The sequence below is a fragment of the Musa acuminata genome, chromosome BXJ3-7 (assembly GCF_036884655.1).
Source record: "Musa acuminata AAA Group cultivar baxijiao chromosome BXJ3-7, Cavendish_Baxijiao_AAA, whole genome shotgun sequence".
In the NCBI taxonomy this organism is placed as follows: Eukaryota; Viridiplantae; Streptophyta; class Magnoliopsida; order Zingiberales; family Musaceae; genus Musa; species Musa acuminata.
The window spans coordinates 8,967,053-9,030,253 of record NC_088355.1 but is presented as its reverse complement, the minus strand read 5'-3'; the positions used below and the strand labels follow the sequence as shown (position 1 = coordinate 9,030,253).

Sequence of the window (63,201 nt, the reverse complement as noted above, 5' to 3'; positions counted from 1 at the left end):
GCTCATGAAGGAGCAAAACGGTTCTGTCGCATTTCTTGTTCTCAGTGGAAGCGACGCAGGAAAGGGTAAAAGGCGCTTGATTTATATGCGAAAGTGTGGGGGGCGTGGGGAGCGTGGGAGGGGAACCGAAAGCCATTCGCCTAGGAGGGGAAGCGCTTCTCTGTTGCTTGGATCCGCTCATCGCATAAGTTTTAGGTAACACGTTACATGATTTATGTAACATTAGTGGTTAGCTAGTTTCAAATGCAGCATTTATTTACATGACTAATTAGCTAGAGATTCGTCAACAAACTAGAATTGTGTTTATAGCTAAATTATGGAAGTTATAAATTTTAGATCCTCTATTGATTTGATAATAGATAATCCATTTTAGCTTAAGAAGATAAAAGATAACAATTCGATCACATCTTTTCAAAATTTTCTCTTATCGTAGAAAACTGCTTTGGATTCAAAGAGATATGGATTTCGACATGTTTTTTTTTTAAATAAATGATGACGGTGATACTGTATTCAACATATCTTATAATAAATTATGAGATTTTAAACCTTCCATCTTTTAATAAATGAGTTTAGTGCATCACCATTATATTAATATTTTAAATATAATAATATCTCGAATGAAGTCTCGAACTCTTAATCCTGACTTATATCTCACTCAAATTAATATTTAATATGTAAAATTACATCCGACTAGATTCGAACCATCTAATCTTTGGTAAGTCAATAAAATATATTATCTAATTTTTTAGGTGTAAAAGTATATGGGATGATGTTTTTAACCCTTAACCTTTTAGTAAATAGGTCTAATTAAAAATATATCGGATGAGATTTCAAAACCTAAATATTTTATAAACGAGTCGAAATATCTAATATATAAAAAAAGGTTTTAAACTCTAAACCTTTAGTAAAATGATCTGGTTTATCGACAAATTTATTTTTTCCTTTTTTTTCCAAAATTTAGATTAAATTAGGATAATTTAATTCATGAAAAAGTAAGACTAAAGGATCATTATAATGCTAAGCTGAATATGATCAATCTATCTATAAAGTGAAAAATTAAGCCAATAATCTTTCATTATCATTAATCTAATTATTCATCATTAAACTTGGATCCAAATCTAGTTTTGTATTAAATTGATCTTTGAAAAATTCACCAAGTTAAATGTTTCAAACTTTGTAAAATTAAATTGGAGACAATCCTAATACTCCTCCAATACTCAAGTTAATATTCAAAATTGAGTGAATCAAAATAATCAAACAAATTAAATTTGGTTATTTGTTGTATGTCAAATGTAATTATGCAATCGTTTTTTATAGTAAATACTCAAGAGAGTCTCGACTAAACATGAGTCAATTAATAGTTCGTACACACGGTAAAGAAGTCGTGTCCTAATATGATATCATAAATACAACTATGTGATATGTCAACTAAGTCATAACCACCGCAACAAATCTACTCACTATTCATGATCCCAATTATGATGAATTTTAAATTATATATGAAAGGATTTAGAAAATTTAAATTTAAATATTAAAAATAAATTATTTAAATATTAAAAATCACATTTATGATCAATTTTTATATGAAATATATATTATATATTTCTCTTGAATAATATTTTTATTTAAAATTTTTAGCGGTCTATAATTTAATGTTTTTTCATTCTTGTGAATTGTATATGGTTTTAACTTGCATGTAACTAATATATAATTATACTTGTCATACCAACATGATAAAATTTTTACTAAACTGATGAACAATGCCATATAGGAAGATTTAACATGTAAATATTTTAATCATGATAGCAATCCATTTTAACTTGCAAAAATTTTGATCATGATAGCAAGATCATGTGATCAAATCTCATCTTTGACATTTATCCCTTAGATAAATATATAAATAAGATAATTATATGTTAATTAATTAATTAATTATAAGATGCACAATGTAATAATAATAATTGATACATTTAACTATGATTAAATCCTAAAACTTTGATGGTATAAAAATGATGGAAACACAATTAAGTCTAGATTTAGCTATAAGGTAGCAATTAAGGACTTGGCCTAACTATGTAGTCTAGTGATCAAGGGACTACCCAACCCTAGTGGGATTGACACGAAAAAGAATCCTCTGAAATCAAGTTGGAGGCACTTACTTTCGTGCGAGTGCAACTTTCAAGTGTTTCAGTGCCTGTGACTAAGTCATCATTGCAAGTGAACGTCCCATTTGATCGCATTTGTAGGGTAGATTGTAAGTTGAAGTTGGATTGGAATAGGGTGACACAGTGCCCTCTCATCTCCTCTTAATACGTATACTTCCTCTTTTATCTTAGTTGCAATTTGCACATGTATACATTGAAAGCGTTGTACATGTAATTGTAGTCTACAGTATTTAGTTTTGCCTACAACTACTGGTCACAAGCATATGCAAGACGAAGACGCATCTTTGGGAGTCGATTTCCAGCCTTCACACATGCCATGTGCGACATGAAATGTCATGCACATGCACCCAAGTCTAGCATAACTCTAACTCGCTAGTCTTTTCGAGTACTCCACATGTGGATGATGAGATACATATGCCTACATGGAAGCACGCTGATCTGTAGTGTTGGCTTTCTCCAAATACTATACTCTCTACCCCATAATAGATGAGGTGGCGTCTCTCACAAGCCTCAGTCGTGGAGCCCATGAGATGAGAGAGCCATCTCACGTAGATAAATTTTGGTAGGATCTTTTGGTACGTTTACCTCTGTTCCTTTTAGCCAATCAAGATACTCTCACTTGCCACAATCTCCAGTGTAGCTTATATAATGTCCTTCGCCAAAGAAAAGCGTGATAAAATCTTAAGTAATAACAAATTGCAACGTTTTGCATGCATTCACTGGTCTGAATCCATCGAGCGAAAAGGCTTAGGCCTGCATCGATCGGTGACATCATGATTGATGCATTCTAGTTTTCCTGTGAGGAGACACCATGATCGATCCATTCTAAAAGTAGCACTAGTCCCTCACCAAACCTTCCTTTCTAGCCTTAAAGTCTGAGAGTTGGTGTATCCGGATTGATTATATTAACATGGAGGGCGGTGCTGAACTCACTTTCCAAGTGTGCATTGCATCATATGGGGCATCCATGTACAGTCTATCCCAGCAGGGTGGCCCTGGGAAAAGGAAGAAGGATGAAGGTTTTCATGGGGAAGACGAAGCACAGGCATCCCTCAGCGACCAAGAAGAGCAGGCACTCGCAGCGGTGCGGGTCCGGCTTGTGCTGCAGCTCCTGCCGGCTCAGCGTCTCCTCTTCCTCCTCCGAGGGCGTCAACACCTCCGACGACTCCGAGCAACTCCACTCCTTGTCCAACCTCGCGCATGGCATGGTGCAGGCGAGACTGCAGCAGATGATCAACCAGTGGGAGCCTCCTCGCAGAAGAAGGCATATGGTTGGCGAAAGAAGTAGCGGCGACTGCGTCGTCTTGATAGCCATGGATAAGAGGTCTTATGACCCCAAGGGAGATTTCAAGATGTCCATACAGGAGGTCATCAAGTCCAAGAGGATGGAGGAGCCAAGAGAACTGCGGAGCCTCTTGAACTGCTACATGTCAGTGAACTCCCCAGAGCATCGCCAGGTTATTCTTGAAGCCTTCCACGAGGTGTGCTGCACACTCTTTCACTGTAGTAGGGAGTACTAGAGCACGAGTAACTGTAAAGAATCTTGTAGCTATCGTTCAATTTAATCCTTTTCAAGTAGCTGTAATGCGTGTCGAAGACCGCCGATAGTAGCGGCATCCGTTTCTTTTCTCGGCATCATCATCACCATGGTAGCAGCTTCGTCTATGTGAGAATTACTGATGTGGGTTCGAACGAGCCAAGCACATGTAGACCGGATCAATTCCTGTGTCTCTCAACCAAAAGACCCGGCAGGCCTGTACGTGACGAGGAAGTCGCTGCATGCCCGCGTGTTTCCCGGCCATGTCCGAAGCAGAACACCGTTTCCTCAGCTTGTCAACGCCACGACACTCGGAGCAACCGGTGCTGGGCCCCTCGAGGTGCCGTCCCCAATTGGGTTGGCTATGATCCGATGTCGATCCAATCAATAAGAATTGGACGGACGGGATCGTGTGAATCGAGATGCCTTTACCGCCTTATTTAACGGCTTTATAACTACCTTGCCAAGATTAGCCGGTGCGTCCCGCCATCCTCGCCCCGCATTATTCGGATTATTAATTTTGATTCGGAAATTATTCCAGTAACATCGCATTTTGCCTATATATTGAGAAGACGGGAGACGGAGTTGTCTCCGTGTCGGCTGCAAGAGAGGGAGGGGCGAAACCACGCGAGGGCAAACTACACATTTCTTGACCATCCGATTCGGTCGCTTTGGGGTTTTCTTTCCAGCACAGCATAAAAAAAGGTGAGAGGAGAGGAGAAGAGAGGAGCGCAAAGAAGGGGAATCGATGGGCTACGATTCGATGGCCAACGTTGGTGCTGTTCCTTCGATGGTCTCCGGCAAGAAGAGGAGGGTGCGCAAGCGATCCTCTTTTGATGCAAATCGAATGATTCGTATTAATTAGTCGTTGGCACTAATGGATTGGAATCGTTTTTTGTTTTTAGGGGAATCGATCGGCGAAGCTTAAGCAATGCAAACTCGACGCCCGTCGTGAGCAATGGCTCTCCCAAGGTCCATTCTTATCTTTCTTTTTTCGCTCTGCTCTTCTGTGTTTATATTCATTCTTGGGGAACCGATTAAAGATGTGATTTTTACGTGTGATTTTTCTTTCTACCATAAAAAAGGCTTGATTTTTTTTCTTTTTTTAGTTAATGGTGGTAAGGATGATTGCAAGGTCACAAGATTGGCCACCTCTCTACATCTGCTCCATCCATTCCGGGCTCCGACGGGCAAGATCGACTCGAAGACGAAGGCAGGTGAAGATGAGCGAGATGATATGCCCTTGCATGAACGCAACGGGTTGGACTCCCCAACCCACAACCCTGTGATGGGGAATCATCATAAAAGAAATAATTCTCCTAGCAATAGTGTAAGCAGCAGAAGCAGCAGCGTGAATTCCACCTCGAGAAGCTTTACTGATGGCGAAAGGGAAGAGCATCCTGAAGGAGGAGGGGAAGGAAACGGTGTCCTTGATGATTGGGAAGCAGTCGCCGATGCCTTGTCTGAAGACGTTGGGAGGGACGACCGTCATCATTGTCATCATCCTGATCCAGTAGTTACCTACATCGTGCCATCTGCCTCGTCTGGCATCCTAGGTGAGGCCCCTCTTGGAGGGAGCACCATGAAGCTGAAGCCTGTCCGGAGCACACAAAGAGCTTGGAGGCCAGACGACACATCTCGTCCTCAGAGCCTGCCTAGTATCTCTAAAAAGTGCATCTTCCCATGGAATGCAGAACGAGACCATTTGGTTTCCCGGCAAAGTAGCATCCTTTCCTTGCCGTCCCGCTGTCCTATCTGCTACGAGGACCTGGATCTGACAGACTCGAGCTTCCTTCCCTGTTCCTGCGGATTCCGACTTTGCCTCTTCTGCCACAAGAAGATCTTGGAAGCAGATGGCCGTTGCCCCGGATGCAGGAAGCAGTATGACTATATGTCGAGTGGTGGAGTCGAATATGGCAGGAACACAACTTCTATAATTCCGGTTGTCCCGTTTGTGTAGTATGAGTTCAAAACATAGAATAGGCAGGGCGAATTTTAAGTTCTACCTTTCTATCGAAATTATTGGTGTCAGATTATTACAGAAAGTTTATAGCTTGCTGAAAGAAATAATTGTGAATATATATAAGGATTTTTAGTGTGGTGTTTGGAATATTGGGTCTGTCTATGAATTCTATTTATAAAGGTTAAGTGTCGCATGTCTCGTTGTTGTGGACCTTTGTTGTTCGTTTATTCTTTTGGATGTCGCTCAAATTTACTTTTATTGTTTATACTTTTCTTGGTTTAATCTTGTATGTTCAATTCACTGTATCAAACACGTTTTGAGTTCTAGTTCTTGTCGAGAAATTGTTTACCGGAAATGTGAGCTTCAGATTGTGATAAACCTGCTATGGGAATTACGCTAAGTTGTAATTTATGTAGTTTTTGTATCATTGATGTAAGTCTTTCCTATCTTTACACTTTTGTTTGATCTTGTTTTCAAAAGTCTACTGTTTCTTACGTTCTTATTTTGATTGGTTATAGTCAAGTAAGTATTCAGGTTATGTTAACTGAAGCATATGTGCCTCAACACATTGTGTAATGCTATTTTCTTGGTCATATATGCTGTGCCACTTTAACGTTTTCTCATTGTCAGGCAGTCTTCACATGAAAATTATTTGTGTAACTCTGCATCCATTAGTAATTTGTTTTACAGTTGCAGAGATTATGCCACAGGTAGTCAAGGATCTGAGGTTCGAAGGAAACTCATCTTCAACAATAGTAATTCTATTATCAATTATGCAGTCATCTCCGATAAATTACCAGTAACATGTTTGCGTTAGCTCGCAGTTTTAAATCCTGTTGGTATAATCTAACACCCACAGTCAGTCCGACAAGATCCACGGTTATAGTGACAGTTTCAACAGTCCCAAAACAAAGAAACTACAAAAACCTTATCAAACTAATGTCTACAAACATTTTGAAACGAGCTAATTCATTCGTTCATGAAGTTTGTTGCACTATATATGGGGCAACAAAGTCTGCATGCCAAATTTACATTGGAAGCCAAAATAATTCATCTGTTGAAGCAAGCCACCGATAGGCATCTATCATATGCATCGATAACTGTTTCTAGTCTTCCTACAATATAAATTGATATAAAACCAAGGGATTTAACACCACAATCAACTTGTTTTTCCATCCAAAGCTGCAATAAGTTCAACTCGAGCCTTCTCCAGTGCATTTGATAGGTTCTCGGGCTTCCTTCCGCCTGCTTGAGCAAAATTGGGCTTGCCGCCACCACCTCCGCCACACAGCTTCGCTATACCTCCGATGAATTTCCCTGCCTGGATCCCCATTTTGACAACTGAGGGAGTAAATGCAGCAACTAAACTTACTTTCCCATCCCCTGGGCATGAACCCAAAACGACTGCTGCAGGATCTTGCAAAGAATCAACAAGATACTCAGCAGCATTCCTTAGGGAATCAGCATCTGTGTCATCCATAAATTCAACCACCACTCTGTAAGACAATGTTTTGTGCAGTTTATCAGATCAAGCACAAATATATGGAAAAAGGATGAATGTTAGTAAGTACCTAATGTTGGTGGTTCCCACAATAAATGCTTTGTTCACAAGAGCTGTTGCTTTTAGTATCGCCACTCTAGTGCGTAGTGCGGAAACTTCATTCCTTGCTATTCTTAGCTCCTCCAGTATGTTCTCCACTCGACCAGTTACATCCTCTGCTTTTACCTTATGAAAGTGACATCATGTCAGCATGTCATAGATGAACCAAAGAACAAAATCTTCTACTAAATTATGAAAGCCATAAGAAACTGTAGAAACCAACATGGAAGGCACCTTGTAGATGATGAAAAACCTATACCCAATAAGCTCTTAACTAAAAAGATCAATGTGATAGTTGCTACATTGTAGATGCTGCTGCTTCTTATTTCAACTATTCGGTGTTACAATATTAAGAACAGATAATGGTTAGAGAACAAGCCTTTTTGGTACTGGACCATGTAGCTTGGTACCTCTATATTTAGTTTTTAATTATTTTTTCAGTGATACCTAATGATACGAGTTGGTATATTGCATGGCATCCCACTATAATATTGGTCTGGAAAGGGCCAAAACCAGTAAAAAACCAAAGTTTGAAAGCTTGATGAAAAATAAATCCATAACATGATCCTTCCCATTGCAGCTTTTCTCGACAAAATTGGTTTACCATTGTGAAACTTTTGGAATTCTCACGGAAGACCTAGATTCTTGAGGACAATTATCATCACCAGATACTAACTTCTGAAAATTAGCACTGGGTTCCACTAAAGGAAAATCCAGGGAAGAATCTTCTTTAACAAATCATGATGTCAGTTGCTGGTGGAACTCAAGATGACATGCGATGCAACAGGAAAGTTTTGGGATTCCCAAGACATGGAGATAATTCAATTCATGATAAATGAGGCCTATAAAGGATATGACATATCTTGTGAATCATCCTTTTCCAGAATGATTATAACAGAAAATTTTCAGATAGTCCAAATAAAATAGAAAAATTAAGCAAAAACTAGTTAGCACATGAAAAAAAATGGGGAGGACTGCATACTTTGAGTACTGAGCATAAATGTCTCATGCTGTTGTCTCTAGCGGTGACATATTCAATGAAAGCTTCACCCGCAACAGCTTCAATACGCCTGATTCCAGATGCAATACCCTGTTCAGAGATTATTTTGAAACCACGAATCTCTGAAGTATTGCTGACATGTGTCCCACCACAGAGCTCCATCGACACTCTAGGCACCTCAACAACTCTGACCTGTGAAATACCAATGACAAGATAAGAGATCTTTACAGACATAAATACAGGGAAATTACAACTAGGATAGCATTTTAAATAGAAGAAAAATCACTGGCGACAGTCAATCATAGGAAAATGAATTAAATCTTGCTTTATACCCAACAAAGATTTTCCACAGTGAAATATAAGGAAAAGCAGACTAGCAATCATAACTGAAGCAACAAAATCAATAATATATTAAGCCCAAGAAGATAAATAAGAAATAGAGAAAACATCTGCCCGAACATAACTTGGCCAAAGACCATGACACAGACAACGATATGGCTGAACACACACACACCACAAAGACTGAAAAGGGAAAATTGTTGATATATATACTTTGTTGCCAATTAGTAGAACTTGTACAATTACTATATATTGGCAATAGATTTAGGAGTTTATCTATCAAAATATTGCAATGTATTAATAAGATAATTATGGAAGCAACTTAAATGAATGCTTTCAATTTTTTTATAGCATTTATTGCTTTGACGCGTACAAACAGTGATAAAATTGAAATTCTACATGTTTCAAACTTCTGAAGAATCAAACCTGCTCTCCATATTTTTCCCCAAACATGGCAATTGCACCTGCTTTCTTGGCATCTAACAAAGGCATCACTTTTGTTTGAAGTAGTGTTGAATCGCTGATCCACTGATTTATTAGTTCTTCAATTTTTATTAACTCATGTTCAAAGAGTGGTCTATGGAAGTTGAAGTCAAATCGAAGTCGATCAAAAGCTACCAATGAACCTGCTTGTGATGTTTCCTGACCAATAACATCCTTAAGAGCAGCTTGCAATAGATGAGTTGCAGTATGGTGGACCTGGAAAATTGGATGCAGATATAAGATTTACAATCTATTATTGTTAAAGTAACAGAAAATATAAGTAGACATCAATATAAAATTTGATGTAAACATGGTAGTTTTGCTGCTCCATTAGGATGTCCAAACCCATCAATCGGTGAATTAGAATGTTTATGAAGTTTGATGAAGAAAAAAATTTTGATAGGGACCAAAGAACCATTTGAGGGGTCAGGAACTGATCTTGCCAGTAAGAAAATTCACTACACCAATTTATGGTAACTTCAAACAGAGAAAACTAGATATGCCAAAAAAGTTTATAAAAAGCAGAATTCTTACTTTAGCCCTCTGCCTTAGTCTTGGATCAACTATAGCATTCACTTCTAAGCCAACCTCTATTTTACCCTCTTTGATTGTGCCCTTATGAACAAAGATATTTCCCAGTGATTTCTGGACATCTTTGACCTCCACGATCGCTGTATCTTTGCTATCTTCAACTCCTTTGCAGCGCAGAAAGCCATTATCTCCAATTTGACCACCTGATTCAGCATAAAATGGTGTCCTGTCCAACATGATTTCTACATCACTACCTTCAGCAACTTCAGTTACAGGTTCACCATTTTGTAAAAGGCCCTTTATGATAGCATTAGCAGAAAGCATGTCATATCCTAAAAATTCAGTATCAGGAACACTCTCAGCAAGCTCTACTTCATTCCCAACTGAAAGTTTCACTTGACTATGAGCAGCTTGAGATTGTCGCCGTTGGTTTTCCATTTCAATGTGAAAACCATTCATATCTAGACTAACTCCACGTTCTTCAGCAACTTCAGCCGTTATCTCCACTGGGAATCCATATGTGTCATACAAAAGAAACACATCTTTTCCAGCCAGACAAGGTCTGTCACCATTTGTGCTAGCATTTAATAAAGCACTAGCAAGAAACTGATCCAATAGCTTTTCTCCTCTCTCCAGAGTCTGCACAAAGCGCAGCTCTTCCCTCTTAAGCTCTTCAAGAATATGAGGCATCCTTCCTGTGACATCTGGGTCAATTTGGTTACTAAGTTCTATCACCGTCTTGGCAAGTCCTGGCAAAAAGGCTCCATCTGGATTCCCCTCACCAGCACCCTTTATACCCAGCAATCTACCTATTCTAACAACTCTCCTTATAAGCCTCCGGACAACATAACCTCTCCCAATATTTGATGGTAGAACTGCATCTGAAATAAGATAAACAACTGCACGCATATGATCACCAACAATCTGGAATGAAAATAAAAGATGTAAAGATGGATTATAGATACCAAAAATGTGAAGGAATTATAAAATAGCAAACAAGTGAATACTTTAAGGTTGGTCTTTGTAGCATCATCTGCTTTAGCGTATGAAATCATTGCCAAATTTGCTGCCTTCTGTATGATTGGGAAAATGAGATCTGTTTCATAGTTGTTTGGAACCTGCAAAATCTTAACTGAATTATGCAGTAATAAAAAATAGAATAAGTATTTTTTAATAAAAAATAAATAGCACATGAGAAAAATTACTGGTTATTATTTCATGAGTAATAAACTTAAATTAGTGAGAAAAAAATCTTTTAGGCATTAAAGTTCTTGCTTAGTCTGTAACAGTAAGATGATGACAAAAAAAAAAATCAGTGTCATTATATGCCTATTTATGATTCTTGCAAGGTAGTTGAACTTGAGTTTACTTCTGGGTTATATTGTAAAGTGCTGAAAGTACTGTACTTGCATACACCAGTTAGTGCCAGGCATGTAAGCAGAGAGGCACTGATAGCGCCAAGAGTCATCTCGTTTATGGACCTGCAGCCTGCCTACTCGCTAGCATATTGCAGACCATGTGTCATACATAATGGCACTTCAATGCATGATCTTCTCATAATGTTCCATGAATTAGCAAGTCAATTGGAAATATCCTTAGGATTTCCTGATTGCACATTAATACAATCCAATCTTCTTGTATTTTGTCCTTTCTTCCTACATAATTATATTATTTTCATTATTTTCATTAGTTTCTTATTTTTTGACCTATACAAACACTGTCCAAATAATTGATCCACTGCTTCGATGATAGACAGCAAACTCACAAGAGAGTTTATGTTATTCCTTCCACAGGCTGAAAAGTTACTGTTCTCAGGCAAGCATTCTGGCCATAGAGAAGAACCCTTTATCATTATGACATTTTTCAGGAAAACTAATGTGGTGTGACATTACCTGCTGAAGAATTCGAGCCATACGCTCAAGTCCCATGCCCGTGTCTATGTTCTTTTGCTTTAAGGGCTCAAGGGAACCATCATCCTTCTTGTTGTATTGCATAAATACTAGATTGTAGAACTCAATAAATCTGCTATCATCACCCAGATCCTGGAAATAATTATATATAAATGACACCAATATTTTGGAGAGTAAGAAAACAAATCTCGAAAATAAATCAGCAAATTCTTGAATGTCAATTTTGAAAATACATACAGCACTTTCAGAACCCCTATCAGGATGAAAATCATAGTAAATCTCAGAGCAAGGGCCACAAGGTCCTGTGATACCACTGGTCCAAAAGTTGTCATCCTCACCCAGTCTCTTGATGTGTTCCTTAGGTACACCAACCTAGAAAATAAAATAACAAATAAATGGTTAAAAAATAGTTATTCTATTAATAATTTACTATAATTATGTCTAATATGAGTAATGATGTATATGATACGACTAGAAACTTAGTAAATGGCATCAACTACAGACTTATTAATACCAGTTTACAGACTATAAAACAAAGAGACCTTCGAATGATTGGTACTGAAGTTCAGAATCCTTAAAAAAAAATGCTAGAATACAATATAAAACAGTGTGGATAAAATTAGAAAAATACATATATTGAAGGTATAAAAAAAAATCATAATTTAAAATTAAAGTAATTTACTTTATTTCTTACCTCTATCTCTGTAACAAAAAAACCAGTAAAGCTAGGAGAACATAGAATCTATCCATCAAATAAGTGGTTTTCATGATAATTTCTCTTTTTCAATTGTTTGCATTTCCATTTCATACCATTGTGAATCCACATCAAAAATAAGTTATATCTCATGTTAAAATCACATCTTTTTCATTAAAAAAATTAGTCTAATGTAAATACAAGGTCTAGAAGGACTTCTATGCAAAGAAAAGCACAGAATGCACCAAATAGGAGCATATGACTGACTAGCAGACATATGGGTTGTATCCATTATTTCTACTTTTTCTTTGGGCAGCTTTCCATTAATGTAATCCTATTCATATGGCTACGCCATAGGCATTATCTAAAGCCTATCTGACCTTTAAACTTAGCCCTTAACAAATCAATTCAGAATACCTGCAGACATGGCTTATAACTCAGTTCCCCTCATGAAATCAAATTTTGCAAGAGATACTATATTTTTAACCATACTTTTTTTAGAATCAGCAAATAAACATTTAAAATCAAGGATATAGACAATTAATAATTGTCTAAGTCACCAGTGTCCCATTCACTTATTGCTATGAAATATTTATAATGATTCATGCTGTTGTATTTGACTAAAATTTCAGCAAATTGATCTGTTCAGATGACAGCTCTAATTCAATATATGAACATGACATAAAATCCAAGATATATGTTAATCACCACAAAGCAAAAAAGGGTTTTTACATTTTCATGTGTATGTTAGTATGTTATGTCTTGTGATTAGTTAAAAAAGAAAGAAAATCAGAACTTATCTGGTGCCATAGTGCCATACCATCAAGAAACATAACTGACCACTGACATAGAATTAGTACATCAAGTATCTTACTTCATCATGCCATATAGAGAAAGCTTCATCATCATCCTTGAAAACACTAATCCACAATCTTTCAGGAGGCAATTTATACCTATAAGAAACAATATAAAAAGAGTGAAAACTGACAACTAAGAAAAGTTCTATATAGATGCTTACTGAAGCTCTTTGAACTTATTTAACTGAAATATCAAAAAAGCTAGAAAACCTGTAGCAGCCACATTTGGTAAAGAGACATAAAATACTAACCTCAAGCTTTTAAGTACATAAGCTTTCACTAGATATGACTACATAGAGGCCTATTTTTCCATTGACCTTTGTGCAATGTGCACAAAGTTTCTGTAATTATTAAAACAACAATTATAGATTGTACCCAAGCGTACATCTCATGAGAAAGTGAAACAACAATTATAGTTTCCATTGGCCTTCTAACTCATGAGACGTAGAATAGGCAAATGTGAAAGATGTGATAACAGAATTACATTTTAATAGCAAATCTAAAATTTCTTCGATGTAACCGTTTGGTTTATTAGAAGAAAATAGTTAACTATGAAAAACAAAGACTTTAAAATGCTTACCGTGTCTGATATTTGTCAGATAGTTTCCAACATATACTGGATACTCCAAAACACAATATGATATGTAGCTCATCTAGATATGTCAACATATGGTTATTTGTTAAACACTAATATAAACTATATAATGTTTTAAAATGTATTAAACACTAATTAAAATAAAATATAAGTTTGATTTGGCGAGCTAACTTTTATTTATTATATTTAAATCTTTAGCAAGTTCAAAATGTTAGAAGAGTAAAAGTGAGGATTAATGTAATGTCTCTAGCTAGTGGAGTAGATAGGTTCAATATAACAGCTCCAATTTACCAATATAGAGTTCATGGCCCTTTGGGAAAGAAAATTATGCATACTCCTTGGTTGTAAGTTCCCATGCCCATACGATTGCTTCCTTCTTGAAATAATCACCAAAGCTGAAGTTTCCAAGCATCTCAAAGAAAGTATGATGTCGTGTTGTTTTACCCACATTTTCAACATCATTTGTTCTTATGCACCGTTGAGATGTCGTAGCACATGGCACACTTCGGGGTTCCTATATGATAAAATTAGCATTTTCTTCAGGAAATAAGAAGAGTAAACAATATACAATCACATAGAAGAAAAAAAAACTAGAAATATATAGAAGAAATAAGCAAATACAATAATATATAAAATAAAAATCTAGAAACATATAGAAAAAAACCATATACAATCAAATAACAAATATTAAGAAACAGTTTATCATGTATTCATCTGGGTCATTCTAGCACTTAGCTATCATATAAAACAAAAGGCTCCCATTAAAACTAAATCTCTCTAGGATACCATTAGAAAAATGGATTTCCATGTAGCTTTCTACTAAGTCTTGTTGGTTGAAGTATTGAAATATTTTACAGCTTTACCCAAACAACTGAAACTCCACAACTTTGAACTATGGCGTCAAAGTAAAAGTCCAAATTATTTGGTGTCAGGGAAATAAGACCATTTCTGACAAGGCTCCAACTCCTTTTTACAGAGATGTTGCTTTTATCTAAGTTCCTTTAGTCTCCAGTTCCCCCATCTGATACCCCCAACATGCACCACATATATGTTGTTTGTTATATGTTCCAACTCCTATTGATCGTAATAAAATTTTTGCATCATATCCTCAACTGAACATGCAAACCTTGTGCGAAGTCATCATTTTATTCAATCTTTTTCAGCAGCAAAAGTTGTCCCTCTCATTATCTGTGGCACCACTAACACTAATCTTCAAAGTAAATGCATATCCTAAGTGCCAACAATCAGCATGCCTATTCTGTTGATATCCTATGATATTTGTCTTCTAATATATGGGTTACTTGGCTATCAAGAGACAAAGTGAGCACAATTTTGCTGCTCGAAATGTCCTATTTAATCTTCAGATACTAAATTTGTCCAAGTAATGCAAGCTCATATTTCTAGTATTTCTTGAATATATAGATGTATTCTACCTTCTTTTCTTTCTTTCACAGTCAGTTCAACTCCATAACTATCATTTACAGGTTTATTCGTACTTTAATCATGGATTAAGTATTAGTCATACACAAACCTCATTCTTTATACATTTCATTAAATCATTCATAATTACTGCAAATTGATGATGCCCCAGTGCAACCTCGGTGCAATCCTCCATGTTATTAGAAATCTCTTTTTTATATATGCTGCATAATGAATGACATTAATCATCTCACCATATTAACCATCTTACTAAATAGCCATTGATGCATATCGAGAAACACAAATTACTGGAAAATTATCTTATGGTTTTCAAACTATGTGCAAATTTTTGGACTTCTTTCTAACCTTTTTTCAACCAATATGCAGGTAAGTAAAAGAAAACAAATGGCATGACCCACTGCACAATGTTACCATCAATACAGACTCTAGAGAGGGTCAATATATAAAGCCATAACCTTCCAGAATTGTGCTTTACCAGTTCATATGTTACTTTCTTCAACTGGAGTATATATTACATATAATATGAGAAGATGTAATTTACAGTATTTGAATGTGTTTAATTATTTTCAGAACCATGCTCAAGTGAAAAGCCTACTAAACTATATCACTTATTTATAAGCCTGATTCAAGCACAATGCTGAAATAATAGTTAAAGCAGCTTAGCATTCTTTTCCTAACAAAGAAAATATTATTTTTTCCACAACCTAATAAAAAGGAACTCTTTTAAGTAGTTGTACCTTGCCAAGAAATATAGGCTTAAACTGCAGCATGCCAGCAATAGTAAGCAAAACTGTAGGGTCATCTGGTACAAGAGATGCACTTGGGAGTATCTTGTGACCTCTTGAAGCATAAAAATTAAGGAAACGAGTACGTATTTCATCCCCACTAATAGGGTAATCCTTATGCATATCTTCCGTGATGTCTTGAGTCATAGGTTGGACTGAAGCTGAATCGATATGTGAATAAAAAAGAAACATATATATCATCGGAGGCCAGAGATCAGAATTCACATCTCTAAAAATGAGAGATGGCTTTAAACAAAACACCAAACAATAGAGAAAACCTGATGTGCTTCTTGTTGAAAACTTTACTTTCTTTGGCGATGTCAGCTTGTAAAGATAAGTTGAAGATACTTCAACATGAGTTTGCCTAGCATTGCTGACACATATCATGCCGTTGCAACCTAAAACCAAATACGATATTGTAATGATTTATGCACATTTACTAGAACTGAATAGAAACGTGAACAGAATGTAAAAGTACTCTTGGGGTAAACTATAGTTGTTATATATAGAGAGATATAAAATAATTCTAGATTTCAAAATATCATTGAAGGTACTCTTTTTCTTAGTAAATTATACCTTAAAAGTCTAGAAGACTCTTTGTTTATAGGTTCACACCCTTCCTAGATGTATCCATAACTCCTATTAAGATTTAGAGTTCCCTAATCGACCCCATTTGGGTATGGTAAATGAAGATACACACAGAGACCCCGTCAACAGCTAGCCACGCTTGCTTGGTGACCAAGCTAGTTAGCCAGCCCTATCAAACTACCAAGTACAAACATGATAGCAATGGGACTCCCCCTCTATGTCTTCATCTTCTCCTAAGTCAATTTAGAGTAACTTAGTAATAGACCCTCTAAGTGAGGAAGGAAATGTTAGACTACATGACCCCATGTCCTAATCCGAGCCTTCGGTTGATACCCAAGGCTGCCCTTTGGTCACACTAGTAAAGGCTCGAGCCTCATAGATAAGAAAAAAGTCTTTAATTTAACTAAACTTGCATCATATAACTTAGCAAAGATCTTCAACATATTGATATCAGCAATGAAATCAACAAGGTATCATACAACATGATATGTTAGAAACAATCTACCCCATGATCATATAACAAGAGGGGAGGATAACACAAGAAGAATGAGAAGAGAGGACCCCCACCCTAGCACCACAGCAGTGGCCAACATAAGTGGAAAAGGAGGAGAGTTAGAAGGCAAGAGACACCTTGTTTTGAAACCAAAGGATACAGTGTAAGTCAACTGTAGAATGTAAGAATGCGAAATCAGAACTTTTTTTTTTAATCTCTTTTTCCCTTCCAATAAAGGAAAAAATACCTCTCAATTGGTTGACTCTTTTGGTTTTCTTAAAGAACAGAATCTTTTTTCCCTTCTTAGAAATAAATCTTTTTTTTTCCAAAAACAAAAACTTATATTAAGAAATAATCCTAATACAACCAGTGCTCATAACATCAGCACTCAAAAAAGAGGATAAAGGATCAGGCCATTGATCCGTCCACGAAAAAACAGATTTGGTTGATAAAGCCTTCTCTTAGAAATAAATCTTAATAGATGCTTGCATTAACCTTGAACTTACAATTCATAATAAATCTAAAACTCATCAAGCAAGGTCATTGTAGAGGTAAGCCTTCTAGGCTCTGAGCATTTTTAAAAACTTCAAAAAGTATGCATCTTAGTGAAGCCTATGAGCCTCCATTTTTGAGTCTCGGATGTGCCTTTAATTATGTTGCACCGTGGTGCCAAGAAAACCTTGTTTTTCATGCAAACTATGCTAACTTAATCCATCATTCTTTGCAAATTCGTAAGATAACACTGTAGTTGAAAAAAAAATCCAGTTACCTGAGCTACAATGTGTATTACAAATATGTCTGAATAGTAACTAATTTGCCCTTTGCAAAAAAAGATATATAATATTCATGTGGATAAAAAAAGATTCATGTGGATACTAAATTGCCCTTTGCAAAAAGAGGAAAAATCTACAGAGTTAATGATAGCATTGAGAAACAACAAAAACAATTTTTTCCATTAGAGCAAGCTTATAGTAATGTCTGTCAGGCCAAAATTTTGACATTAAGTTACACATACGCTTCCTATCGGGCTGCAACTTCATTCCATAATAAAGGTCATCTAATGAACCACACATATTACATACCACCAAAAGTGGTTCACGACCAATTGAACCTTTTTTCCGTATCACTGTTGCCACCTTTCTTGTAGCCTAAATAGACACACAATAATACTGTCTAAATGAGAAAAGCATATGAAATCGAACTGCTCCTATTCCTACATACTGCAGCGCCTCGTTCTGAAACTAGCAACGCTAAGTTCTTCCCACTCCCAATCTCAAAGAAAACTTAAGCCAAAACAAGGACTGCTACCAAATATTGCCACGCCTCAATTGTTTATCAGAACTTCATTAGCCACAAAATGCATGACCTTTCGAGGAGAAAAACAGTTAGCAGGAAGCTTTGATTCTCGAGGAGAGAGACGCAAGGTGTTACCGCGAAAGGGGCGGAGGCCATGGCCAAAGGTCGCCAGGGAGAGGCGACGGCGCGGCCGGGAAGCGGCGGAGACAAGACGGAGGGCTATCGGAGACTCCACCAGCTGCAGTCCCCCCATCGGACCTCTGGTGTGTGCGCCTGTCGTTCCTCGCGACCCTGCGTTCGGTTGTGTATTTTATCTTCTCGTGTGCTTATCCGCGTCGAATTGTAAGGGTGTGAACGAAAGTGTGATTCTAACCGTTGGATAGAATGTTGTATGCTGTGTCGTAGGACTTTCCGCACGATCAATCGTCGAGCTGAATTCCGTTCGAGTCAACGCAGTGTCTCTTGCCTCACGACCATCAAATGCCATCGATTTTTTGACAGAAGAGAGTTGAGTAGACTTGAATTGAAGCACAAAACAAGAGTTCTGATTTTTTCGATGAAGGAATTTTTTTTGAAATAAACCTTAATAATGGTGAGAAAAATCCTAACTTGTGTGTATAAATATAATTTTATAAAGGAATAATTTTTATACTTTGATTATATTGATGAGGAATTCATATGACTTGTTGGACGTTGAAAATCTTTACCACCCAAGCAATTTTTCGAAGATAAAATTTGGGATAAAATAAATAATGAAGACCTGTGATGTTTAGCATCAAATTATTTGGGCCCCTGCGAGGATGATTTGCCACAGCAGCGGCGACGGTGGGCTGATTGGGTCGCAGAACCTCTGTTTGGCACGATCCTTGGTCACGTTAGGGGCTCACTTACAGCCTGCTACCATAGCACTTCGGGCCGTATCGGACCGAATACATATGGTGCTCACATTAGCGGCCTGGTTTGACGCATCGTGTGATCTTCGTCCCTTATACTTTGAGAAGCGTGTATAGATGTGATTAACGGCTGTCGTGTTACAGAGCGGGCGAACACCGTAGTCCACGTGTAAGATCTCCATTGGGAGATACACGTGTCCTTTTGTTTTCAGATCTTTGTTGCCATTACCCAAAAGAAAAAGAGTTTCTTAGTTTATATTCTCGATCGCTTTTATGGTTTGCGAGTTATATGTAGTTTCCGCGATTAGCGAAGCACTTCGATAGCTAGAAATTAAAAGAAAATGTTGGTTGCTCTCCTCTTCTTCTCCGCTCTCCTTTGCATCGGCGCCCCGGCGAATGCCCTATACTCGCCCTCTTCCCCCGTCGTCCAACTCAATCCCTCCAACTTCAAATCCAAGGTTTCTTTCTGTGTTGATCATGTTTTTGTGCTATTTTGTTGTCGGTGTTGGTTGGTTGGATTCGTCAGCTAACGATGTCGAGGCGACTGATCGGATCAGGTCTTAAACTCGAACGGGGTCGTGCTGGTGGAGTTCTTTGCTCCCTGGTGCGGCCACTGTCAAGCTCTGACCCCAACATGGGAGAAAGCAGCCACCGTCCTTAAAGGTGTCGCCACCATCGCCGCTCTTGATGCCGATGCTCACAAGTCCCTCGCTCAGGTAGAGATCATGGCTCTCCCAAATGGTTGTGCTCATTGAGGATATATCCATTTCGAGATTGAGATTATGCTCGCTATTCATGGTCGACTTCTTGGTTGAGCTTGGAATAAATATATTTTTCGAGTTCTTGGTATTCTTGATGGTATGTTTGCTTAGTTGAAGGTTTCCTTGTAATCATGTTTTTATTGTATAAAGCAGATTAGAAATTGATATCTGAGGGTACTTGTTAGCTGGATAAGCAGTTCCGGAATTCTTAGTGGATGAATTGACAATTTTATCTGATTATATCATGGTGAAAAGTGGTCTGGAGTCCTTCTCTTTGTGTATTATATAAAGTATATTTAGATACGAGATCTGGAAGTAAATGTCTGGATGTTGGTTTGGGTACTTGTATCGTTACCTAGCAGACATCACAGGGATCACTAAGGGAGATGAATCACAGATTCTTTAGAAATTTATTAACGACCAAAATTTTCAAAAGAATTTCTGTCGCCGTATCTGCAATGACGCCAATGGAGATGAGCTCAGAGTTTTCATCACTCAGTCCTTCCAAGGTTCAACCATCTTGGTGGTTTGTAACTTTGTATTATAGTTTTTTTGCTCTAAAAATGTCTATGTATTCTCTCTGTATAGGTTTGTTAATTTTGGTTTAGCAGTCGGTGTTCATACTAAATTTGCAAATTTTTGGACAATGTTTTATTCACTTACATATTCTTATATCAGTTATATAATTCAATTATTTTACAAAAGAACCATGTTTTATTTTATTTTATTTTTTTTATCTTCATTGTTAACATTCTTTCAGCTCTAATTTGGTCATCACATTTTCTTTGATAGGAATATGGAATCAAAGGATTTCCTACGATCAAGGTATTCTCACCTGGCAAACCCCCAGTAGATTATCAAGGAGCACGGGATGTAAAGCCTATTGCAGAGTTTGCTCTCCAGCAGGTTTTTTTATCAGTAGTCTTTTTAAAATTTAATATGTATACGTCTGATATGTTATAATTTTTCAAGCAAGACATTCAGATCTTTCTTTACCTTGATTTAAGATATAATGTGTATTCTTTCTCCCTTCTAGTGGTTTATCATATTGACATTAATCTAAAGGCACATATGGACATTCAAATTTGTTTATGATATGTATCTTCACATATTCTTGACTAGTTATACAACACAGCCATTTCCCATTCCTTGTTTGTTCTCTGATTGGTGTATGTATTTGATGTGAATTTATTATAATGACATGATACTTTTCTTCAATTATCTTATATTGGGTCATATCAAAAATTTCAAATAATATCTAGTTTTCCAAAAAAAAGTATAATTGTGTTTACTAGAAATGTATGATATAGTTTAAATGACAAATAATTAAGAAATTTTAAATTAAGAGTTGTATTCTAGTAATGATGCTATATATTTCTTTTGCTTAAGTCATAGGAAATGAGCTGTAAGGGATTGACGGAATATTATGTTGTCCTATATATTATGGCCTAGTATCAATAACATAAATAGTAATAAAAAGAAATCAGCAACATGCTCAGCATGGTCTACATACTTTCCCTAAGAGTTGCTATTTGGTTGCATCATTTATATTGACCAACAACATGCAGTAACATTCATTTTTTTATATATAGAAAATATTCCATTTTGCAACCATTCTGCATAATAAACCAGACTGCCCATGTGCGTGAGTCACCTGATCTTCCTGATCTATCTTATGACTGTATCTGCTTGAATTGCATTTGATAGGGTTGATTTTATATTTTAAAATTCTATTTTTAGTCAATCTCTGATGGATCAGTTCAATGCTTTATCTTCTTAAGGAGATAAGTTTGTTGTCTCTTGGCTTGAATATATAGAAAGTGACACAGTTGCCTCATGAAAACTTAGCTTACAACTGAAGCATAGTAAAATTTCTAGTTTGAAAAAATTGCTGTTCTTATACACCAGAGAATATGAATATGATGTATTTTAATTTTGAAGTTCTGTCATTAGTAGAAGTTATTTTTCACTTCTCTAACCAAAACATAGCACAGTAATATAAACTGAAAAACAAATTACTTTATTATTCTTATAAGTTATTTCAATTTATATTTTATATAATTAGTTATTAAATAATTCTATATTAGTATATTCTAGCAAATGACCATTTTCTGTTAGTAAATTCCTGGATATGATAGTTTACCTTCCAATGCTGTATTTCCTTCTCATTTTCCAGAACTTCTATTGTATATTGCTTCTGCAACAGTGTCTTGTGGTCATGGAAACATTTCTGAACAATGATCAATTCAGTTTCTATACTTTGTTCTCAAACATTCATGTTCATAATGGAATTATTTAAAAGGATTTTGATGTATCTGAAAGATCTCTTGTTGGTTCATTTTGCTATCCTACTTGTAAGAGAATCTTCCTGTCAACTAGTTATGCTGGTTAAGGAGTGAAATTTGAACTGATGTTGAACTAACTAGAATGAGATTTAGAGGATGCATAAGGTTTTCTGTTTCATTACATTATGGATGTACCTTGTAGTTTATAGTATATACTTCATTGCTCATGAGCAAAGGGAGAGATAGTTGCATATAATTTTTGATGTGTTGTATTTAGATTTTAAGACATCATGTGCAGAAAAGTGAAAAAAGAGAATGCATGAGCTTCTGCAGATTATGCAAAACTAGTAAATGGTTGCTTTTACAATCCTCTATCTATGATGAGAGCACTAAATACATTTTCTAAATTGGCGTTATTTCTCATGCTAGGTTAAAGCACTTCTTAAAGAACGATTGAGTGGCAAGGCATCTGGGGATTCAAGTGAAAAATCTGAACCAAGTGCTTCAGTTGTATTGACTTCTCAAAACTTTGATGAGCTTGTCATCAAAAGTAAAGACGTGTGGATTGTGGAGTTCTTTGCACCATGGTATGCTGCTGTGTGATATACTTATCTTTATCTTATTGTTGAGTTATATATCGTCTTTCTTTTCTGTTTGTCCAATTTTTGGGCTTAAATTGTTCAAAGTTCAAAGTAGTCATGTTGCTTTAACTTATTAGTTGCTATCGATCAGTAAGTTTAATGCAAGCTAGATAAACAAGCATGTTCTTTATAAATATTTCTTCGAGTTATCAGGGTTTCTTTTTGTGTTCAATAATCTTACTGAAAAATACATGTCAATTCAAAAAAATTAACTATTATCACAAAAGAAAACTTATTTAAGCAATTTTTTTTTGTAAACCACAAGATAGCCAATACTTTGGCTTGAATGCAACATCTGAGAAGGCTTTTTAAATATCATTTAAGCAAGGTTGCAAATATAACTGTGTGAAAATAATCCTTTTTACAATTTTGATTGTTATTAATTTATTTAGTAGAGGCACTTTTCAACATTTTGTCCCCTATTGCAAGAGTTCCTACTATCTGTCAAATATGGCAATGCTCTTCATTGCTACTGACTTTCTAAAATGTATATAGTTTATCAAGAGGCACTTTTGTAGTACGTCTACATGGTTTAATAAAACTACAACATCTCGAACTATTAAGGTAAATGTTGCATTGACATTGCCACTGCATAGAGAAAGATGTTTAAAGAATTAGTATTTTGGATGTTTGTTGAGGATCATACAAACAATTTGGTATTGTTGACATAAAATTTCAGAGGTCTGAGAGGAAGGGTGTCACTCCAAGAGCCTATGCCAATGTTGAACAATTTGAAAATTTTGCACTATTTAGAATCTGTGTCCTCAAATCATCGTATATAGCAGCCCTATGACCCATTTCATGTGACATATAAAATTAGACAATTCTTGCTCTTTTTCCTAAATATTTGAAAATTGGGTTAAATTTGATAGAAAAACTGAGCAAAGCTGCAAGATCATAACTTCTGCTTCCCTCAGTAAAATAATCATCATGATACAAATTTAGGTGCTTTAGTGTATCTTGCATTTGTAAAGGCCCCTTTCTGAGAACTAACTCATTGACATGGCAAGACAGCTATAGTTAACTATTTTGTGAGACATCATGACACTAAGATTTGACAACTTAGTGAGGAATAAACTTGGATAAGGCTAAGGAATAACTTAGTATGTGATGAATCTGAAGTAAGCTGGTGTTTTACTAAAATTTTCCTATTAATTAATCTAGTTTTACGCGAAAACTTCTGAACCTACAAATTTGATTTTCCCAATAATCCTATCAAAATAGAATCAATCAATCAAAATCAAATTGATTATGAATCAAGCTTTCCAATTTGAGTTAAAGTTTATTTGTCCACTGAATTTGGATGAATTAGAATTACACTTGGAAGCCTCATGTTCTTGAAGTATTGATGGGTAACATAGTGAAACAGCTATGGGGCAAATTGTTTTAGCTCCAGAGGAGCTGAGTTGCGTATGATCTTTTGTGAATCACTTAAGCAGAAGGTCTATAAACTAATTTAAATTCCATCGAGATTCTATTTAGGTTATTAGTACTACATTCTCATTTTTGATAATTTTATAAAGCTATGAATTTTTTAAAAATTTTAAGTAGCAAACTTATTTGCTTTCTTTATTTTAGGTGTGGACACTGCAAAAAACTAGCACCAGAGTGGAAGAAAGCTGCAAATAACCTGAAGGGGAAGGTTAAGTTGGGCCATGTTGATTGTGATGCTGAAAAGGTATGTAAATTTTTCAGTAAACCTCCTTCTATTTCAATTAATTCCATTTAGGTTATTTTAAGTTTCTACAGTTAGCAATTATGAATTTTGAGTTTCAAGGATTTTCAATGAATTTTTTCATACTACACCATCCTAACATGGTACGGGCATGAGGGTCCACACAGGCTAAGGGTATTCCAGCATAACTCATGCATATTTTGGCATAAGCAATCGACACAGACCACATGTTTTATCGTGCAGGTTATGACATATCATATTTGCAAATTGTTGGCAAAGGGGTGTTTTGCTGAAAATTAAAACTTTGATACTAATCATTGTAGTTTTTATAAATGCAATTATGACAACCAAAGGTTTCAAATCTTGACCGGACCGGTTGGTTTAGACCAGCATATACCAGTTTTATCAAATACTGGTATTGAAATATATAGCTTAATGCCAGTAAAATACAATTTATTCTTAATTTTTAATTATTTTATTCAATGATAACGGATGGTATAGGTTGGTATATTACCGAGTATCTTATGCTGTGTCAACCTAGTAGGTTATCAAAACCGGTATTGTACTGAGGTTTAAATCCTTGATGACAACATCAAAGTCCAGTACATCATCTAGAACATGAACCTGAAGCTACCTATCTTGTCAACTGTAGTGGTCATATTTGCCCTTTGGAATGACTCTGGCTGTTATATCAGTAGTATCATGCTACTTAAGAACAAGGATTCCAAGTTTTTGCAAAATTTATAGGGGCTATCATTGATCTAATACATAGTTTGAGATGGTACTTCATCTTCTCGATTCTTCAAGGAATTGTCTTTTCATGTCAACTTTTAAACTTGGACTTCCTTGCAAGCAATGATTTTACTATGAGCATAATTATTGTGGTCAGTAGTTCTAAGATTTGTGTCAATCATCTTCCATTTGTGGCTATCTAAGTCGCCCATAGTTCATTTAAGCATAATCATTGATGCAAGTACTTTATGATTTGTGTCATTAGTATGTCATTTATGGCTATTATGTATACATTGATGCTGGGGATTCTCATTGAGCTGCTATTATGTATACATTTAAATGTTAAAGGCACATGGCTTTATTTGATTATGCAAAAAATGCATATTTTTGCTTTAAAATTTGATGAAAGAAATATGAATTTTACTCACAGTGTGTATACTTGAGGAAAAGGTAATCACACATGAAACTTCTGGTTTATGCTAACGTGCAATTCTAGCAGTCCTTGATGAGCAGGTTCAATGTACAAGGCTTTCCAACCATCTTGGTATTTGGTCTTGATAAGAGCAGCCCCTATCCTTATGAGGGTGCTAGAACTGCTTTAGCCATTGAGGCATATGGATTGGAACAGCTGGAAGCCAATATTGCTCCTACTGAAGTGTCTGAGTTGACAGGCCCGGTAAGCATTTTTTATCTTTGTGTCTCATTTTACCCAGAGCCAAATGATCTAGGAATGAAAATAAATTTTATTTTGTAGGATGTGATGGAAGATAAGTGTGCTTCAGCGGCTATATGTTTTGTAGCTTTCCTCCCTGACATCTTGGATTCAAAGGCAGAGGGAAGAAATAAATACCTCGAACATCTCTTATCAATTGCTGAGAAATTCAAAAGGAGTCCTTACAGGCAAGCATTGATTTTGAAATCCTATGGAAGATGGTTGAACTTTTAAAATATGAATCCTAGTAGTAAATTAACTTGCTTAACCTATCTGTAACCTTGTTAGACTTCTTAGATTCCAAATTGGCTTAAAAATTACTTTGAAGACTCTCTAAAATAACTTAAGTAACCACAAACATTTATCTGAATATTATAGAAAAATAAATAATCAAAAGTCAGTGTCATTGTGTGTGGGTGAGAAGGTTTGGTAAACTTTTTGTTCTCTCTAATTGACTATTAGTTTGGAAGGATCTTTTCCTTCTATTAATATCAGAGAGAGACTAAACTTGTCATACTTGAGCACATAGGGGCTCTCCTACTTACAAATAAGCTGTACCAAGCCACTCTGATCTCTCTGATAGCCCTATAGAAAGCTGTTCTTAATCAAACCAAGACCTAGTTTTCCTTCAGAGCTGAGGGTTTCATTGGATTGGATCCTAACAATACCTTCTCCCTAAGCCTCCTTTCTCAATGTGGAGGTCCAGGGCCATTTGCTGAAATATGAGAATGATGTTTCTGAAACAACAAATTTTATACTAATTAAAACAGGCATCTCATGTTTACCAGCAAAGCCTAAAAGTAAATGTTTCCTAAAAGTAAATGTTTCAGTGTCATTTTAATATTTGTGTGGTGCTTGTAACTAATAGATTACCAGAGTATTAACTGCAAGCTTAAACATGCATGATATATATAATTCTGTAGTATTATTTGTTTAAAATAGGCTATGAACTGTATTTTTATGTCAATGTAACTGTTGTATTTTTTTTTTCTTGCAGCTTTGTTTGGTCAGCTGCTGGCAAGCAGGCGGATCTTGAGAACCATGTTGGCGTTGGTGGTTATGGTTACCCAGCTTTGGTAGCTTTGAATGTAAAGAAGGGTATTTATGCTCCACTCAAAAGTGCCTTTGAAAATGATCAGATCATGTAAGTTCAAAATGGAGATAGTTTTTCCTGTTTTTTCTCTGATTCTTTGACGCTTGGAACTTCCATGGTAGCACAGTACCTTTTTAAAGACTACTAATCAAAATTACATTTGCAGCGAGTTCATCAAAGAAGCAGGTCGTGGTGGAAAGGGGAACCTGCCACTTCAAAACACCCCGACTATTGTTAAAATTGAACCATGGGATGGTAACGATGGTGAGATCATCGAGGAGGATGAATTTTCTCTTGATGAGCTCATGGGTGAAGATAAATCAGCTAAAGATGAGCTATAACAGCAAAGAGTAGATGAGAAGGATTTTGATGGAATGTGCTCTAGTTTAGTTTCCGAACTCTGATGTTGACATTGGTAGTCTCTGAGTCAATATTCAAGCTCGTATCACTTGAAGACTTTACATGTGGCTCAATTTTTTTGAGAAGTATGATCAATATGATGAACTTGAACTGTGTATTTGATCGCTCATGTAGTAGAAAAGATGTTCTACGGCTGAATAATCGATCCATTAGACATGCATACACTTTGGCAAGCAGGATTGGAAAATTTAATCTAATATGGTTGCCAGATGGTCCTTCGACCATATTGTGGCCCTTAATTGATACGACAGCTCGGGGCCAATTCCTCCTGTGTTCTCGTACCAATTCGTTCAGCGGCCTATCTCTCCTTGCCAAAGGATTGTATGGAAGGAGATAACATTGAACCGAAAAAAGGAAAATGTGCTAGGCAATTAGATGAAGTCGTCCTTCATTGGCCTTATTAGTCATAAGCTCACGACGGAGAGATTGGACCCTTTGCTCAACGATGCTGTTTCAAGTTTATTTGTTGAAAACCTTTCCGGCAACAAAAGGTATTGTAGTTCCAATAAAAAAAATTAAATGTGTGATGTCTCTTTTTTTTTTACTTTCATCTTATGAGAAAGAAAAGGACGGTATGCCATCTCTTACTCAAACTCCTCTCGTATAGTTTATTTTATAATATCTTAAAATCTATAATAAAAATTGATAATTAAGGTTAATGGGAATTCCAACTAGTTGCAATAATTTTTTAACAAAATTGCCGTGTCTTGATCAGTAATAAAAAAACTAAAAACATTGTTATTAATTCAATCTATTACTCAAATCGGTTTGGCGAAGAACCGATTGCCAATTGACTTTTTTTAGAAAATCCTATTATCTTTTTTTGACAACAAGGACACTTTAATCGTCTTATACAGGGAAGGAAATGACAAAAAAAAGGTAGAGCAATTCGGAGATGATATTTACTACGAGTCTTAAGACAAGATTGCTGACTCGAAGAAGAAAAATCGGAGACGAAGTGGTGTGGAGAACCAACAGGACCGGTTCATCTATTAGCCGGTTCGAGACTCGCGGCTCCGGTTTTCTGAACGTCGGCAACAGGAAGGCAGCATCGCGTCCTTTTTGAAGACGACGGGACCGCTGCCGGCACGGGTGTTTACTTTCTCTCGTCGCCTGCCAAGCAAAGCAAAGGGCCGACGCAGCACAAACGCACGGCGAAATCTCGATTTCTTCGAACACGAAGACGCTCGTTTCTTTTTGTCTCTTGGCGTTGTTCACTTTTTTCGTTTCTATAGTGTTGAGAGATGGCGGCTGAATCACCCACCGCTGAACGAAAAGGTATGAGGACACGAGAGGTGATATTGGAGAAAACCTAAGTTCCTCCCTCTCTGATCGATCCGTCTGCTTCGTCTCGGATTTCTCATATTTAGAATTAGGGTTTCTCTGACCCCGTCTTCTAATTGTCTTTGCACTTGCGATCGTAGTGGTCGTTCACCTGAGGGCTACCGGTGATGCTCCTATTCTCAAGCAAGCAAAGTTCAAGGTACCCGTTTCCTTTTTCCCCCGTCTTTCTCTTCCTCTCTGAGCTCTTTTCTTTTGAGAGGGCATGTGAAATTATGCATTCATATCAAGATTTTGTTATTTGAAATCCGTATCTTACGTTTTTTTTGTGGACTGTGATCATTGCAGTTTTTATATTGTTTATGGCTTCTTACATGTAATGTGATCATACAACTTGAAGATGAACATAACAAGTCATCCCTTTTCGTGGAGTCCGATCCTCTATTTGTTCCGTGAAAAGAATATCCAAGGCCTAGTCTTTTTCTGCAGTATTTGTTATCATTACTGCTTCTAGTGATGTAATGCCCCAACTATTTCTCCCAGAAATTAGGCCTCCTATATTTTATCTCATCACAAATTTTTAACCCTATATTTAGTTGTCATAGTGTATTCTACGGATCCCCTATCATATCATAGTTCTAAATCAGGATTTCCATTTCATTATCAGTATTCATATTGGTATTCAGTCAGATTTCTATAGTATTCTTGCATTGTTGATATGCTTTGCAGTATTACAAATGGAGATAAAAAACAAAGAGAGGAAAAAGGTACCCAATGAATCTTCTCTTCCTTTTGTCTTCGTTTCCTCTCACCAAGCTGGAGGTTACTTATCACTAGTTCTTCTCCTCTTCTTGTTTTCTCCCACATAGTGCCTTAGCCGTAGATTGAGAAATGCTTAACGCCTCTTTACTCAGGTGAAACAAAGTCACTAGAGAATTTACATCAGCTGGTCTTTGAATATCAGACTGCAGAAAACGTATCACATCAATACATAATCTGAACCAGTTAAAACATATGAGTTTCCAGTGAAAATTTCCTGAAAACTAAATGCTTCTATTGGTAAGACGCAAATCCGATGTTGGACAGGTATAAATAGCTTGGTAGGTGCAGTGTTTCACATAGTGACATTACTTGGTTTCAATTTGGGCTTGAAATTTGTTGTCATTTAATGAATCTTTGCGATATTATTAAAATGGAAAATGCAGCATCTATGACCTGGCTGGGCTAGTGGAGATTTTATGCATCAACATTCAATTGCTAGTGATGAATATCGATTTTAATATGGTATGAAAAACATGTTACCTAAATAATGAGATAAGTTATCATTTTAAAATTTTTTTAAAGCAACTGCCAGAATGATGTGAATCGTTTGGATTATGATCAAGACAATGACCTATTTGCTTCCTTGCTACATCACAGAGCTGGGAGTTTTATCCAAAAACATATTCCAGGTACTTGTCATTGTCCTTTATGAGTTTTTGAATATAAGAAAACTATGTAAAACTTCCATTGGTTTAGACAAAAATGGAGGAAATTCTGGTGTGAGAAATGTGAACTGAATTAATGCAAGTTTTAACTAAAAGCTAAATACTGTTTGTTCTAGATTTCTACTTTATTGATTTTGGTGATAAAACATATAAATGTTGATCATTTAACGTAGTATTAGGCAAAAAAAAAACCCTTATTGCATCATATTGTGTTCTTACAAAGAGGCTCTGTAGAGAGGTAAATCACATTCGTACTTTCCCTTTTAATTTAGTCAACATTCTTGAATGAGATCAAGTTGAGAGATATGTGTGCTTTTCTTTTTCTGGTTGCAAATGGAATAAAGTTTATCATTATTCTCATCTTTAAAGCCCTTAAATTATTAATTTTCTGATATGAAAGTTTCTCTTATTCCTTGCAAAAGCTACTATTCAGACATTTGAAATCAGTTGAAACTAAGTTATTTCCTAACTTTAGCATGATAGGAATGCACATTTAGTATTTTGAAGAGTTTCAATATGAGGAGATGTTTTGACTCCTAGTAAGGGATTTTGGAGGAAACCTTGGGAAAATACATTATTGTTATTATAGTGAGAAAAAGAAAAGATAATCTTATGCAAAGAAAAAGGTATGACATAAGATGTAATAAAAGTTAGGTGATAGGCTTCGTAACCATCATAGGTGAGGTAGAAACATATCAGAAAAATAAGGCTTAGGATTATATTTAGCCCCATTCTGGGCAATAAAGGTTGTCCAAGCACATTCTCTCCATCTACCCTGATTTAAATTCATTTTTTTAATTTTCTAGATGAAATTTGATTGATGATATTAAGAAATCCTATGAAGGTATTGGCACTGTTTAATTAGGCAGAAACTTGTTGATGCAAATTAAGTTATTCTGTTGGCAGATTTCTGGAAGTGACAAATTCTCAAAGGTTATTGAATTTCTTCGTCGGCAACTTCATCGGGATACTTTGGTATCATGTCTATATCCTTTCAAGTACTAGGCAGCTCACCCTTTTGTCTGTATCTGCTGTTACTAAGGATTGTGTTTTTTTTCTGGAACAGTTTGTTTATATCAACAGCGCCTTCTCTCCAAACCCTGATGAATTGGTGATTGATCTCTACAATGTAAGTTTTTTGCCTTCTAATCTTGTTGATTCACCTCTGTTTATATTAAATTATTTCAGAATTTTGTGCAAACAAAACTTGCAATGCCACTAATTTAACTTCTGATTGAATTTCTATGTGCTTATGTTATATTGTATCTTATGTCTGTGCCATAGCTATTGTAAGTTGTATCACCTCTGCTAATGTTGACTCGATGAAGTGAACTTTTATCACGAGGTACAAATTGATGGTTCAAATACTGGTTTAATACATTAAATTTTAAATATGGATACATCTAATGATATACCAATATAACAGTGTAATGATAGTTATGATCTAATATGCTCTTATATCATGTACATAATGATGAAGAGCCTAATATGGAAAGGTGCTTTAATACCAACCTGTGGCAGGACAAAATATGGAAACAGTGTTAACGGAGATGCTCCTACTAGAATTACAGATTGTGAAAGCATCAAGACTGGGATTAGGAGGGTGTTGGATTATATTTTAAGGCAATGTATCAAGCATGCTTCTGAACAGGAGCTATCACAACAATTATGTTGCTTGGGATGTTTTAGAATGAAAACCTAAGCAAACGTAGGGCTGTTAGTAGTGAATTTTAGGGCTTAAACTAGTCTGAACAACTATGAAGGAAGCTGCCGAAATGTTCTTGATGAGTACTCTATACTCTATAGTACTGCAACACCAGTGTAGACACTAGATGGTATTGTGGCATTCCATAGTAGTGTGGCACTGATGCTTTAGCAAATTGTTTAGGGTTCTAGAGTACAAGAAAAATAAAAAGAGAGAGAAGAGGACCTGGGAGAGCAAATGTTACCTTCTTTCTTTAAATTGATCATAATTTTTCCAAAACGGCTAAACCTCTGAGTGAAATCCTATTTAAAAATGTGCTAAACCTTTCAAAGATTGGTTCTTAGTGGCTTAAGGACACTTCCAATTCGGCCTATACATAAAATAGGTTTGAAAATAAGAATCTAACTCAAACAGTATGAGACTAAATATTCTTAATTTAGAAACTCAGGTTAAGGAAGAAAATTCAAAAAAAAGAAAGAAAAATACTTAAGAATGAGAAGATTCACACTTGACACTACTTAAATCTATGAGGCTTGACTCATCTTTGATCACATAATGAAAAGCAAAAATAATTGAAATGAAAACGTCGTATGTTATGAAGATAACATCCCAACTATATGGGTTCAATTACATGGTTTTACGATTGATATACGTCAGGCAATATTCCTAATTAAATCAAACACATTTGAATATCTTTTTATTGTTTCTAAGAAAGTTTTCTCTATCCCCTCTTATCTCACAAAATTTTGATCCACGCATCTTATCTAATCACATCATCTAATAGGTCTACTTTGAAGTCCATATTCTCTTAGATATATTTTCCTTGTATTATCATTTATCAAGGGCCACACTTAATTATTGATGAATGAAAATATTTCTAATTTTTGTCATGTTTAGTGATCATTTATATTCACCACAACATTCTCATCTCTATACTAACTTTTGTAAATTCTAACAATAATAATAAAGCCGTAAGTTCTAACTATTTAGGGTCGACTATATGGATCTTTTGTTGCTATTGAGATATGTAAAAAGTCATATGTCTAGTTAAGTTTAGCATATTTAAATCTTTATTTATGGTTTCTATTAAGATATTTAGGTGTTTTTGAGAATACATTTCAAATGTGATTGATGTTTGGTTAATTATTTTCAAATCGTACTTAGCCTGGATGATACATTGGAAATGCTCAAATGTTGATGCTATCTCACGGTAGCACTAGCATTTTAGTATTTGCGGGATGCTAATATAATTTTCTAAATTTTTAAAGTTCCCTATGACATTAACTAACATTATAAGTCAAAGATGATGTGGTAATAAACCAAGATGATTTATAATTTTTATAAGGTGAAATTTTATTTTACTTTCAAAGATTATTTTATATGTATTTATATGATTATATTTTTATTTCTTATATATTTAGGCCATATGAAATTTTTTATAAGATTACATTTATTTATTTATATATTTTATTTACTTATTAATTTAAATAAAAAAATATATTTATTTTTAAATAAATATTACAAATATTAGAAGGGTGAATTTGTCATAAAATATTTAATGGACTTTTGAAATACAATTTTATCAAACAACACTTGGGTCAAAGCACATTTAAAAAAATAATTTTCATCTATTCTTTACCAAACACTTTGAGCATTATAAAACTGTTCATTCACTCAAACCCCTTTCTTTAACAACACATTAAAAATGCAAATGCATTCCTAAATGCAGCCTTTTTAGTCCCCTCTGCCTCTTGTACTAACATTATATAGTTTCTATTTAGTCCCAACTTTTTGTATATTCTAACTATTCAACATTATAATCTTATAGTTTTTCTTTTAATCTAAGGGCATATAGTGATCACACAATGCTTTCAACATCTCTCTCCCCACTTTAACCACCTTGTTGTACTCTATCAATAATATTTTAATTATTTTATTCTCTTATGTATGGATCCATAATACCTAAAATTAGTATTTACGTTAATTTCTTTTCCATCCGTCTTAGTTACAATTTTAGTTCTTTTGGTAATGTTGCTTAAATTGCATTTTATGTATTCAGTCTTAATATTAAATTTAACTGCTAAATTTGTAATGTTTGTTCCTTAACTTGAGCTTAGAATTTATCCTAAGTAAACTACTGTTAATAAAAATAATATAGTCAGCAAATAAAATATAACTTGGAGATCTATGTTGAAGATAGTTTGAATAAAATATAACTTGGAGCTTAGAATTCAGACTTATTATGTTTTTGATGCCTACAATTGTTTTGCATGTTTATGTATAATTGCATAGTTTATAATGGTAGCATGCATTGTATATTCTTTGGGATTGCAGAACTTTGGATTTGATGGTAAGCTGGTCGTTAACTATGCTTCTTCCATGGCATGGGGCTGAGAAAGAGATGCTGCTATTTCATAAGATCTTTAGCATCGAATGTATGAAAAGTCAATATTTTATTGTCAAATCTAGGTTGTTTTTTGGTCTCAACTTTTGTTATTTGTGGACAGAAAAAATGGATCTTCGGGTCTCAAGCTTCTGAATGTCTTTGTAAATTTGTTATATTAACAATTACAAGCTTGGGATGGTCTTCATTATTGTTAAAAAGCCATCACTGGCAACAATTTGCTGTATCGTGTAGTCTTAAAGGTTATTGATATTAATTAGCTGCACTGTGAAACATTCAGGTATTTGAAGGGCTTTTTGTGAAAAACATTTGATTCTATCGAAAATGCTTGATGAGGAAACTCTGTAAGACTTGTTCGTAATTTTAGAGGGATATAATACAATTGTGTGTATATATAATGCCATGGTAAATTTTAGAGAAATAAAAACGTTATTTCCACTCTTTTAAAGGTTATATAGATATATAAAAGCCGCCAATAATTAATGATTCAATTTTGCGATGAGGAATTTTTTGGAACTAACACAATGGAATTCCATGAAGCGTCTTATACAAGGGCGGCTCTGGTAAAGGTGAGTCGTCTCAATTCAAATTGGCGGCAATGTTATAACCGTTCAACCTAATGCTTTTGGAGAATTTTTATCTTTTTCTCATATTTTATTTTTTTATTAAAATCTTGGGTTATTCCTAAAGTATTAGTTTGTTGATAATGTATCCGACTTATTTATCAAAGTCGAGGGCTTTAATTTTGTATGACACATCATACTTAGTTCAAATCCTGCAAGCCCACCACTTGCCATGAATAAATGTTGCCATGAACTAATCAACCGACACATTACTAAGATTACCACGACATGATGAGGAACCGACACATTACTACGATTACCACCACATGAGGAACCGACACGTTACTATGATTACCACGACACGATGAGGAGGAGGATAAGATAAAAGCTTCCTTTGTGTTATTTATGATAAAAAAAAATAATTATAAGTTTTATTTTTGTCAAGAAAAATAAATTGTAAGTTTTATTCTTATTATTATTTATGACTAGAAAGACAATCACAAATTTCGTTTTTACCTTTTACAATCAAGTTTAAAAGCTTTCCTTTAACACAAAGATAGGGAACTCTTGGAAATTTTTCGCACCTACACTCGTACACCTCGGGTTACTAGCTTGGGCATCAAAGGGATTGAGTCGAGAAACCTCTCTCAACCTCAGTCTTCATGTAGGTCACATCTTAGGAGCTCGTCAATCCTACCTTAGAGACACCTCGAACAACCCTACTTATATGGGTCTAGACCACGTCGGGCTAACCAAAATATCAATAATATTTTTTTTAATATTTTGATGCTAAAATGAGGGCTTGATGTTGTAGCAACGTTCGCCTACCATCCCTCTTAATGAATGCCCAAGCAAGGAGGCCTTGCCCTCGACCCACAACACTTTCACTTAGGAGGAGCATCAGCATCCCTTTCCACATGTGGATGCATTCACCTTGGCGTAAACGTTGACGCGATACTAGGGTCTATTCATCGACCCAAAGGTGACCCCGAGTCATCTACTCATCCCCGCTAAAGTGTTTTTAAATCTCACCCAGTAAGTATAGATGCTAATGAGTATGATTTAAGCTATTGCTCCACTTTTACCCCAGCTAATCTAATAAGCAACACCACCACCTTAAACACGGTCAGCAACTCAACCACCACTAGCACCGATGATCGTCGAGATTCTCCCACCTGATATAATACCAACATTTCAAGAGCGCTTAAGGCCCATCGAAATATCGATCGAGGAAGCACCTCATTCCCCAACCGTGGAGTTCAGTAGACCATCACACCACCACTCTATTCAACCTTAATCTTAAACCTAGTTGATAGATTCTATAGATGATTCCTTAAGGATCCAATTATGATAAATGAACCAGCACTTGGAAGAGATGTGATGAGAATTCCAATGATCCAAAGGAGAAGGGTCGGTCAACCCCACCTCGAGTCAATCGTCGTTCACCAAGGACATCTAGGAGGAGTCGATCCTAGCCAGCTTACTCATTGGAGCACATAATTACTTTCCACGCCCAAATGTTGTTAGATAGTATCTCAAATACCATGATATATCATGCCTTCCTAACTATATTAAGAGACTTAATATAAGAATGATACACCTATCTAAAGCCGTTCTATATCAGTTCTTTTATTTAGCTCACTCGAGAGTTCGAGCTTCACTTTCTTAGAAATATACGTCCAAAGTCATCTATGACAATGCTTCTCGAACTTAAGCAAGGGGAGGAAGCACTCTAAGACTTTGTCGCTCTGTTCACCAATGAGATCTGAAGCGTGCAAGATGTTCATCTATCACTTGTTACACAAACCTACATGATGAGACTCAAGCCCTTTTGTCTTTTCTAGTTATTGGTAGAGAGGTCATCGGTGACGGTACTTGAGGTGCTCTAGCAGACCAATCCCTACAACACTGTCGAGACAATGGTCTCTGGTAAACATAAAGAGACATGTAAAAGGTTAAGATAGAATCAGCTATAATTTGCATTGACCCCAAGGTCACCACAATGAAGAAGTGATCGACCCGAGTTGCCTCACCCAAGGCTCGAGTAAACCCCCTTGAATATGACCAAAAGTAAAGAATTTTTTACAGATAAAAGAGAAAAGACTCTCAATCGATGAAGACTCTATTAACAAAGAGAGATAGATCCAAGTATTATTATTTCTATTGATATTATGATCACGACACAAAAGATTATCATGAATTGAAGAACTCATTCGTTAAGGATACCTCAAATAGTTTATACAAAGGCATTGAGAACCTTCACCTCGACCTTAGGGGCCAATGGAGAGACTAATTGATGTCACCATTAGAGAAAATAACTCCTCGGGTCATAAAGCTTACGCATGAGCTACAATTAAGAAATGCTTACGAATGAGGGATAACCTAGAAATTACCTTCAAAGAGGAAAAAACATATTACCTTGACCCTATAGGGAAATCTAGGGCTGATATCATATACGTAGCAAAAGAACAAAAAACAAAAATCTCCAAATTTCTCATAAATTGTGTTCGTCGTCGTGCGACGATTAGTACGCAAAATCCACAAAATAAAAAATTATGTATATGAAAGATAGTGTTTTACCTAGAAAAATCGTATATCCCTGAATCCCTATAGATTTATAGAAAAAGATGGAGGTCAAACGTCCTCCTCTCTAGTGGTGATCAACAAAATTGGGTTGTGCTAACGCTCCTCAACTTAGCCTATGGACCTTTAGTTCCCTCCTATTTATAGAGGCCCCCTCTCAACTTAACCCTAATGGATCCTGCCCTATTGGATATTAGATCTCCATCTAACTACCCATGCCTCTTTGATTAGCGGATCTCTATCCAATAATCTCTTATTGGCTCTTATTAGATCTCATCCATAGGATCTAATAATTCAGGTGCTTATTGGATATCCAATAAGATAAAGACTCCAACGGATATCTCATATCCGAACATCTACTTGTTGCAATGCCTATCATATGTGTGACCCTCTAGGCCCAATATCGAACTGACTGTGAGTCATACTTATTAGAACTCCTTCTAGCTCAATGAATTATTATCTTCATAATAATTCACTCGACTCATCGACTACGGACGTACTAGACCACTACGCCATAGTCTCTAGACGATACAGGGGAATCTAATCCATTAGACTTGTCTGTCCTTAGTTACTGTGTATCTATAGTCTCTTATCCATCTAATACTCTAGAGATTGTATACCGGGCATGGTACTATCAGGCCCATATAGTTTCTTCTTGAGTCTCGCTCTAATCGGATTCTCTTGGAGAACTCTTTCACTCTTAATCTGAATGACCCCAGCTAGAGATTTATCTGAGTAAGAACACATAAGATATTCCTCTCATGATACCGAGGACGAATGATCCTCTATCGACACTTAATAGCCCTTGTAAGGTTGGCTACCACTCCCGATGACTAGTTGTGCTAGATCTGGAACCTTCTGACCTATAAGTCTGGTATCAAAGAGTGGAGTACTCATATAGGACATTCTTGGTGTCTCAAGTCTAAGGACCAGATAAATCACTGGGACTACATAATCATTGTCTGACAATAAGACATCATCAACCATCTAGCATTCCGTGAGCGGATCAATCAGTGAACTTATTCTCCAATAAGCACTTGCATTATAGTCCTAGTGTCCCTACGCAAACAACTGTGAGACCAGCTGCCTCCATTATATGTACGAGTATACAGTACACTAGTCTGTTTGGTTATATCGATGTCCCTCTCGAGTAACCTATGACCATGATTATTTAGGATCTGTGTTTAAAGGCGAATCGATCTCATTACGATCCAATTCTCATTGCACAAATTTATGAATATCATAATATATTCATGTAACAGGCAATATAAAGTGATAAAATACCAATGTATAATAAGCAAAAAGAGTGTGTGTTATGTCACATGTGTCATCACTCACGTGATTGACTTATAGAGTACCTATGACTAATAATCTCCCACTTGACCTAAAGTCAATCACATATGTGTTTGATCTCTATTAGACCCCTATGACGCTAAAAAATAATCTAAAATAACGACTTTGTCAATGGATCTGCGATGTTATCTTCAGATGAAACTCTTTTCACTACTACATCTCTTTGGGTCACGATCTCTCTGATCAGGTGGAACCTCCTCAGAATGTGTTTAGACTTATGATAAGACCTGAGTTCCTTCGCTTGAGCAATCGCCTCGTTATTGTCACAATATAAGGGAATCAACTCTTCGTTGCTCGACATGACTCCCAAATCTGTGATGAACTTCTTCATCCAGACTCACTCCTTTACTGCCTCCACTATAATAATTTACTCCGCCTCTGTGGTCGGGTGTATCAACTAGGTTTCAAACCTAAATTGAGTACTTAGAATCCATATCAGAATTTATGGCTTCTTGCCACTTCTTGGAGTCTATACTTGTAATAGCCTCCTCGTAGGTCTGAGAATCAATATCCTCAACATCCTCTCTTCTTATATGTCTCAAATATCTCTCAAGAGGATGGGATACTTTGCCGGACCTACGTAAAATCGAAACTTATGTGTTAGGTACCTAAATAGACTTGGGTACTAGTGTGGTGCTTGAGCTAGGTTCTCTAACCTTGCTTAACTCTATCACGCTCCCACTATCTCTGCCAAAAATGTAATCCTTCTCAAGAAACACTGCTCTCTTGGCTACAAAGACCTTTTGGTCCTCGGGATAATAGAAATAATACTCATAAGTTTCCTTTAGGTATCCCACGAACTTATACCGCTCCGTCATCGATTCTAACTTACCAGGGTTGTGTCTTTTAACATAGGCAGGACAATCCCAAATTTTAATAACCTTAAGATTGAACTTTTTACTTTTCTATATCTCATATAGTGTAGATATTATTGACTTAGTTGGAACTTTATTTAGAAGGTAAGCTACGATCTCTAAGACATATCCCCAGAATGAGATTGGTAGGTCGGTAAAACTCATCATGGACTGCACCATATCTAACAATATACGATTCCTCCTTTCAGATACACTATTGAGTTAAGGTGTATAAGGAGATATCCATTGAGATAGAATCTTATGGTCCTTGAGGAATTGGGTGAACTCTGTACTCAAGTACTCACCTTCTCGATCTATTCGAAGAGTCTTGATACTTTTTCTAATCTGGTTCTTTACTTCATTTTTATATTCTCTGAATTTTTTAAAAGCCTCGAACTTATACTTCATCAAGTATACATGTCCATACTTTGAGAAATCATCAATAAAAGTAATAAAGTAGGAGTAACCACCTATGATATGAGTTGACATGAGTCAACATATATCACTATATATAAGTTACAACAGCTCAGTGACTCTCTCTCCAGTTCCACTAAAAGGAGTATTGGTCAGTTTTCTACGAAGGCAAGGTTCGCAAGTTGCATATGACTCATAGTCGAATGGATCTAGATATCCATCGTTTAGCAACTTTTAAATCCTTCCCTCATAGATGTGACCTAGCCTACAATGCCACAAGTTTATACTGTTCACCTCATCTCGTTTCCTCTTAGACACACTTACATTCATGATATGTAGAGTAGTGTTTAGCATAAATAAACCATTATGCAATGGTCCTCTCGTGATGATCTCATCATCTAATAGTATTGAATAACCATTACTCTCAAAAACTAATTTATATCCACTAACTATTAAACATGAAATAAAAATATTATTTTTGATAATAAAAGGAACAAAATAACATATATCCAATGTAATAATAGTTTCACCAAGCAGATGTAGGGTGACCTTACCAATAATACAATAACTTTTGCTTCATTGCACATCTTAAGGTTCATCTCACCTCTCGCTAATCTCCTAGGTCTTGCTAGAACTTATAATGAATTGCGAATATAATAAGCACTACCAGTATCCAATACCCATGTGTTATCATAAGTGTTTGATAAATGGAGACTAATCATGAATGTACTTGAAATTTCTTCAAGCTTCTATTTCGTCCTCTCTACAAGGTACTCTTTGTAGTTCCTCCTCTAATGCTCATCTTTGCTATAGTAGAAGCACTAGCCTTTGTCCTTTGCTAGGTCTTTCTTAGCAACCTTTGTTTTACCCGATCTGTCATTGCTCTTGCCCTTTTAAAGGGACTTTTCTGCCTTTATTTTCTTTTTGGTCTCACTAGTATAGAGAACTGACTTCTCTTTCTTGATAGTGCTCTCTGCCTCCCTCAACATATTGAGGAGCTCAGGGAGGGTCATCTCAAGCTTTATCATATTAAAATTTATTATGAACTATGAAACAAAATATGGCAGGGACTGAAGCACAAGATCCACACACAGGTTATCCTCTAGAACTATTCCTAGACCTGTGAGTTTCTCTATCCACTCAATCATCTTTATGACATATATATATATATATATATATATATATATATATATATATATATATATATATATATATATATGTGTGTGTGTGTGTGTGTGTGTGTGTGTGTGTGTGTGTGTGTGTGTGTGTCTGTGTGTAGTATATGTATAAACAATCACACATCACACGAGCAATCACACCAGATGATCATTGACCATATACTAATGTGATCAGGCCCGAGCTAGTGGGCCTAATCACTCACATCAAGATCTATGTATGTAACGGTGCATCTACATACCCTGCAATCGTTCATCTTATCCTCGTTAGTGCCATCGGCATCTCGACGCATCTCCATGTGTCGTGATCGTCCGTCTCGGTCTCGTGGGTCCCGCTATATCTCTTCATGTGATTACAACTTAATCATAGGCATATAGTGTTGGGAAATCATTGGGGGCGACATCATATGCGCAGCGGAAGAACAAGAAAACAAAAATCCCCGATTCCCAAAAAGATGTTCGTCGTCGTGCGAAGATTGGTGCGCAAAAATCCGCAAAACACAAAACTGCGTATAGAGATTGTGTTACCTAGGGAGATCGTATATCCCTGTTTTCTTGCAGATCCTTAGGAGAGGGTGAAGGAGGTCAAGCGTCCTCCTCTTTAGCGGTGATCCACGCAGCAGGGTTGCGACGACGCTCCTCAAGACTCCAGGCCTACTCTGAGGTGGAGAGGGAGAGGAGAATAGGAAAGGCAAGCAAAGACTCTAGCCTATGAGGCTGTGAATCCCTCATATTTATAGAGATCCTGTGTCAAACCCTAATGGGTCCTTCCCTAGTGGGTATTGGATTTGCATCCAATAAGACAAGGGCTCCGTCGGATATCTCATATCTGAACCTCTACTCATCGCAATGCCTACCATATGTGTGTGACCCTCTAAGCCCAATATCGAGCTGGCCGTGAGTCATACCTGTCAGAACTCCTTCTAACTCAGTGAATTATTATCTCTGTAATAATTCACTCGACTCATCGACTACGGACGTACTAGGCCACTACGCCGTAGTCCCCAGACGATACAGGGGAATCCAATCCATTGGACCTGTCTGTCCTTAGTTACCATGTACCTATAGTCCCTCATCCATCTAATATCCCAGAGACCGTATATCGAGCATGGTGTTGTCAGACCCATACGGTTTCTACTCGAGTCTCGCTCTAATCAGATTCTCCCGGAGAACTCTTTCTCTCTCAACCCGAATGACCTGGCCAGGGATTTGTCTGAGCAAGAACACATGGGATATTCCTCTCATGATGCCGAGAGTGGATGATCCTCTATCGACACTCAATAGCCCTCGTAAGGTCGACTACTACTCCCAATGACCAGCTGTACTAGATCTGGGGATAGCCAAACCTATAAGTCTGGTATCAAAGAGTGGAGCACTCATACAGGACATCCTTGGTGTCTCAAGTCTAAGGACCAGATACACCACTAGGACTACGGAATCGCTGTCTGACAATAAGGCATCATCAACCATCCAGCATTCCGTAAGCGGATCAATCAGTGAACTCATTCTCCAATGAGCACCTGTACTGTATCCCTAGTGTCCCTACACGAGCAGCTATGAGATCAGCTGCATCCATCATATGGACGGGTATATAGCACACTAGTCTATCCGGTTATCACGATGTCCCTCTCGAGTAACCTATGACCGGGATTATTTAGGATATGTGTTTAAAGGTGAATCGATCTCATTATCGTGATCTCATCACGATTCGATTCCCATTGCACAAATCCAAGGACATCACAATATATATATGCATTTATGCAATAGTTATAAAGTGATATACGCTAAAATATAATAAGCAAAAAGATTCTGTATCAAGTCACACGTGCCATCACTCACGTGATTGGCTTGCTGGGCACCTATGACTAGCAATCTCCCACTTGACCTAAAGCCAATCACCTATGTGTCTGATCCCCATCAGACTCCTGTGACGCTCAAAGACAATCTGAGACAACGGCTTTGTCAGTGGATCTGCAATGTTATCTTCAGATGGAACTCTTTCCACTGCTACATATCCTCGGGTTACGATCTCTCTGATAAGTTGGAACCTCCTCAGAACACTTCTGATGAGACCCGGGTTCCCTTATTTGAGTAATCACCCCATCGTTGTCGCAATATAAGGAAGTCGACTTGTCGCTATCTGTATCGACTCCCAAATCTGTGATGAACTTCTTCACCCAGACTCCCTCCTTTGCTGCATCCGATGCAGCAATGTACTCCGCCTCTATGGTCGAGTCATTAGTGGTATCTTGCTTGGAACTCTTCCAGCACACTGCTCCTCTCTATTCAAGGTGTACACATACCCTGAATTCGACTTGCTATCATCGACATCAGACTGAAAACTTGAGTCAGTGTAGCCTTCAACCTTAAGGCTATTACCTCCATATACTAGTAAAAGATCCTTAGTCCTTCTCAAGTACTTAAGGATACACTTTACTGCTTTCCAGTGCTCCAAGCCTGGATCCGCCTGATACCTGCTCGTGACACTCAGAGCATGCGCTATATCAGGCCTAGTACATAGCATGGCATACATGATATACCATATTGCTGAGGCATAAGGTATCATATCCATGTTCGCCCTTTCTTAGAATTTTCAATGCCAAACATTTTGACAATGGTTTCTATGTACCTGGACTGGGACAAGCCAAGCATCCTCTTGGATCTATCTCTATAGATTCTAATCCCCAAGATATAGGATGCTTCCCCTAAGTCCTTTATGGAGAAGTGTCTAGATAACCAAGTCTTTACTGTGGATAGCATTCCTACATCATTCCCAATGATGAGGATGTCATCCACATATAACACCAAAAAGGTGATAGCGCTCCCACTTACCTTCCTGTACACACAAGGCTCATCTTCGTTCTTAACGAAGTCATAAGATCTGATTGACTCATCAAATCTTATGTTCCAACTTCGGGAAGCTTGCTTTAGTCCATAAATGGATTTAAGCAACCTACACACTTTATCTGGGCAGTTCTTGGACACGAATCCCTCAGGTTGCATCATATACACCTCCTCCTCGAGGTTCCCATTGAGGAATGCGATTTTCACATCCATCTGCCAGATCTCATAATCATAGTGTGCTGCAATAGCCAATAGAATTCTGATGGATTTTAGCATTGCTACGGGTAAGAAGGTTTCGTCGTAGTCAACACCTTGCCTTTGACGATACCCTTTAGCCACTAGCCTTGCTTTATAGGTCTCTACCTTTCCATCTACTCCGATCTTTTTCTTAAAGATCCATTTGCAACCGATGGGTACAATACCTTCGGGCGCATCAACTAAGTTCCAAACCTTATTGGAGTACATAGAATTCATCTCAGAATTCATGGCTTCTTGCCACTTCCCGGAGTCTATACTCATAATAGCCTCCTCGTAGGTTTGAGGATCAATATCCTCAGCATCCTCTCCTCTAATATGTCCCACATATCTCTCAGGAGGATGAGATACTCTATCAGACCTGCGTAAAGTTGAAACTTGTGTATTAGGTACCTGAATAGACTCGGGTTGTAGAGTGGTGCTTGAGCTTGGTTCTCTAACTTCGCTCAACTCTATCATTCTCCCACTGTCTCCGCCAAGAATGTGTTCCTTCTCAAGGAACACTGCTCTCTTAGCTACAAAGACCTTTTGGTCCTCGAGATGATAGAAGTAATACCCACAAGTTTCCTTGGGGTATCCCACAAATATGCATCGCTCTGTCCTTGATTCTAACTTATCGGGGTTATGTCTTTTAACGTGGGCAGGGCAGCCCCAAATCTTAACAACCTTAAGATCAGGCTTCTTCCCTTTCCATATCTCATATGGTGTAGACACTACCGACTTAGTTGGAACTCTGTTCAGAAGGTAAGCTGTGGTCTCTAGGGCATATCCCTAGAAGTAGGTCAGCGAAACTCATCATGGACAGTACCATATCTAATAACGTACGATTTCTCCTTTCAGAGACACCATTGAGCTGAGGTGTTAAGGAGGTGTCCATTGGGATAATATCCCATGGTCCTTGAGGAACTGAGTAAACTTTGTACTTAAGTACTCACCTCCTCGATCTGATCGAAGAGTTTTGATACTCTTTCCAGTCTGGTTCTCCACCTCATTCTTATACTCTCTGAATTTCTCAAAGGCCTCGGACTTGTACTTCATTAAGTACACATATCCATACCTTGAGAAATCATCAGTAAATATAATGAAGTAGGAGTAACCTCCAATGGCATGAGTTGACATGGGTCCACATACATCACTATGTATGAGTTCCAACAACTCAGTGGCTCTCTCTCCAGTTTCATTAAATGGAAAGTTGGTCAGTTTTTCACGAAGGCCTTGGCTCGCAAGTTGCATATGACACATAGTCGAATGGATCTAGATATCCATTATTTAGCAACTTTTGAATCCTTCTTTCATGGATGTGACCTAACCTACAATGCCATAGGTATGCATTGTTCACCTCATCTCGTTTCCTCTTAGACACTTACATTCATGATATGTGGAGTAGTGTCTTGCATAAACAAACCTTTATGCAATATTCCTCTCGTCAATCTCCCCTTGGCTTTGCTAGAATTTACAATAAATTGTAGATGTGATAAGCAATATTGGTATCCAATACCAATGCATTATCACAAAAATCTGCTAATTGGAGATTGATCATGAATATACCTGAAGCTTCTCCAAGCTTCTATTCCGCCATTTCTGCAAGGTACTCTTTGCAGTTTCTCTTCCAGTGCCCATCTTTACCACAGTGGAAGCACTGACCTTTGTCCTTTGTTGGGTCTTTCTTAGCAACCTTTGCTTTACCTTGTTTGCCCTTGCCCTTTCCCTTCTTAAGGGACCTTTTTGCTTTCCTTTTCTTTCTGGTCTCATCAGTGTAGAGAACTGGCTTCTCTTTCTTAATAGTACTCTCTGCCTCCCTCAACATATTGATGAGCTCTGGGAGAGTCACCTCAAGCTTGTTCATATTAAAATTCATTATGAACTGTGAAAAGGAATCTGGTAGGGACTGAAGCACAATGTCCACACACAAGTTATCCTCTAGGACCATTCCTAGACCTGTGAGTTTCTCTATCCACTCAATCATCTTTAGGACATGGTTCTGAACCGGTGTCCCCTCAGTCATCCTAGCGCGGAAAAGACTCTTGGATATCTCATATCGTTGAGTCCTTCCCTGTTCCTCAAACAATTTGCGGACATGTAGAAGAATGGATCTGGCATCCATCTTTTCATGTTGTCTCTGTAACTCTGGAGTCATAGAGCCCAACATATAGCACTGAGTAAGAGTTGAGTTATCAATGTACTTCACGTAGCGAGCGATCTCATCCTCGCTTGCCCCTTCTTCGGGCGTAGGCATCACTGTATCAAGGACGTACACGATTTTCTCCGCTGTAAGAACAATTCTCAAGTTACGGAGCCAATCCGTATAATTTGGACCAGTGAGGCGGTTGACATCAAGTATGCCACGTAAGGGATTTGAAAATGACATTTTCTGAAAATAAAGATGTAGCAGAAATGAATAACATGCAGATTTTGCAAGAAATAAACTATCAAGATATGGACTTCTATCTTAATATGCTCCCACTATTTTACTATCGAGTCACGCGACACCCTCAGCACGTGAAACGGAAGTCTCCGGCAGACTTCTAGTGGGGATCAGGATCCAATCAGCGTCTTAGTGTAACCTCGAGAGACTCGACCAATCACACTAAGCCTAAAAGGTAGGCAACTCTTGCCGATCACAACTCCTTGTGATTCCCGTCCTGTTCGGCCTCCGAATCACCATGGCCTCGAGGGACTCGACCAACCATGATGCTCGGTTAAGTCAACACCTTCGTTACAAGATGAGTCTGATTTGATGATATACCCTCGAGGGACTCGACCAAGCATACCATGCCCTGAAGTCACCGGTGACATCTCTATGTCGTAAGCAAGATAGCGAATCGCAATATAGGTGAGTCTCGAGGGACTCGACCAACTCAACCTACACCGGGAATCGGTTCCTACTCATAACGATGGAAGGCCACGTGGGTCAATCTAATTGCCTCACGTTTACCGACTTAATATTATCGAGAGATGTTTCTATAATTTGGTCTCCTAATATGACATGTCACACATATACATATTTAATATATATCTACATCGCATGCAAATATATATATACATATCTAGTATGTGTATAAGCAATCACATCAGATGATCATGGACCACAACCTAATATGATTAGGCCCGAGCCAATAGGCCTAATCACTCACATCAAGATCTATGTGTGCAACGGTGCATCTTCATGCCCTGTGATCGTCCATCTCGTCCTCGTCAGTTCCGTCGACATCTTGATGCATCTCCATGCATCACGATCGTCCGTCTCGTGGGTCCCGCTATCGCATCCACGCTCCCGCTGCGCCTCCTCATGTGATTACAACTTAATCATAGACACGCAGGCCCGACAATAAACGAGAAATATAATGGAGGTTCGCAGACCTCAATAATAATAATCACAAATACACACATCACACGGTCCATGATCATCCATCCACACATCATACATCACATGTATAAATAATCATCATCATGTAGGACTACTAGATAATAATAAAAATAATAATCAACTAAACCTTTTAATTAATTAATATTTTCTGAAATCAGGGATATATAGGGAATTTCTCAATTCCTAAGGGTATTTTCGTAATTTTGACGAAAGACAGAAACTGGAATTTCTCAAATTCACAGGGGCAAAACTGTCTTTTTCCCTGAAAACCCTAATTCCCTCTTTCTGCTGCCGCTGCCGCCGCCGCCACCCTGCTGGCGGCGGCCTGTGCGGCGGGGCGAGGGCGCTGCCCTCGCCTGCAGGCGGCACGCTCGCTGGCGGCGCTGCCGCTGCAGGTGGGCTCCCCTTTCGGGCGTCGCTGCCTCCGCAGGCGGTGCTGTCCCGCCGGGCGGCCGCCCCTGTGGGGGGGTTTCGCCCGCGGGAGCAGCGGCGGCAGGCGTCGCGCGTCGCTGCCCTGCGGCGGCAGGCGCCGCTGCCCTGCGGCGCCTCTGCCCGTGGATTGCCAGCCCCGCCGGCAGCAAGCCTGCTGCAAGCAGGCCGCCGGCCGGCTGCTGCAGGCACAGCGCTTGCGCATGCACCGGCGCTGTGCTGCCTGGCTGCGGCTGCCGCTGCAGGTGGCTGCAGGCATGCAGATCGAGGGCAGCAACTGTTGCTGCCCTTCCTCGCTTTTGCGTCAACGATTTTGACGTCAAAATTCTTCCTAAACACAATACACGCAGTTCAAAACCAATCATTCGCACGAACAACCTGGCTCTGATACCACTGTTGGGAAATCATTGGGGGCGACATCATATGCGCAGCGGAAGAACAAGAAAACAAAAATCCCCGATTCCCAAAAAGATGTTCGTCGTCGTGCGAAGATTGGTGCGCAAAAATCCGCAAAACACAAAACTGCGTATAGAGATTGTGTTACCTAGGGAGATCGTATATCCTTGTTTTCTTGCAGATCCTTAGGAGAGGGTGAAGGAGGTCAAGCGTCCTCCTCTCTAGCGGTGATCCACACAGCAGGGTTGCGACGACGCTCCTCAAGACTCCAGGCCTACTCTGAGGTGGAGAGGGAGAGGAGAATAGGAAAGGCAAGCAAAGACTCTAGCCTATGAGGCTGTGAATCCCTCCTATTTATAGAGATCCCGTGTCAAACCCTAATGGGTCCTTCCTTAGTGGGTATTGGATCTGCATCCAATAAGACAAGGGCTCCGTCGGATATCTCATATCCGAACCTCTACTCATCGCAATGCCTACCATATGTGTGTGACCCTCTAAGCCCAATATCGAGCTGGTCGTGAGTCATACCTGTCAGAACTCCTTCTAACTCAGTGAATTATTATCTCTGTAATAATTCACTCGACTCATCGACTACGGACGTACTAGGCCACTACGCCGTAGTCCCCAAACGATACAGGGGAATCCAATCCATTGGACCTGTCTGTCCTCAGTTACCATGTACCTATAGTCCCTCATCCATCTAATATCCCAGAGACCGTATATCGAGCATGATGTTGTCAGACCCATACGGTTTCTACTCGAGTCTCGCTCTAATCGGATTCTCCCGGAGAACTCTTTCTCTCTCAACCCGAATGACCCTGGCCAGGGATTTGTCTGAGCAAGAACACATGGGATATTCCTCTCATGATGCCGAGAGTGAATGATCCTCTATCGACACTCAATAGCCCTCGTAAGGTCGACTACCACTCCCAATGACCAACTGTACTAGATCTGGGGATAGCCAAACCTATAAGTCTGGTATCAAAGAGTGGAGCACTCATACAGGACATCCTTGGTGTCTCAAGTCTAAGGACCAGATACACCACTAGGACTACGGAATCGCTGTCTGACAATAAGGCATCATCAACCATCCAGCATTCCGTAAGCGGATCAATCAGTGAACTCATTCTCCAATGAGCACCTGTACTGTATCCCTAGTGTCCCTACACGAGCAGCTATGAGACCAGCTGCATCCATCATATAGACGGGTATACAGCACACCAGTCTATCCGGTTATCACGATGTCCCTCTCGAGTAACTTATGACCGGGATTATTTAGGATATGTGTTTAAAGGTGAATCGATCTCATTATCGTGATCTCATCACGATCCGATTCCCATTGCACAAATCCAAGGACATCACAATATATATATGCATTTATGCAATAGTTATAAAGTGATATACGCTAAAATATAATAAGCAAAAAAATTCTGTATCAAGTCACACGTGCCATCACTCACTTGATTAGCTTGCTGGGCACCTATGACTAGCATATAGGCCCAATAATAAATGAGAAATAAAGTGGTGTCTTACGAGCCCCAATAATAATAATAATCATAAGTACACACATCACATAGTCCTTGATTATCCGTTCACATCATACATCACATGTAAATATCATTATGTAGAACTATTAGATAATAATAATAATAATAATAATAATAATAATCAATTAAACTTTTTAATTAATTAATATTTTTAAATTAGGGACATACATTAAAAAAAATTTAAATTATGAGGGTATTTTAGTAATTTAGATAGAAAGGATAAAAACTAGAATATCTTAAATTTTGAGGGGCAAAAATATCTTTTATCCAAAAATCCTAGTTCCCCTCACAACCTTTCCTGCATTGCGGTTGTCGGCACCCTACCGACGGAGGCCTCTATCGGCGGGAGCGCCCTTGCTTGCCGGCGACTCGTTTGTAGGTGCTGTGCCTGCCAGCGACTCGCCCGTAGGTACTGTGCCTGCGGGCGACCATCACCTCCATAGGCGTCGCCATGGGTGAGCCCTGCCCCCACTAGCGGCTCACCTATGGGCAACATCGCTTGCTAGGGCTTGCACGCGGGCCCAGCGCCCGTGCACAGGCGGTCTTGCCTACGGGCACCCAACCCGCAAATGGAGCCTGCTGCAGGCAGGCTGTAGACCGCCGACAGCAGCCCGTCGGTCTCTTGCACGCAGATGGCTACCAAGGTTGCATTTGCAAGGGCAATAAGGGCAGCAATAATTGTTACCCTTTCTCGCTTTTATGACAATAATTTTAACATCAAAAGCCTCTTAAAAACACAATACACACAGTTTAAAACCAATCTTTTGCATGAACAACCTGGCTCTGATACCATTGTAGGAAAATTTAGAGGCGACATCATATGCGTTGTGGAAGAACAGAAAATAAAAATCCTTAAATTTCCCATAAATTGTGTTTATCGTCATACGAAGATTGGTGCATAAAATTTGTAAAATCGAAAACTATATATATGAAATATTATGTTTTACCTAGGGAGATTGTATATCCCTGAATCACTACAGATCTGTAGAAGATGATGAAGGAGGTCAAGCATCCTCCTCTCTAGTAGTGATTATCTATCGACATTGAGTAACTCTCGTAGATCTGGAACCTCCAGACTTATAAGTCTAGTATCAAAGAGTTGAGTACTCATATAAGACATCCTTGGTGTCTCAAATCTAAGGACCAGAGACAACATTGAGACTACGGAATCACTGTTTGATAATAAGGCATCATCAACCATCTAACATTCTGTGAGCGGATCAATCATTGAACTCATTCTCTAGTAAGCACCTGCATTATAGTCCTAGTGTCCCTATATAAGCAACTATGAGACTAGTCGCCTCCATTATATGTATGTGTATACAGTACACCAGTCTGTCTGGTTATCTCGATGTCCCTCTCAAGTAACCCATGACCGGGATTATTTATGATCTATGTTTAAAAGTGAATCGATCTCATTATCATGATCTCATCACGATCCGATTCTCATTGCATAGATCCATGGACATCATAACATATTCATAGGTGATATAAAGTGATAAAATGTCAATATATAATAAGTAAAAAGAGTGCGTGCTATGTCACACGTGTCATCACTCATGTGATTGGCTTACAGGGCACCTATAACTAGCAGACCCAAACCACAATAATGCCTTGGTGGTCTCCATAAGGATAATCAATACTCAAGTGAAGATGATCATGCCTTGGTGGTCTCAGTTGATATCATCTACTATGACACTTTCTAAAATCTCAAACTCATGACTAACGACTTCACCTTTATGATTTCCTTATTAACGGGGTTCACCAATGACTCAATCTTCTCTCTTGGGACTATGAACCTACACACCACGTTTGAAAATGAGTCATACTCAAAAATAGTGACAATTAGATTCATTGTAGTTGATATCCCCTCGACATACAATGCAATCATAAGTCAACCCATACTGAACTGTGGGTGGTGGTGTCAACCTATCATATAGTGGTAAAGTTCTGACAATGACTGATATCGAAGAGCTAAGAGGCAAACCAAGGGAGTCGCGCTAGTGTTACCTTACAACGGTCTCCCTACTAAACAAGGCACGATCCAATGCACCACCTATGGACCTCGAAAGTTTTGCTAAGTCCTTCCCCTACCTTGAACCGATCAAATCACCGATTGAGACACCCTTGGCCAAAGCCTACTCTGATTGAGTTGTCAAGGTCAGGGTAATACTTCCTAAGGCAAAACGAGTATAACTCATCAATTTTCTTTGGGAGAATGCCGAGGCTTTCGCATAGTCACCAAGATATATGTCGGGAATTGACCCAGACATAGCTTAGTATCATTTAAACATTTCTCTCGAGACACAACCAATGAAACAAAAGCCCTAAAAATTTGCCCCTAATCATTAGTAGGCAATCGACGATGAGGTATGCAAGCTGTTAGCAACAGAATTTATTATCGAGATGCAAAACCCCCAATGACTCGCTAATATTATACTCGTTAAAAAGTCTACTAAGAACCAAAGGATGTGTGTTAATTATAAAAATCTCAATAAGGTATGTCCGAAGAACAACTATCCTCTTTCCCGTATTGATCAATTGGTTGATGTTATCTCGAGTCATGAGCTTCTCACCTTTATGAATCATTCTTAAGAAACAATCAAATAAAGATATTACAAGAGGATCAGGAACACACTTTCCTTATCACCGAGTCATGTATTATTATCGAGTCATGATATTCAAATTGAAATATCGACGAATATCAAGTATTAGATCGAAAGAAATATCGACGTATATGTCGATGATATAATAGTCAAAAGTAGAATGGTTGACTCACACTTGGTGGACTTAGCTAAGATATTTCAAGTTCTAAAGAAGTTCAATATGCATCTCAATCCGACCAAGTGCACTTTCGGAGTCAGCTCAAAAAAGCTCATCGGATTCATTATATACTAAAGGGGAATAAATACAAACCCTGATAAAGTGCAAGTCATACTAGAGATGTATCAATCTCAGTTGGTTAGGGAAGTCCAACAGTTAACAGGGTGAATAGTAGTGTTTAATCGATTCCTATCCCGATTAGGTGATAAGTGTCTATCATTCTTTTGGGCATTAAAGAACCCAAAATGCTTCCTATAGACCAAGTGTCAGGAGACTTTTGAAAGACTAAAGCATCACCCCAGCTGATTTCCACAACTCTCTTCCTCTATCTTGAGCAAAACTCTGAGTCTCTACCTCATTACCACCGACTTAGCCGTCAGCTTGATGTTGGTTCAGGGTGACTCAAGAGTTTAGAAGTCTATCTACTATGTCAATCAACTTCTACGTGAGCCTGAAGAACGATACCCCCTATTAAGAGACTTATATTTGTATTTAATATTGGTGGTAAAGAAGCTCCATCCCTATTTTTTTGCATATATCATACAGATGATCGTTGACCAGTCACTCAGATATATCTTTTCTCAGTTCAATGTCTCGAGGCAATTGCTAAAATGGTCAGTAGAGTTGAAAGAGTTTGACATCCGATATATGTCGATGACTACTATAAAGGCCCAAGTGTTAACCAATTTTATCTCAAAGTTAACTCAATTGCTAAAGGCCGACAATCATACCCTCTAAGCATAGACGTTGTTTGTTGATGGATTCACCATTTCGGAAAGAGATAGTGTTGAACTCATCCAAAAAGGTCCAAATAAACAGGTGTACGAATGAGCCTTCTGGTTCAAATTCAAGATCTCCAACAATGAGGCAATGAAGCAGAATATGAAGCACTCCTCTCAGGACTTCAGCTTGGTTGGGAGCTTCAAGTCCATGACATAATGGTATTCAGTGACTCGTAACTTATTGTGAGCCAAGTGGAAGGGAGCTACGAGGCTTTAGATGTAACCAGAGCGAAATACTATTGAAAAATTTGGGGTAGCATCATATGTGTAGCGGAAGAACAGAAAATAAAAATGGGGAGGGGGGAGGGGGTAGGAGAGGGGAGAGCTAGGGAATAAATGATAGGGGGATACATAGTTGACTAATCATCCAACATATCATTATCACGTGATACCTAGAGAGATAGGAGAAGATGAAGCTTTTTTTTTTATCATTTATGACTAGAAAGACAATTAGAAACTTCCTTCTTATCTATCATTTATAATAAGAAAGGCAATAGCGAACTTTGTTCTTGTCATTTATAACAAAGTATAAGAGCTCGTTTTTAACACAGAGAAAGGAGACTGTTAGGAATTACTCGCACCCGCATTTGCATACCTTGAGATGCTAATTTGGACATCAGAGGGATCGGATCGAGGAACTTCTCTCAACCTTGATCTTCGTATAGATGATAATTTTAAAACTCATCATTCTCATCTCGGACAACCCTACGCATATAGGTCTAAACCATATTGAACTAACTAAGACGTCAATGATATTTTTTTCTTAATAATAAGTTAGATGAATATTATTTTTGTAATTATATAACGTAAACTTTTTTTGACGGCCCTTTGGCCAAAAAAAAAAAAAAGCATGGACTTTCAATTTTTCTTGATTGAAATACGCCAAGGAAATAATTTATCTAAATCTAGCGACATGATCCTAAAAGCCTCTATTGCTTCTCTCATTAAACTAATGTACCGGTTCTTGGCTGTGGATGTACTGAAATCCTTTAACTAATATACTGTTTTTTTTAATTCTGACAAAAAAAGAATAACTTATTATTGTGCAGAGTGAATAGAAACTCGAGCAACACAATACTGACATTGCCTATAGTCCCACAACAGTACACAAAACACTCTTGTTTAGAGCGTATGACAAACAGCATTACAACACAATAACAAGCCGAACCTCTTCACACAAAATCACAGCATTACAGCATTTGCAATCGTCGAGAACTTCGGTTTTCAAAAGGTTCATTAACTCTTGGATATCATCATATGCTTTGTCCAATAGATACAGGTAACGGGTTGAAGCCAGTATAACTGAAGTGCACTTCTTGGGGCAGCAAGTGATACCGAATCGATAGTTCTTCAAATATTTTCTTCAGCTCCAGAACAAGATCAGACCTCCGGTTGTTCTTCTCCACAATGTTCTGAAAGTTCATAGTATGGCGAACGTTAAGGGTCATATTCATCTTATTAATGTCCACGATGTTCTCTACTACTATGCTGTGATTGGGATGCCAATAATTAGGTTTGTTGTCAATGTACCTGAAAAAATAGACCATCTAGTGTCGTAAGAAGAGAAGAAACTTACCTTCAGAAATGTTATTAACACTACGATCATAAAAATTGTACAAAACTTAGAATGCATGTAAAATATCATAACCATTTTCTTAACATTCTAATCTCAAAACAGATATTTAACTCTGGAACGACTACAGTTCAGTTGTTTGTTCTCTAAAAATCCTTTCTAAGTTGCTGAATAGATTGGATCACAATAAAAAGTTAAGAAGAGCATTATCTTCTAAGATAAAATTGAAATTCATAAAATTCTGAATTGTTAAAAGAGTGCTAATCGAGATGAAGATGGATGCAACATATAGGTTAGTTCGACTTACGCTTTTATTTTAGATTTTAAAGCTCCAATGCTTTCGATTGCAGTTGAAACATCAACAGAGAACTTGATGGAATCACTCATGTCAGGGCTTCGATAGAAGTTACTGATTGGTTTGGTCAACAATACCGCATTTGGATAGAATATCTTCTCATTGTCATATCTCAGAAATGTTGTTGTCAGTATATTCATTTCTTCCACTATCATCTGCATGTTTGCGAATATAGAATTAGATTACAATATTTTAAACAAAAGCCAGTGCGCAAGTATGCAAATAACTTACCTGGACTCCATCAACAACACAACGATCACCAACATCAAAAGGGTGCATTACAAACACAAATATGATCGCTTCAAAGACAGTCTTGCAGGTATTCCCAAACATAAAAACCACTAATAATAGTTGAGATGAGATAAATACAAGAACTTGTGTTGTTGCAAATCCCAACAAAAGGAGCATGACAATAATGATCACAACGATGACCATAACACTTGCGAGTTTATGCAATTGCTTTACAGCTGTTTTTGTGTCATTTAAGGAATGTGCAAGTGATTTGCGATCAAGATATGCCTTCACCTGGAAACAAGATCACAAAATATTGATCATCACTCATAGTAGATATAGGGTTAAGAGAAATAAGCTAATGAATTGAACTTGTTTCTTAGAGGACAATTCATCATCTTTTTTAGTAGAGTTTCATGCAACTTTTTAGTATTAAGCTGTCATTATGTACATCGGTCCTTCATAAGAATATGGAGAGTAGCGAGATGATTTTCATGAAGCCATTGGAACCTATCATAAATCATGTTCTACAAAATGTATCACTACAATCGAAGTCCAACAAGAGGTGGACTTTTCAAGGTATAATGTGCTATTTAATAACCTTAAGAACATTTTATGTTTATTAAGGTGGATATTTCTGGCAGTCCCATATCTCAACAAAATAATTGTACGGTCCCATATCATCACCATCATCGCTACTATTGTCATTACCTTGCCATTATTTTGCCTCGATCATCATTGCTACTACCATCACCACCAGCTCACCACCACCCCGGCCCTTCACCATTGACACATCACCACCAGCACGATACCATCATCGTCATTGCCATAACAACCATTTGATCATCATCACAACCACTACCATGGGGCATAATTACAACCCCTTACCACAACCATACTTACAACAAAGTAGCACCTCTTACCACCGCCACTCTAACCACCATATGCTGCCACCATCACTTTCAACATCTCCACTTTGTGACCACCACCGCTGATACTACCACTATCATAGGTATCACCCAAATACTCAAGAAATTTTGATATACATGTATATGAAATTTGGTGGTGTTTAAGTTGTCTTAAAAAATGTAATGCAAAAGATATAATTCATGATAATATAAGCAAATTCAAGAAGCAATCCAGTAAATGCTACTAAAAATTATTCTTGTTATCCTTGCACTCCTTTATGGGTGAATATACCTATCTCTATGAGAACTTTGGTGGTGGATGTTACTCGATCATTGCGTATCTATCCTTGGGACCCATAAAGACTATGACACCAAAGACAAATAGTTTTGAGCATTGCTAAAAGATACAGAGGATGTTTTTACTTGTAGAAGCAGGTAAGAGCTCCCCTAAAGGCCATTTTATTAACCATATGAATTGCGTAGAGAACATAGCAACTTCAATCGAATCTACAATTTGAATGTCAAAAAATGGATAAGTTATATAAGAAGTATTCCAATCGGTACAAGTATCAGGAGATTACCACCCAGTTCCTTAAGGCTGACTTTTTAATCTTTCCCATCTCCACAGCTCCTTCAAATAATGGAAGCACATAAGTCACTTCCTCTTTACTTAAAAATCTCAGAAGATCTTCCTCATCAATGTACCTGCAAACAAGAAGCAAATATGAAAGTAACAAAGGGAACTGAAAAGAAAAGTCAAATTCTAGCACTACAAAGATGTCCTTACTTGTAACCAGGCTTTGCAACATTCTTAAAAATTCTATAAGCTGCAGCCTTTGCTTCCCATTCACTGGTTATTTCCTTGTCCATTTGCTCACTTGCTTCCTCATCAAAGCACTCAATAGTATTGGAGATAGTCGAAAGCCCTGAACTGCTGATCACATTGATCAATCCCTTCATGGTCCAAGCTGACACTTTCTCATGCTTCATTTTTTGAAGCTTTCCCACATCAATCATCCCCAACTCCTCCCCTCCTTTGCCTTTGCCTTTCCCTTTTCCGGTGCTTCTTAAACTTAAATGTGACGTACTCTTGACATGCCCAACCTTCTCAGCCAACTCCATTAATGGTGGCCCCGACAGCGTCTGCAGCACGTACTGATGAAATATGGACTCCTGGATTCTGTCAAAAAATGTGTTCAGGTGGAAGTTGGAAGCTAGTATCTTCACCAAGAGAGTCTTCACCAGCCACAACACTGACCCAATCAGTAGCGAAGCAAGCGTGCGAGACACATAATGCAGAGCTTTGGTGGTCTTGGGTGATCGCTGAACTCCATGGCTAAATAACAAAGACCAAGTGAGTAAAACTAGACCCAACCAAACACAGACCCGAACGCTGTTCTTCAATCCATACACGAAGTACAGCACTTTCTTTCTCAAGAGGAAGTTCCTTTCTACCACGAAAACGAGGAGGGTGATCAGCCAATATGTCACCAATCGGCCGCAACAGATTACTATGACCATCAGGCACCATTTCCAGATCTCCAATCCCCAGATTACAACTCTATGAAACCGGCGAACTGTCAAGCTCGTAACCAAGCATCCCATCGCGAGGATAAGTATCGCCCACTCGATCAAGACCCTAACTTTCCACTTTCTTTGCGGCGTCCCACCGTCTGCGAACTGTTGTTTCTTATAAATTGCCTCGTCCTCTTCCTCTTCCTCCTCTTCATCCCCGGCATGCGACGGGGTCTTAGGAGCGCCCAAGGCCTTGGAATTCGGCGAGCCTGGCAGCCGTTCATAGATCGGTGGGCAGCGGTCATCTGCGGAGATGGGAGCCGGAGGAACAGACTGCTCAACAAATCTAGACTTGGGCTTGGAGATAGAGCGACCGCGGACAAGGGTCTCGGCTCGGGGAGGTCTGGGTGGCTTCTTGGGACTGGGCGAAGACTTTGTGATCTCAGGGGAAAGGCGTCCAGTTCGACCTGGAGATTTGAATTTATTAGCGCTTTCATCCTTCGAGAAATCTTCAAAAGGTTCCACCTTTAGGTGTCGAATGGCATTCCCAGAAGAAGCTGCAGCTGCAGCTGATGCTTCCTCCCCTGGGATCATTAAGACCACTTCCACTTGCTTCTCTGAAACGCCCTTCTGTGGATCCATCAAAGGAGGGAACTTTGCTCGCAAATCTCTAAAAGAACATCTGATTTCGATGCTGGCGGAGCTCAACAATATCAAGATGTCAGCTGCATCTGATGATATCAACAGTCCTTACAGCTCAGACACTCTGATCACTCCCCCACTTTCTCTACTGTCTGATAGCACCGCGCTGGGTGCGTTTGCGCCGAGACTGGAGTCGGTTGGGAGAGGGGACAGGGGGTGTGAGGAACGGCCATTTCAAGGGTTCCAAGATTTAAAAGACGCACAAAGCTTCCACTTTTACAAGCAAGTGGACCAGTTCAGTAATTGCAGCAGCGATCGCCTGTGCGGAATGAGCCAAGTCTTGCCGTCGGGTGCACCAATTTCTGCGGGGCCTGAGATGGGGACCCACAATATGTTTGCCAGAAAAGGACACGTGGCCATGGTCATCAGGAAGATGAGAGGTCGTTGGTGTTTTGGTCTAAAAAGCTGACAGCAACTAAGACGAAGGAAAAGACTGTGGGAAAAGTGAGGTTGACAAGTTTGACTAAAGAATGGCTTTTGCTTTGGATGTGTCTCATTAGTTACTGAATTAAAGTAAGCATGTTGATGGTTGTCTCTGTTATAGCCTTAGATTTGTCGCTGCTGCATTCATTATCAACAAAACACTTCCCCGTCTCTGATTAAAAAGATATGGAGTGTTATATATATATATATATATATGTGTGTGTGTGTGTTGTTACACTAAACTTTGAAATGTGCTTTGTACGTGATGAATCAAACGGTGGGCCAACGTTCAAATTTCGTGTGACGACAACGTCGGTTTTCTTTTATTCATCAGACATTATATAAATTATCCAATTAAAATATTCTTTTGATCTCAGCTATTTCATATCTACTAGTGACGCCATCCGACATGATTAATAATGATATTTGTTATTATTATTTATTATATTATTTTGATAATTTGAATATAAAATTTTAAATTCTCAATCCTAAGTTGTATATCACCGTCAATCTAATATTTGATGTATAAAATATTTTAAATAAAATATTTAAAATCTTAATCTTTAGTAAATGAGTTTAGATATAAATAAAATATATCAAATGAGGTTTTAAGCCTTCAACAATATTTAATAAATATGTCTAATACACAATTATCGCAAGATACTAAAATCAAAACTTGCATTCACCACTTATTCTTAAAAAAATAAATATCATTAATATTATATTTTACTTTTGATCCTTTGTACATGTATTGTTATTTAAATTTTCGATCTTCTTTTGTTAATTTTAGATAGATGATATATGTCCCTTATACTACTACTAATCTTAGTATCTAATTTATCATAAAAGCTATCATAAGACTTGTATTTTGTCAAACATGATATTGTAATTACAAAATTCTCCGTATTTTTGCAACATTACAATTCTTTAAAGCATGCGATTTTTGTAGAAATTATTTGAAGTGTGCTCCCTGTTATAGTATAAGCTTTTTGAACTTCCAAATACCATTACAACTCTCTCTTTAAGGCTGATACTATTTTATAAATTCTCTAATAATTTCTTTGTTATACAACTAATCTTAATGGTAATCAAAGTCCACACCTTATTGATGCTATATCCATCCTTTTCCAAACATTATTATCTTTAAAGTTTCTCAAGTTATCTTCATAAAACTACTTTACCCTAATTTCTTCTATTTAATACATCTAATATTACCAATTTATATCGATTAGTCAAGCTCATTTTGGTATAAGTAAACAAATATTAGTCTCGGGGATAACATACAATCTTTATTCTTCAACAGTGATCACTAGTGATCAAATTAATCAATATTTCAACAGTTATAATATGCAACACATGGGCTAATAATTCCTTCCCCATCATGGTCTCTTTCTTGTCACTTGGGGACTGTAATGCAAATTAACAGTTATAATATGCAACAGCTCATATGACATGCATATGCTTGCAGTCAGATAACATTTTAATAGACTTTTTTATAATTACCCCAAAAAGCACAAACCATTATGAAAAGACTCAGTCCATGTCAAATTATAATATTTCATCTCATGTGCAAAGTTAGATTAGATTTGAGATATGAAACTCAACCAAATGAGTGATGCAAATCAGTAAGACAGACTCTAATATATCCAATCTATACTAAGTTCAACAATTTTCTCTATCTCAAGCTTTGAGCCTCATTAATTTATCAATGACTCAGTTTGATCATTTCTGAAACCAATTAACACAATGGAATTCCATAACTTGTATAATTCTTGTTGCACATTGTACAAGAACAAACCAGAGCAACAACTAATGGAATTACATAGAGCTCTATACTCTACATAGTAAAATCCACGATAATAAATCTGATGCAAGGCACCTAAACAACATCCCAGCGGAGTATGTGTCATCTCAGGAACATCGTAGCGATATCAGGAGGCTCAGGTAGCTTGTTAATTCTGATAACATCAGAGAGATAACACTAAATGCTTCCATTAGCTAAAGATAAAGGAGTTGAGCCAGTATAGCTAAGCTGGACTTCCTGAGGCAGCAGGTGATACTGAACTGATAGTTCTTCAAAAATTCTCTTTAGCTCAAGAACAAGATCAGACCTTCGGTTGTTCTTCTCCACGATGTTCTGATAGTTCATAGTATGGCAAACATTCAGAGTCATGTCCATCTTATTAATATTCACTATGTCCTTTACCACAATGCTGTGATTAGGATGCCAATGATTAGGTCTGCTGTCAATATACCTGACAATAATTCCAAAAAGAAATCTAGGATTGTCAATACAAGAGGAAGTTAATCTTCACATTTTAATATAGGATATAAAAAATCTAAGACACATACCTAGTCTACAAAAAAACAATATGCATGTAAATTATTATAACCAACTTCCAGAAATCAAATCTTAAAACTACAATGTACTATCCACTACATTGGTTTTTAAAATTAACAACCAATTCTTCTATTCAGTACTTAGATTAATAGTTTATAAATTCTAGGAATAGATTGAATCACAATAACAGATCAAGATTTTAATTCTGAAATGAGCACATACTATATAATATTTGGAGTTACTAGAAAAATGCCAATCAAGATGAAAGTTATAGCAATATGTTAATTAGACTTACACTTTTATTTTAGATTTTATAGCTTCAAGTGTTTCCAATGAAGTTGACACATCAATTGAGAACTCAATGGAATCATTCATGTCAGGGCTTCGGAAGAAGTTTGTAATTGGTTTCCTCAGTAACACATAATTTGGATAGTATGTCTTCCCATTGTCATATCTCAAAAATACAGTTGTTAGTATATTCATTTCTTCCACAATCATCTGCAAGGATGACAATTTAGAATTAGCATTCAAAATTTAGAGCAAAAATAAGTGAACTAGCATTCAAATAACTTACCTGAACACCATCAACAACACAGCGATCACCTACGTCAAAAGGGTGCATAATAAACACAAATATGATTGCCTCAAAGATTGTCTTGCAGGTATTTCCAAATACAAAAGCCACCAATAGCAACTGAGATGATATGAATACGAGAACTTGCATTGTTGCAAATCCCATCAAAATAAGTATAACAATGATGATAAGAATGGTGACGATAACATTTGCAATTTTATGCAATTGCTTTACTGCAGTTCTGGTGTCATTTAAGGAATAGGCAAGTGATTTCCTTTCAAGATATGCCTTCACCTGGAAATAATATCAAAATATTGTTTTTTCACCCTCCAGACTTATAGTGTTCAGAGAACAAGACCATCTGTACAGGATTTCTTGGTTGCATGATATAATTCTTCAGTTCTTTTTTTCCAGAGAAAAATCAGAGGAATTATGAAGATGCATCCATTCTTGTATTCAAGGAAAATAAGGAAGTGTAACAAAGATGGAGTAGAGTACCAAGATATCAAACCGATCATGAATTTCATTTCAAAGGAGATTCACTATAATTACAAACTAGAGGTTAACATAAAAGGTGCCCAGTGTATTTCATCATAAAGAACAAAATAGCAATGACGATGAAGACAACAAAAACAAGCCATAGTTAAAACAATTTATCGTATGAACATTGTGTAAATTAAGATGGGTATTTCTAGCTCTCTTATACATCAACAACATAACTAGATTTATGCTTTGAGACAAAACTCGTAGACTTCCTAAAGGCCCCCTATGTACATTTTGGAATTTGATGAAATGACAATGTCCTTTTAGCTCATTTTAATTTCAATTG

At 37.5% G+C, this 63,201-nt stretch overlaps 8 protein-coding genes across 17 annotated transcripts in view; 4 read left to right on the top strand and 4 right to left on the bottom strand.

The window, feature by feature from the left end:
* Nucleotides 1–186, bottom strand: part of LOC135642769 (protein FLOURY ENDOSPERM 6, chloroplastic-like) — a 17,998-nt gene extending 17,812 nt beyond the window's left edge. For 3 of the 4 annotated variants that reach the window (XR_010498059.1, XR_010498060.1, XM_065159181.1), the window contains exon 1: nt 1–185. This exon is cut by the window's left edge and continues 672 nt beyond it. The gene's annotated coding sequence lies outside the window, so the exon portion shown is untranslated. The other variant, XR_010498058.1, reaches the window with a different exon arrangement.
* A 2,935-nt stretch (nt 187–3,121) lies between these two features.
* Nucleotides 3,122–3,685, top strand: LOC135643779 (probable transcription repressor OFP9). Its single transcript, XM_065161132.1, has one exon. The coding sequence runs from the start codon at nt 3,122–3,124 to the stop codon at nt 3,683–3,685; it is 564 nt and encodes a 187-aa protein (XP_065017204.1).
* A 185-nt stretch (nt 3,686–3,870) lies between these two features.
* LOC103991471 (uncharacterized) lies at nt 3,871–5,875 on the top strand. Its single transcript, XM_065157858.1, has 4 exons — nt 3,871–4,178; nt 4,275–4,516; nt 4,608–4,674; nt 4,812–5,875. Exons 2-4 carry the CDS (start codon nt 4,451–4,453, stop codon nt 5,660–5,662), a joined length of 984 nt encoding a protein of 327 aa, XP_065013930.1. The 5' UTR covers nt 3,871–4,178; nt 4,275–4,450; the 3' UTR covers nt 5,663–5,875.
* A 699-nt stretch (nt 5,876–6,574) lies between these two features.
* On the bottom strand, nt 6,575–18,577 carry LOC135643452 (alanine--tRNA ligase, chloroplastic/mitochondrial-like). Of its 2 annotated transcripts, none has more exons than XM_065160431.1 (13): nt 18,412–18,577; nt 16,178–16,297; nt 15,852–16,060; nt 14,010–14,188; nt 13,097–13,175; nt 11,766–11,900; nt 11,511–11,660; nt 10,626–10,736; nt 9,622–10,542; nt 9,031–9,303; nt 8,248–8,457; nt 7,237–7,391; nt 6,575–7,161 (listed from the first exon to the last, which is right to left on the bottom strand). In XM_065160431.1, exons 1-13 carry the CDS (start codon nt 18,527–18,529, stop codon nt 6,825–6,827), a joined length of 2,997 nt encoding a protein of 998 aa, XP_065016503.1. In that variant the 5' UTR covers nt 18,530–18,577; the 3' UTR covers nt 6,575–6,824. The 2 variants fall into 2 exon arrangements, with proteins under 2 accessions (XP_065016503.1, XP_065016504.1); XM_065160432.1 differs by having other exon boundaries at nt 6,994–7,132.
* An 838-nt stretch (nt 18,578–19,415) lies between these two features.
* LOC103991469 (protein disulfide isomerase-like 2-3) lies at nt 19,416–27,585 on the top strand. Of its 2 annotated transcripts, none has more exons than XM_009410947.3 (9): nt 19,416–19,627; nt 19,727–19,885; nt 20,723–20,836; nt 22,645–22,802; nt 24,435–24,534; nt 25,760–25,939; nt 26,018–26,163; nt 26,973–27,119; nt 27,235–27,585. In XM_009410947.3, the coding sequence occupies exons 1-9, from the start codon at nt 19,511–19,513 to the stop codon at nt 27,407–27,409; spliced, it is 1,296 nt and encodes a 431-aa protein (XP_009409222.1). In that variant the 5' UTR covers nt 19,416–19,510; the 3' UTR covers nt 27,410–27,585. The 2 variants fall into 2 exon arrangements, with proteins under 2 accessions (XP_009409222.1, XP_009409223.1); XM_009410948.3 differs by having other exon boundaries at nt 19,417–19,627; nt 25,763–25,939.
* Nucleotides 27,586–28,456: 871 nt separating this feature from the next.
* LOC135642419 (ubiquitin-like protein ATG12) lies at nt 28,457–34,654 on the top strand. 3 transcript variants are annotated; one of them, XM_065158556.1, is made up of 6 exons: nt 28,595–28,766; nt 28,913–28,971; nt 30,189–30,220; nt 31,163–31,231; nt 31,323–31,385; nt 34,296–34,497. In XM_065158556.1, the coding sequence occupies exons 1-5, from the start codon at nt 28,733–28,735 to the stop codon at nt 31,369–31,371; spliced, it is 243 nt and encodes an 80-aa protein (XP_065014628.1). In that variant the 5' UTR covers nt 28,595–28,732; the 3' UTR covers nt 31,372–31,385; nt 34,296–34,497. The 3 variants fall into 3 exon arrangements, with proteins under 3 accessions (XP_065014626.1, XP_065014628.1, XP_065014627.1); XM_065158555.1 differs by having other exon boundaries at nt 28,736–28,766; nt 30,124–30,220; nt 34,296–34,654; XM_065158554.1 differs by lacking the exon at nt 30,189–30,220 and having other exon boundaries at nt 28,457–28,766; nt 34,296–34,654.
* Nucleotides 34,655–54,812: 20,158 nt separating this feature from the next.
* On the bottom strand, nt 54,813–59,185 carry LOC135583303 (mechanosensitive ion channel protein 10-like). Of its 3 annotated transcripts, none has more exons than XM_065158488.1 (5): nt 57,605–59,185; nt 57,399–57,522; nt 55,910–56,203; nt 55,631–55,833; nt 54,813–55,280 (listed from the first exon to the last, which is right to left on the bottom strand). In XM_065158488.1, exons 1-5 carry the CDS (start codon nt 58,972–58,974, stop codon nt 55,004–55,006), a joined length of 2,268 nt encoding a protein of 755 aa, XP_065014560.1. In that variant the 5' UTR covers nt 58,975–59,185; the 3' UTR covers nt 54,813–55,003. The 3 variants fall into 3 exon arrangements, with proteins under 3 accessions (XP_065014560.1, XP_065014561.1, XP_018685032.2); XM_018829487.2 differs by having other exon boundaries at nt 54,973–55,162; nt 57,605–59,111; XM_065158489.1 differs by lacking the exon at nt 55,910–56,203.
* Nucleotides 59,186–61,175: 1,990 nt separating this feature from the next.
* Nucleotides 61,176–63,201, bottom strand: part of LOC103991465 (mechanosensitive ion channel protein 10-like) — a 4,880-nt gene continuing 2,854 nt past the window's right edge. The window contains exons 3-5 of the mRNA XM_009410940.3: nt 62,373–62,666; nt 62,094–62,296; nt 61,176–61,712 (exon numbers count right to left, since the gene is read on the bottom strand). Coding sequence (XP_009409215.2) covers nt 61,439–61,712; nt 62,094–62,296; nt 62,373–62,666 — 771 coding nt within the window. The 3' untranslated portion in view covers nt 61,176–61,438. The remainder of the gene's footprint in view (nt 61,713–62,093; nt 62,297–62,372; nt 62,667–63,201) is intronic.

Coding starts and splice junctions, on each gene's coding strand:
- LOC135643779 (XM_065161132.1), top strand. CDS start 3,122: ATGGGGCATCCATGTACAGTCTATCCCAGCAGGGTGGCCCTGGGAAAA.
- LOC103991471 (XM_065157858.1), top strand. CDS start 4,451: ATGGGCTACGATTCGATGGCCAACGTTGGTGCTGTTCCTTCGATGGTC. Junction 4,517..4,607: donor TCTCCGGCAAGAAGAGGAGG/GTGCGCAAGCGA, acceptor TTTTGTTTTTAG/GGGAATCGATCGGCGAAGCT. Junction 4,675..4,811: donor TGAGCAATGGCTCTCCCAAG/GTCCATTCTTAT, acceptor TTCTTTTTTTAG/TTAATGGTGGTAAGGATGAT.
- LOC135643452 (XM_065160431.1), bottom strand. CDS start 18,529: ATGGGGGGACTGCAGCTGGTGGAGTCTCCGATAGCCCTCCGTCTTGTC. Junction 16,061..16,177: donor TTCAACAAGAAGCACATCAG/GTTTTCTCTATT, acceptor ATATCGATTCAG/CTTCAGTCCAACCTATGACT. Junction 7,162..7,236: donor GTGGGAACCACCAACATTAG/GTACTTACTAAC, acceptor ATTGTCTTACAG/AGTGGTGGTTGAATTTATGG.
- LOC103991469 (XM_009410947.3), top strand. CDS start 19,511: ATGTTGGTTGCTCTCCTCTTCTTCTCCGCTCTCCTTTGCATCGGCGCC. Junction 19,628..19,726: donor CCTCCAACTTCAAATCCAAG/GTTTCTTTCTGT, acceptor TGATCGGATCAG/GTCTTAAACTCGAACGGGGT. Junction 24,535..25,759: donor TTGATTGTGATGCTGAAAAG/GTATGTAAATTT, acceptor GTGCAATTCTAG/CAGTCCTTGATGAGCAGGTT.
- LOC135642419 (XM_065158554.1), top strand. CDS start 28,733: ATGGCGGCTGAATCACCCACCGCTGAACGAAAAG. Junction 28,972..31,162: donor TCAAGCAAGCAAAGTTCAAG/GTACCCGTTTCC, acceptor TTCTGTTGGCAG/ATTTCTGGAAGTGACAAATT. Junction 31,232..31,322: donor AACTTCATCGGGATACTTTG/GTATCATGTCTA, acceptor TTTCTGGAACAG/TTTGTTTATATCAACAGCGC.
- LOC135583303 (XM_065158488.1), bottom strand. CDS start 58,974: ATGGATCCACAGAAGGGCGTTTCAGAGAAGCAAGTGGAAGTGGTCTTA. Junction 57,523..57,604: donor GTTGCAAAGCCTGGTTACAA/GTAAGGACATCT, acceptor TCTTGTTTGCAG/GTACATTGATGAGGAAGATC. Junction 56,204..57,398: donor CAGCCTTAAGGAACTGGGTG/GTAATCTCCTGA, acceptor TCTTGTTTCCAG/GTGAAGGCATATCTTGATCG.